Source organism: Ursus maritimus, unplaced genomic scaffold, assembly GCF_017311325.1.
Source record: "Ursus maritimus isolate PB19 unplaced genomic scaffold, ASM1731132v1 scaffold_16, whole genome shotgun sequence".
NCBI classification, from domain to species: Eukaryota; Metazoa; Chordata; class Mammalia; order Carnivora; family Ursidae; genus Ursus; species Ursus maritimus.
This window is the reverse complement of record NW_024424008.1, coordinates 32,761,245-32,833,333: the sequence shown is the minus strand read 5'-3', so window position 1 is coordinate 32,833,333 and position 72,089 is coordinate 32,761,245. Positions and strand designations below refer to the sequence as shown.

At 36.9% G+C, this 72,089-nt stretch overlaps 1 protein-coding gene across 1 annotated transcript; it reads right to left on the bottom strand.

Moving 5' to 3' along the window:
• Window positions 1-38,113: 38,113 nt before the first annotated feature.
• On the bottom strand, window positions 38,114-57,280 carry LOC103660758 (sentrin-specific protease 3-like). The gene is made up of 3 exons (XM_040630639.1): window positions 57,174-57,280; window positions 54,944-55,072; window positions 38,114-38,464 (listed from the first exon to the last, which is right to left on the bottom strand). Exons 1-3 carry the CDS (start codon window positions 57,278-57,280, stop codon window positions 38,161-38,163), a joined length of 540 nt encoding a protein of 179 aa, XP_040486573.1. The 3' UTR covers window positions 38,114-38,160.
• Between the last annotated feature and the right edge of the window lie 14,809 nt (window positions 57,281-72,089).

Genomic DNA, 72,089 nt, shown 5'->3' with positions numbered 1-72,089 from the left:
GTGTCACAGAACTCATCACTACCTTATACTTTCTTATTTCTTTGCTTTTGTTTGTTTGGGCTTATCTTCTTTCACTGAGATGTAAGATCCCTGGGGACAGAGCCCTTGTCTGTCTTGTTTTATACTGAATTTCCAAGGTTTAGAACACTGGTTGGTACATAGTAGATACTCAGTAAATGTCTGTTGAATGAATGGATCAATGTATAAGTCACTAGGGATGTAGAGGTGAGAAAGAAAGACCCAGGTCCTGATCTCCTGGAGCTTATTTTCTAGTTTACATGACTAAATTTGCATTTAGATAGCATTTAGATTGCTGTAGGATAACAGGGGGAAAACCAGAGACAGGAAAACTAATTCCAATGCTGTTGCTGCCATCAATGTCCGAGGTAATGATGACCTCTAATAGAGAAATGCCAATGGGGGTGGAAAGAAATAGATAAAGTTATAACACATTTAGGAGATGGAATCAGGAGTCTTCTGTGATTGATAAAATATAAGAAGGAGTCAAGGGATGAAGGGATGAATTCTGGCTTAAGCCACTGAAAGACAGAGACATTTGTAAAGAAAGGGAACAGAGAGAAAATGCAAGCAGGGCTGCAAAAATTGTATGGGGCATACAGACACTAAAAAATTTAATTTTTTTACTTGAAATTCACATTTAATTAAATGTCCTGTATTTTTATTTGATAATAAAATACAGCACAAAATTAAATAAAAGCTTGGTGAAATGTCATGTACTAATCAAGCCAAATTCCTTATTAGACAAATCCAAATGGTAAAGTGAACACTGAAACATTTAGTTCAGATTATTCAAGGATTTCATTCACTAACAAAAGACATTGGGTTGCCTTAAGTTCCCAAGAATTGTGCACTTGTGTATCTTTTACATAGGAAACTAGGGATAGCTAGGGAGCTATTTTTGTTACTCAATATTTTAAAATAATTACTTCTATATACATGGAAAGTAGATGAAGAAGATTGAAAGATTTTGCCAAGCACCCTATTGTGTAAGTCTAGATATTGCCAAACTAGATTCCGCCGCTTGAATATCCTCCCTCAGAAAATGGATTTTTGTTCTAGTGAGGTCCTTAGGGGGAAGAACATCTAGGCAGAGGAAACAGTTTGATGCTATTGTGGTTATGGTTACATAAACCTTTAGATTCATTTAATACTTTACAATGTTGAAAACATTTTCCCATTAATTCGACTTTATTTAAGGCTTCCAGTAACTCAGGGGGTCGTTGGGATTTATCTCCTTTTGAACAGAGGAGTTACATGAGATTCTTTAAGATTTGATGGTTTTTCTTGAGATCACATTTCTAGAAAGTGGAAGAGATAACACTCACCCAGCACTTCTGGCAATAAGTTCAGAATTCAGGGCACCTGGGTGGCTCAGTCTGTTAAACATCAGACTCTTGATTTTGGGACAGGTCATGATCGCAGGGTGGTGGGATTGAGCCCTTCATCAGGCTCTGTGCTGGGCGTGGAGACTGCTTAAGATTCTCTCTCTCGTGGGGCGCCTTGGTGGCTCAGTCGTTAAGCGTCTGACTTTGGCTCAAGGTATGACCCCGGTGTTCTGGGATCAAGCCCCACATCAGGCTCCTCCTCTGGGAGCCTGCTTCTTCCTCTCCCACTCCCCCTGCTTGTGTTCCCGCTCTCATTGCCTGTCTCTATCTCTGTCAAATAAATAAAATCTTTAAAAAAAAAAAAAAAAAGATTCTCTCTCTCTCCCTCTGCCTCTTACCACCCTCTCTAAAAACAAATTTTAAAAAATAAGTTCAGAATTCAATTTCAAGGCAAAGTTAAAGGAGGAGAAATAATATAAATGTAACAATATGTGTACCCACAGAGATGTGGTTTCCCAGTGCAATCAGATGGCTATCTGAATACATGCATCCAAAGACTTGTGCAGCAAGGTGGCTATGGTGAAAAGCTTTCACAGAATTGCCTCTCAGATATTACAGAAGTGATACTTGGGGACAAGAATTTTTTTCTTTACCCATTGTCAAGTGATGGTGGGACACCATTAACCTATCAGATTAGCCAGTAGTAGCTGCTAACCTGAATATCTGAAGCAAAGAGTTAATGCCAGTAAAAGCTGCCATTGCTAAAAGCTCAGAAGAACAGGACAGTGGCCAGAAACGATCATTAAAGGAGTCAACATGAGCTGGAGAAGCTGAGGAAAACTGTTGGAAAACCCCTTGTAGGCAGAAGGTACAATGAGAGAGATGGAGTTGCAGGAAAAGGAAACCTATTTGTCCACCATCACTGCCTGATTGACCATTCCAGTGAGAGTGGCAGTTTTAAGGAGGAGAAAAACACATCCTCTCTATTTATCAGAGTGAAAGTGGACATCATCAATCTACTGCTATGTCCCTCATTAAGGAGTGAGAGTAAAAAGTACCCACTATGGGCCGAGGTCATTTTGAGGACCTGCATTTCCAGCAGAGAGATCATGAAAGTTCACAACCCAGGTGGACAGGAAACAGGGACAGAGCCCGACAGCCTGTAGGCCCTCAAAATACACTTCCGCAGGCTCTGAGCCCTTAGACTGTTTCCTCCAGTAATAAATAGAGGGGTAGGTTGGACAAGGTTGTCTTTAAATATTTTGAAAAGGCATAAAGATTCTGTAGGTGCCCCTACAGTCAATTTCCAGGCATGAGTTGAGGCAAGTGCATACAGGTCCAAGTCTGCCCCTTCTTAAATTAGATCAGCTCTTCTATATCCACAAAGGGATTTGGCATATGAGTTTGTTTGAAGTTTACTTCCTGTGGCTATAAAATTGAAAAATATCTAGACTACGTCATTTCAAACTTTTCTTCTAACTTGAGAATCTGCATTCACCAGCAGATAGGTTATTCTGGTCTGGTTCCAAAATTCTCCAAGTTCAGAATGCCAGCACATTCTATTATGTTTCATCCTTTCCCCTCTTCGCTGCTTCCCCTAGTCTCTCACTCTCTTTCTTTCTTCCCACTCCCACCCCCAGATTTTCCCAGTGACTGTAAATTCTATTATTATTTCTTGATTTCGCATTTGCTTGGCATTTGTCTGCCATTCCCCAATCGACCTCAGGTTTGCAGGGAAGGCTCCAGCTGGAAAAATAAGCTTCCTGTTCAAGCCCATCCTGTTTCTAATCTGCTGCCGTTGTAAGAAATTCCCTTCAGGGATTTCTTTACTTCCTATTGCTTTGCCTTTTCTGCTATAAACCTCACAAATATTAATCTCTCCTGGTCCCCATTTTCCCTTACCGCCTAACTTTTTTTTTCTTTTAGTCTAAAATGCCTGCCAGTACTTTTCACACTTCATCATGTCTCCAGGAATACTGGCCCTAGGTCAGAGCCAGAGGCTGCAACTTGACAAACTGTGTTGCAAGGTGGTTTTCCCTTCACACTGTCTGCAGCTGTCATCTTCTCTCCAGTCCCCAAACTGCAAATTAGCCAGTGTCGGCAGGGGATCATGGGATTTTGTAATTCCTATTCATTAAACAAAGAAGAAGAAGGTTGTAGCTTCTCCCCTCCCCCTATTTCTAGAAAAATAATTAGCCCATAAATCTATATTCTTTTCTGTTTTCTCTATATGAGATTTTGATTCATAGAATCAGAAATCATGCTAGAGGAGCTGAATAGCCTCTCTTGGAGAAAAATTATTTACAAATAACACTTTGACTATAAGAATTGTATATTATCCTTTAACGGAAAACATATCTGCTACACCAATATTGTTGAGTATTTAAATTTTCCTTTAGGTGATTGTGGTAACCATGATGACTCCAGGACAGAGAGAAGTGTGAGCTTTCTTTATTTAGAAATTCAGAAATTTAGAAATTTAGCCATCAAAATTTCTCTAGCAAATTGTCAAGTCAAAAAAAATTAAAAGCACAATTTTCTATATTCTAGACCCTATGTTCTATTAGCATCCAGTTTAAAACCAATGCTGAGACCATTGATGGTTAGGGATTGAACTTTGTTTTACAAACTCATGTGGAATAAACTTTAGAAATTGCTGAAATTCAAATATGATTTTTGAGTATAAACAGAATGTTGTTTAGTTCAAAGTCTTTAACAGCCAGCCCTAACTGGTTATTGTTAAGTGTTCTGTTTTTCTAGAACTTTTGCCATAATCAGTCATTTTTAAAATAAGTTTGTCATAAGTTTTTACAATAGACTTTTACATATTCTCATCTAATAGAAATACCAAAAGTTTATAAATATCTATTGAGTTACTACTATGTGCAAAGAAATGTACTAGGTACTTGAAATGCAATAGAGAATAATATTGACTTCATCGTATACTTCTGAGTTAAGATATTAGATGAATAATTACGAAAAAAAAAAGTCCTCTAAATTAAATTGTCTGAATTTTATAATTTCTCTATCTAGTGTTTGGGAAAGAAAAAAATAAAATGAAGTTGTATTTATTAGCTTTTATCCATGAGTATGGAAAAGGAATTACTTCCATATTTGCAATGATGGTCTATACCATATCTAAAACTGAAGATATATCTAGGTCTTCAAATCCTAAAAATTACATATAAAGTCTGGACTTATAAGTCATATATAAAGCATGAACACTTAAACACTTTCTTACTATGATTTTTGCCTATAATTTAGGATGAGACAAGTCTTCTATAAAACAAAACATAAGTCAGTAATTGCACACTGCTCCCCATTTGAACTGAGGCATGGAGAAATGTGTGTAACCTTCAGTGAAACCCAGTGGAAAGTCAATGGAAAATTACATGAAAATATGAACACAGAAATGGAAAGAAAGATAGATAGGTAAAATGGAAATAGACAAAAGAAAATGCACTCAGTGTGCTTTGTATACTAAAGATATACTGTACCTGTATAACTAAGACTCTAAAATGAGGATTTAACTGCTTGGCTCTGTTTTATAAAACTTAGTGATGGTATAGGGCGCCTGGGTGGCTCAGTTGGTTAAGAGATTGCCTTCACATCAGGTCACGATCCTGGAGTCCCAGGATTGAGTACCACATTGGGCTCCCTGCTCAGCAGCGAGTCTGCTTCTCCCTCTGATCCTCCCCCCTCTCATGCTCTTTTTCTCTCTCTCAAATAAATAAATAAAATCTTAAACAACAACAACAACAACAACAACAACAACTGAGTGATGGTAAAACTATTAGCATCTGTTGGCTTAATTTTGGAGATAATAATGATATCCACCTCATAATGTTATAAAGATTAAATATGAATGAGAGAATTGTTTAAACTATAAGCTACAATAGTTATTTTTGGTACTTTTATCCTCATCACGTAATCAGATTGCCACCAGAATTCCATGACCCAAAATTATCCAGCTAGCAGTGAGACTATTACAAGGCCACAGCAAATGGATAAGAGCCCTTATGTTACTATCCTTCATCTCTCATAACTCACATTAGGGTAAGTGATTATCATCTCTATCAACCACTACTTTCTGAGGGCAGGTGACTATCTTTCTGGCACAAAGTAGGAATCTCATAATCAAGTTCATGCTTGCAGAAACTGTAAGCCGTTAACGAATGTATGAGTAAATGGTGCGTCTCTATGTCCACCCACCACTTTGAGGGACTTTGATTAGACAGCCAATTGATTCTTAAGGTTAGACCCTTTTTAGGGACAGAGAGGAGAGAGTTGTTTTATAAAACTATCCGAAGTGCTCTAAATAAAAAGCAGAGCGGTTTGGAAATTGAAATAAAGGCTGAAACACTATCAATTTAACCCACTGTGTCTAAGCTTGTCCAGGACACTGCTGAGATCACACCTGGTTGTGAGAGCTCAGTTTAAAAAAAAGAAAAAGTATAGCATCTGGTTTCATGAGTCTGAAAACAGGAGAGATTTATGAAGACAGCTATATATATATATATATTACTTTTACAATATCATATTTGGGAAGACTGGGTTCCACGGTATGTCTAACCCAATACTCTTTACTTTCCTGGCTCTTCAGAGCTGTGATAAGCACTGGATGCTTACCAAGCTTCGTTACTATTCTGTAACTTTTGAAGTTCATTTGATCTGTGTTACATAGCAATAGCTAATATTTTATATATGTAGAACACTGGCATGAACGTGAGATTTTCAGACTCATAAGAAGTTTAACAGGTCAAGCCCTGAACTTTCAGAGAGTTTGCTTAGGCTTCATATCAGGAACATCTTCAGGAAGGCAAGGAAGCCTCATAGAGACAGTGTAATCTTGTGACACAAATTGAGATTTGCTAATGTACACTTTATAGTATCCTTTCTTATTTTTTTAAAAGATTTATGTATATATTTTAGAGAGAAAGAGTGGGGGGAGGGGCAGAGAGAGGGAGAGAGAATCCTCAAACAGACTCCCAGCTGGGGCTCGACCCTGAGATCATGACCTGAACTGAAGTCAAAAGCTGCTCACGCAACCAACTGAGCCACCCAGGTGCCCCTATAACATCCTTTCTTTTTGTCACAGTTCTCAGGTTCACTGCATACTAGGTGTGGAGGAAGCAGAATAAAATATAAGTATTTTTCTTAAAAAGATTTCTTCTTATATAATGGAGGTTAGGTCTGTGCAATATAATGCTAATGTTAGGACAGAAATCATTACTGAGCGACAAATGCCAGCGTGTACAGGCAGTGCAATGTACAGGCATAGATAAACATGCGGATAGATGACAAGAATAGTTTAAATGATGCAGCAATCAAAGCAGACTATGAATAATAATTTTTTTTAAAAAAGAGTGAACTATGAAAAGATTAATAAAGAAAATTAAAGTAAGAAAGGCACATAGAAAGGAAAATATGTTGCTGTGGCTACTGAAGATTTCAAGTGAGAAAAAAGAATTTTGAATGGATAAAATTCCAGAATGTATAAAAATAAACATTGTAAGATGACTTCGATATCTACAGTTAATTCAGCAACTAGGTGTTAAGGTCTATAAAAGAAGAAATCAAACATTTCATTAAAAATAAATGTTTGCCTCTATGGGGTCAGATAAACTTACTCCATTATATATTTATTGAGCATTTATTTTGCCCGTCTATGGTTCCACAAGATACAACAGTAAACAAGATGAAGCTAAAGTTCTAGAACAATAAATAGAACCCCAAACAAGTAAGCAATGAAATACACTTAAAAACACAAAATTTTTAGCTAAAGATATTTTGAAATAAAATAAAAAGTGATGCTGTGATAGAGGGACTGGGTTGGGAGTTGGAAACATACTGAAAGGGAACAGAAAAGGTCCTTCCTGAGAACCTGAGAGCTGAATGACCAGAAGGAAGCAGCAGTGAAAATGTCTGGGAGAGGCAAAGGTAAAAGCAAGAGCAAGGACCCTGAAGCAAAATATGTGGCCAGGTTGGAAGAAGACCAGAATGACCTATGCTAGTGAGTGGTCCAAGGTGACATTGAAGAGATAGGAAGAAACTAGATCCCTCAGGGTCTGAGAAGACTGCAGTAAGGAGTGTAGGTTTTGATTCAAATCCAGCATAAAAATATAAGTTTTAGGGGCGCCTGGGTGGCACAGCGGTTGGGCGTTTGCCTTCGGCTCAGGGCGTGATCCTGGCGTTATGGGATCGAGCCCCACATCAGGCTCCTCCGCTATGAGCCTGCTTCTTCCTCTCCCACTCCCCCTGCTTGTGTTCCCTCTCTCACTGGCTGTCTCTATCTCTGTCAAATAAATAAGTAAAATCTTTATATATATATATATAAAGTTTTAGGCCAATGACATGATCTAATTGGTATTTTAAAAATAAGATCACTTTAGCCACTGTTGTATAGAAAAGGGGGACCCATTAGGAGACCAATAGATTGAGACTAGCTAGTAATCTGGGACAGAAATATCAATGATATAAACAAGGGTAGTATGATACAGACAGAGGAAGTGGGTAAATGAAAAGCATATTTTGGAGACAGAATTGCCAGGCCAGCTGCTGAGGGAAGGGAGGATGCAGAAAAGAGAAACCAAGGGTCATTTCCTGGTTTGGGTTGAACACCTGGGTGGATGGTTGTGGAATCTGCTGATATGAGGAACAAGTGAAGGGAAAGANNGGCAGTAAAATGTCCTGCCTGAGGTATGTTAACCGAAAGACTGTCTGTCTCAAAATAGATGTTAAAAAAAAGGTAGGAGAAAAATAAATCTTAAAAGAGATATTTATGAGGAAAGAACAGGGACTCACTCATCATATCTTTTTTGGAAAATGAGGTCATTCTCCATATAACATTCATTTGAAACAGATTTCTGTTTAGATGCTGATGTTCCGTCTAGAATCTACATGGTTGGGGGGATTCTCTCTCTCAAATTTAGCATTCATAACAACAAAACGAGCTATTTCTAAGCTGTCTTCTACTACTACAGCTTCTACTTCTACTCTGACAACCAGGCGACTTAAAATGATATATTTGCAGAATCAAGTAAAATACTTTACTTTTTTGAGAATGGCAATAGGCATATTTTTAGAGCTTAGCAGCATATTTGGTATGCAAATAATTTCTCATCGATGGCAATCTAAGTATATGTTTTAGAGTTAAGAATAGGAAGATTTCCTAAAATACAAACTCTTCTTGGCATAAAGTTTCCTTATTTGATATGCTGAGCAAAGTTTTATGAAGAGCCATTCATAAATATTTTTAAATGACTTCTGCCTATTTGCACTGAGTATTTTTCATAATATTTTCACATTCAATGATTCAACTTTAATAACACACTTGATGTTAAACAGTTGCATGGAAATGATGTATTTTAACAAGCTTGATTTTGTCAAGTTTTTTTTTTCTTTTATTAAAGTATTTTCCTTTCTGATTATATCCTCATGGGAACATGACAAAGAAATGTCCTTCTATCATTTAGATAATTTTGTGCTTTCAAAACTGAAATCACAGGATTGTGTCCAGCTCTTCGTTCGTTCTGAAAATACATATGGCTAATTCTCACTTAACTCACAAGGACACATAGTTTCACCTGCATAACAAAGGCCCCTAAAAGTTATGAAATCAGGAATGAAAAGTATAATTTGACTCTTCCACTAATGTCGGTGTACCTCATTTAGAGTAATAGAAAGCCCATGCCTAGTGGTTGCTCAACTGGACCCCAACGAAGGAAATACAAAGTAGCTATTTTGTATACAAAAGTCCACCTGGCTGAATGATTACAAAATGGTGTCATATGTGAACACACATGACTCACACTGCATATCTTAACATTCTAATCCATAAACTCAGGAAACAGATTGATCTCCCGAATAAGCATTTGTATAGGAAAATTACATATAAAGCTATTTAATGAATTTAAACATCAGAGTTCTTTTTTTTTTCTTTTTCTTTTTTTTTTTTTTACGATTTTATTTATTTGGGAGTGAGAGAGAGAGCATGAGTACAGGGAGGGGCAGAGGGAGAGGGTGAACCAGACTCCCCACTAAGCAGGGAGCCCAACACAGGGCTCAATCCCAGGACCCAAGATCATGACCTGAGCTGAAGGCAGACGTTTAACCGACTGAGCCACCCAGGAGCCCCTTTTAGGGTTATTTTCGACGCTATTCTACTTTGAGTCCATTTTGGGAAGGTGAATGAAACAGCACTCTGTACATTTGAGAGTACTTCCTTACTTTAGAAGCAATAAATAGTTTTTCAAGATCCAAAGCAGAATAAATTTTATTATAACCTCTGAAAAGTTGGCTAATTTGTTTTCTCTCATAGAGATTTTAAATTTAACTGTCAACATTCATTTTCTTCCTGACACACAGACATTCAACATACTGTGTGCATATGTATGTGTATCAGTATATAGATGTTGATATGTATTTAATAATAAATAAAAATTTCAGGCACACTGCAAGTTAGAAAGTAAGAAAAGTTTCAAGAAGCCATCAATGTTACTATTTTAACTTAGAGCGCTTCTGGTCTTTTCCTCAACACAACAGGTCTACCCTGCTTTTGTTTAATGCAGCTCTTACCAAATCCACAATTTTACAGACCACAACAACCACATAATGAGTCATTAGAATTTACTTATGTGTTCACTAAATTTTGAGTATAATTGCAAATAGTCATTAGCAATCAAAAAAAATTAATTGCTATGTTGACTTAAGGAATATTTTCTCATTATCAAGTTAAATCACATTAACACTGAAAAATGTTTAAAATAAACAAAGTAAGACTGGAAGATTTAGGTAATCTTAGCATACAGAGGTAATCATTATTAATCTTGTGTTGCATTACTCGTTAATCAAAATTAGATCAAACTATAAATTGTTTATAACATATTTGAATTTGAAACAATTACTATAAATAGATGTGTATGTCATTAAACATTAATCTACAATAAATTTATTGGTTATATTCGATCATATTTTATGGAAGGATAAACCTTTAAATATAAATAAATTAAATAATTTAAATACTCTAATGTTAGATATGTAAATTGTTTCTATTTTTCAATTTTACATTTTGCTGCAATGAATAACCTCGTCTATATCTTGCCCACATTCATGAGTATTTCTCATGATTACTCTTAAAAGGTGGCCATGGGTTGTCAAATACTTAGGACTTTTGAAACATATTGTCAAATTGCTCTCTGGTAAGTTTGTACCAATTTACAGTCCTGTCAGCAATATATAAAAGTGTCTATTTTTATGGTATTGCATTTAATAAATTACAAACACTCGGGCAAACTAGAAAATAGACTAAAATTCAGTCAAAATGCATCAGGATCTTTTCTGTCAAATTGGCATATATTTGTAGCTTCACAGAAATGCAGCTCATCATTTTCTCTTGTGTTAATGAAATTAAACTGTGACCCTTGAAAAATGAACACATATAAAAATAATATTTTTTACATATTTCTTTGAATTTAGTAGCCTATAGGGTATAGTTTTGTGTTCCATACCATGTTCTCAGTTTTGTGTTGCAGCAGGAGATATCAGATATTGTCCTTAGCTTGGGGAAATCAATTTCTATTCTCGAAGGAATAATACTTTATAATACTGTACACTTGTGGTTATCTTTGCTTTTGTTAGGTATTCTGATTCTGTTTCTTAAAGATCGACAGTAGGAAAGCTTGCCAGATTTGGCAATATACTGGCTTTCAGCCTGGAGTATAATGTAACATCAATATAAAATCAACTACCTCTGATTTAACAATTTCAAGATAATTTCAGTCTTCATGTCTATTTACTGAGAAAGCTTAGAATTTAGCAATTAGAGAACCAAACAAAGGTTTCCTTCCTTCATAGACTTGGTGGCTAGGATAATTTACATTTAACAAAACACTGAAGTTGGAAATAATTATCCGGTTCATCTATTCTAGTTTCTAAACCAATGAAAGCATCTTTCCAAATGACAGTCATTGGTTTTTGTATTATAATGTTCAAAGTATAGGTCTTTTACCTCCCTGGTTAAGTTTATTTCTAGGTATTTTATTATTTTTGATGCAATTGTAAATGGGATTTATTTTTTTTTTTTAGTTTTTCTTTCTGCTGCTTCATTATTAGTGTAAAGAAATGCAACAGATTTCTGAACATTGATTTTGTGTCCTGCAACCTTACTGAATTCATTTATCAGTTCTAGTAGTTTTTTGTTTTTTGGGTTTTTTTTATTTATTTATTTGTTTTTTGAAGTCTTTAGAGTTTTCTGTATATAGCGCATGTCATCTGCAAATAGTGACAGTTTTGCTTCTTCCTTCCCCATTTGGATGTATTTTTATCCCTTTTTCTTGTCTGATTGCTGTGGTTAGGACTTCCAGTACCATGTTGAATAAAAGTAGTAAAAGTGGACATCCTTGTCTTGTTCCTGACCTTAGGGGAAAAGCTCTCAGATTCTCCCCATTGAGTATGATGTTAGCTGTAGGTTTTTCATATATGGCCTTTTTTATGTTGAGGTAGGTTCTCTCTAAACCTATTTTGTTGAGGGTTTTTATCGTGAACAGATGCTATACTTTGTCAAATGCTTTTTCTGTGAACTTGCTTCCTTTTAGCATCCAACAGATCATGTTATTTTCTCTTCCACATGACAGAATTTCAGATATTTGAAAGTACCTATATTATATCTTCTTCGGTCTTTTTTTTTTCAGACATAGTATCTTCATTTCTTTCTATATGTTCTTACATGACATGTTTCTTCAGTTCTTTTACTAGATCACTTTCTAGTGGAAACATTATACTAGCTCACTAGGCTTCATTAATAGAGGAATAGGAATGAGATCATAGGAGATCTGGACCCACTGTGCTTTATGTTGACTCAAGACTCTCTGTAGCATTGTCTTTAAGCCTGAACGTGGCAATTCAAACTACCATGTATCCAGTGGAGAGGTATCTGCAATACTTCTGAGTAAATAATCTGGATTCTCTTCACTGCCAATTAATCAATATGGTCCTTTTAGCAGGGATGGGTCTGTATCTTTCACACACAGATATAGTGAACACAATATTTGGAGTATATGTCAATATAATTGAGAAATATTTGTCTCACATAAAAACAAGTGCTGCTCTACAAAAGGAGGAAGATGATGGGACCCAGTTAGTAGTATTTCAGCAATCAATCCTTTTTAAGAAGTCTTAGCATTTTACCAGCACTGAGGTGGGAAGGTAGATAATTAAGACATTAGAAGCTCTAACCTGTGAATTTAAAAAGCTTAAAATGTACCGTTTTTGTAAAAGGGTAGTTTCATCAGGGCAGACCCTTCTCCTCCCATCTACCCTATAACCTTGATGTCAGACACCACTCCTCAAACCCTTCCCCAACCATGACATTTCTCCTCTGATAGGTTATAATAGCCAGTGGGTCACCATTTAGTACTGGATACAATTGGAAATGCCTCATTTTGATACATATTAAGGTCACTGATATAATTAAGGTTGTTAATCTGATCTTAAAACAGTGAGATTATCCTAGATAGTCCTAGTGAGCTCAGTGTAATCATAAGGGTTCTTAAATAAGTAGCCAGTTAGAGGGAGTTGTGGCTACTGAAAGAAATCAGAGAGAGGTACAACATTGCTGCTTCTGAAGGTGGAGGAAGGGACTACAAGCTACGGAACGCGACGGAACTCTAGACCCTAGAAAAGGCCAAGAAGTGGGTTCTCCTCTACAGCCACAACAAGGAAAGCAGATACTTTGATTTTATCCCACTGACACCCATGTCAGTCCTAGAGAACTAGAAAGTGATAAATTTATGTTGTTTTCAGCCGCCAAGTTTGTGGTGCTTTGTAAGGCAGCTGTATAAAACTTAGAAGAAAACGGACTGTGTCGGTCACTAGATAAGCTACTAAGTAGAAAACTTTTCTACTTCTAAATTAAATCATACAGCATTTTGAGCCTCAGAGGTATAAACCAGCAAATTTTAAGGGTAGAAGAACCACTAAAACATACATTGTAAGGCATCAAGTATCAGGAGATCAAGGTTGGAAGAAACAGATGCTGAATTGTAAAGGACCTGTGTCCTACTAGAAAGCCTGAACCTAAACTTTATTCTACAGACCTTTAACTTCATTGTTCAGACTTATAAACATTTAATGTCTTTATTGCTAGTCAGAGACATACAAACTCCATACCACAGATTGCAAGGAATGATGTGACTTTTATCTTTTCCTGATCTTGACTGCCATCACCGTAGCCCTTATTCAGTGTGTACCAGTCTCTGTGCACCCTGTTTTGTTCCTTGACCATGCCAAGCTCTTTTCCACCAGGGGTCTTTGCATATACTGTTCCCTATGCTTGGAATGTTCTGCACCACCCCAACCAACCTCCACCTCATACACACACACATGTATTTCTCATGGCTAGCTCTTTCTCATGTGTTAATGTGGGTTTATATATCCCTCCCTCTGAAAGGTATTCCTTGAACACATCTGAACTAAGTTTCCATATACTTCTGTTATTTTCAGACTAAGCATATTGTTTGTTTCCTTCACATAAGCCATCTATCAACGTTGGTACTTTTATTATGTATTTGCCTGTTTAATTAGGACATATACATTCCTCCTTGTCACTTCCCCATAATAAAAACTCACTGAAGATACCGTAACCATTTTTTTCTTTTTTTACTGTTGCCATCTCAAGATCCTTAACAGTGCCTGGTACATACTAGTTAGCTAACAAATATCTATTAACTAATTAATGAGTTTTGGGCATTTTGATCAAATATTTGTTTAATAAATGTGGTGGACAAGGTAAGAGGATTTTACATTTTTCTGGGCTAAAAGTGAAGAAGGATTCAACGAGGCCCTTAACTACAGGAAAATAAAGGAAGGGCAGATTTTAGAAAGAAGCTAAGACTAGTATGATTGACAGTTATGAGGAGGTGGCGTCCAGAAAGAGTGTTACATTGAATGACAGGATTCTACAGTATGAGGTAAAAAGTGTGGCAACGTACTAATATGTTGGAGAAAAGGTAATGTGTCCAACTGTGTACATAATGAGGATTAAAATACATACAGTTATCTGAAGAGAGTCAAGCAGATACTTAGACTTATAAATCTGAAACTCAAAGAGAGGTCATGGGTTCATAGTGATTATTTGAGTTTTCCACCTACAAATGATTCTTAAAGTCATAAAAGTGATTAAGGTCTTCCAGAAAGGAAATGTAAGTGGAAAAATTAGAGAGTAAGGGGGCGTACTTAGGGGCAGATGGAAGGAGAAGAGTTTAAAATAGAAAACCAAGAAATTATGATTAGCAAAATACTGCTCTAACGGTCAAAGTAGAGGAGTGTTAAAACAATGAAGCAGTACTTCACTATTAAATAAAAGGCAGGTGACTGAAAAGTTATCTGAAGTATCCCCCTCTTTATTGATATGATAAAAGAAAAAAAAAAGACAAAACAAAGCAACCACATATTTTGTCTCAACCTACCCTAAGTTGAAACAATCTGACATTTGGTGACATTCTCTCACCCTTTCTTTCCTTCTTTCTCTCTCTTTCTTTATTCCTTTCTCTCTCTCTTTCCCCCTCCCTCTCTCCCTCGCTCCATCCCTTCCTTCCTTTCTTCCTTCCTTTATTTTTCTTTCTTTTTTTTCTGGTGGGGACTGATTAGAGGCTGGGCACAAAGGCAAGGCAGAGTGGAAGGGTGAGGAAGGGCATTAGACTGCTTGTTTTATCTCCTGATCCTTACAAGGTTAGCAGTCTCCACTTGTAGGTAGTCTAATCATGCTAGATTTATGATAGGAATATGACAGGAATATTTTATTATAAAAATGTTATCCTAGCCAGTAATTCTGATGACTGTATATAGAGATGAGGGTCCTGTACATTTCCAGCCTTGTTAGTTTATGCAAACCTTATGATCACTAAGGAGTAGCCCTTACCATGTGCTTTGCTTCCTTGTCACCTCTGACTTGGACCCAGCTCTTTGACCTCTGGCATTTTCTGTGTGATGCCTTGTCTATTTGCATGCTTCAAGGTCAGCACTTCTCTCTGCACGTAGCTTTGGTCTTACTGAGGTAAATCTTTCAGATCCACCAATGAAATTGTCATCCCTACCCAAGGAATTCTATCTAAGTCAAGGGAAAACACGTGAAAACAAAACAACAAAGCAAACCCTGCCAAGCCAAGTAACTAAAAACAGAGGAAAAAAGTCTTCACTTTTTCCTCTTAAAAGTCTAATCATATTATATAGCTTTTGAGACAAGACACATAAGAAAATCGAAAGCACTTAATACAGTTTCAGTGTGAATGCTTAAAATAGATAAATGTGTGAAAAGGCAAGTAGGGAACGTTTTCTTTAGAATTCAAATGCCAGGCCCCAATTTCAGATTTCCCGATTACCCCAGGAATACTCTGATTGACATTAATTACTCATACAGGGCAGTGGGTGAGCGGTATCCGCTGGGTTCAATCCTTCGAGCTGCGGAGTCCAATCTGTTACCCAACGATAACAGATAGAGCCTTTCAAAGAACAAACTGACCCCTGGCCTGCTGGTATCTCCTGGCCTGATTCATTGCTCACAGATTCATGTTCCTGGAGTCATTATGAGTGACATATCACAGTCCAGGTCAAGAGGCTTTTGTCACATAACTCTCTTGGAAATTACTTAGGATTTCTAATATTCCCAATTCACATATAAAGAGTGCATTTAGTATTATGTCAAAATGTTCAGCTCCTTTTCCTCGGTTGATGATTACCATTACGTTTAACCTTAATAGGCATTTTAAATAACAACGGCATCTAGTGTTCTTTTAAAAGGTCTTGCAGAATTTCTTTCTCCTCTACTTTTGTCCCACTCCAACACATCATAGATTATCGCCTGGATTTCTGTTGTCTGTGTTGCCATTGCTCAAGCACAGGGCTGGATTATTACCCAGAATACTCTCCTCTGTACTGACATCGTTCCAGCAAGGATTATTACCACTGCACCCTTACCAACTTTTAGGAATTTAGATCTCCTCTCCCGTCCATCCCATGTGTCATTTCTGTCCATCCATCTTAAGGTAAAGATTCCATGGTAGCACTCCCTTAATGAATTCCCACTGTCACACAGTACCTAGCATTGTGACTCATACACAGTAGAGACTCAAATACTCTTAGGTTCAATGACTAATGATGAATTAACGATTTAAATATCTGGAAATATCCAAATATATTGTAACATTAAATTAGTCCAAGTCTTTATAACGCTGAGTTCAGGATACTACAGATCCAGTTTAACCATTTCAAGTCACAGACCCTCTCTAACAGAAGAAATATTGAATACTATCTAATGTCGCTCCAAAGTATTCATTTTTCATCACCTCACTGCCAAATGTTTAACTAGTGTCAAGGAAAAACACAACCACATGGATAGTTCAAACTTCCACCCACTCCCCCTCCCCCAAATTCAGAAATTTGCATTTCTTAACAAGTTTTCTTTTGCTCAGCGCCCTGTTAAATGTTTTCCTCAGAATTTGAAAATGTAGCCAAACACCTATTGCAAACAGCCAAGTTGCTAACATCCACCAAAGGAAAATACTTTTGTTTTCACAAGCTCATTGTAGGGGAAAAAAAAGACTTTTAAAATCATGCATTGCATCCTCCTTTGTAGAAAACTAAAGGGCAATTCCTCATCTACATGGAAAATAAATATCGTGGAAGAGATACAGCATAGGATCTTATTTACAGACACATAAACATGAAATAATAAATGTGACTTAGATGAATAATTTCCTTTCTGCTCTAGGAAGTCACCAAATAAATATATTTTATATTAATATTTGAAAAAAATCAAGACACTCACTACTCCCCTACATTCCTTCAACATCTTTGAGTTAGTGCTGCTACCCAGTACCACCTTAAATTATGCTGTATGAGCTATAAAGGAAGAAGAACTAGAATTGAGTAGTTCCTACATGCCTGGCTAAGAGCCTCACATGATTTGATATTTTAATCCTTATAAACCCTTTTGATACAAGCTACTATTATTATCATCTTCATGTTACCTATAAGGAAAGACCTTTAGCAAGTTGGGTAGATTGTTATAGGCTATTGCTATAGGCTATTGCAATCTACCCAACTTGCTAAATGTTACGCGGCTAATAAGTGATGGAGCTAGGAAATAGACGTGAGCAGTTATTATCGGGGGTCTGGCTCTGTGCTTTTATTGATTAATTAGTCAGCTACTTGTTTGATCATAAGGAATCAAGCCTGGTTGGCTAAATGTATCTGACAGAGAAGAACATCACAGGTGCTGCTTTGAATAGAGGGACAGGAATATGAATTTGCTTTGGACATCTTGACTTCAAGTTATGAATGTGCATTAGATTAGTTTTGCCAATTTAGCAAATAAAAATACATGAAGTCCAGTTTAATTTGAATTTCAGAGAAACAGTAATTTTTTTTAGCATAGGTATGTCCTATGCAGTATTTGTTACATTCTTATACATTTAAAAATGATTAACTGGGTGTCCTATAGTTTACCTGGCAACTCAACATCAAAATCAATATGTCTAATAAATAATTGGATATAAGCTCCAATGGCCTGGGAAGAGTTAGGATTGCAAATATGAAGTTGGGTCACTAAGTTTTGGTCACTAAGTTTTACACATGTTATAGAGCTCCTTACTGCTGCTCTCAGGCCGTGTCCTATGCTGTAGAAAAGTGACAGTCACAAGCCATGAATAGGTGAAATCATAAATCAAAACACAAAACCAAAGAAAGCAAGCAGTTAGAGAAGCACTGATGTTTTAGAAAACATTTTTAAGGGGTGAGACACGGTCACAGAGTCAGAAGAAGAAGGAAAGATACAAGGCTCAAGGTACAACCAGAGTTGATGTTATATAAAAATTGAAGGAGCATGCTGGTAAAAGCCAAATGCTTTGTAATATTAATGAGGATGAGGTCCAAGAGGTCGTTACACTTGGAGTTTATCTGCTATGGTAAACTGTTGCCTGAAGACAGTAAATCATTGTACAGCTGTAACCAAAATATTCCAACGACACTGAGCACGTTTATTTTTCTGTCCGTAAATAAAACAACCATGGGATCCTGTATCTGATTACATACGTGGAGACCTGCAGGAAGTCAAGGACACTGATCAAGTGATTTAAAAATAATTATCCTAGGAATAAATATTTAAATTGAGATTTGTTTTCTTTGATTTTAGTGCAGAAAGACAGATACTAATAAATTATAACTACAAAAAATTAAAGAAGGCATAGTGACTACGAAGAAACCTAAAATTTACTGGTGTTGGTGTTCTGCTGCTACACTGCAAATGACCACAGAAGAAGAGGCTTTAAACAATTCCCATTTATGATCTCATAGTTCCCGTAGGTCACAAGTTCTCTATGGCTCAAATGATTTCTCTACTCAGGGTCTCACATTGAAGGAGTTGGCCACAAGAGTCTTTTCTGGAAGATCTGGGGACAGTTCCAATTCTGAGCTCATTCAGGTTGTTGGCATAATTTGGTCCCTTGAGGTTACAGGAGTGAAGTCCTGCTGACCTGGCTGTTGCTCAGGAGAGGCTCTCATCTGTAGGCCGCTAGCTCTTCCTTGCCAAAGGTCTTTTCAGAAAGTGGTAGCTGACAACGTTGCCGTGTCAATCAAATCCCCTTCGTGTATCAACTTCCTTTGACTTTTTCTTCTGCTACCAACTACAGAAAACTTGTAGGATTAACTGACATGGGACTTACATCTGCCAAGTCCCTTCACAACGGTACCTGGATCAATGTTTGATGGACTAACCAGGAAATGGGGGGGGGGGGCTGGGTGGCTCTTGGGTTGAGCATCTGCCTTCAGCTCAGGTCATGATCCCAGAGTCCTGGGATCAAGCCCTACACTGGGCTCCCTGCACAGCAGGGAGCCTGCTTCTCCCTCTCCCCCTGCTGCTCCCCCTGCTTATTCTCTCTCTCTCCCTCTTCCTCCTTCTCTCTGTAGAATAAATAACATTCTTAAAAAGAAAAAAAAACCAGGATATGGGATCTTGGGGGATCGAAGGGATCTATAGAATTTGCGTATCCATTGTACATCTACTTTTAATTCTCTAGAATTAAAAGGCACCTTGCAACCGAAACTGAAAGACTACCAAGCACTGCAGTAGGTACCTGAAAAACATTTCTTTGTGAAACTCTACAGTATTTCTAAAAGATAATTATCACTATTATCAGCTAAAGAAGCTTTGGCTCAAAATGATTACATAAATTACCCACATCATACAGCTGTTCAGGTCACTGTGCCCACCCAAACCTTTGACAGTTCCATAATACTACACACTCACAAATGATCCAGCAGTTTTCAATCCACTTTCAAATTCTAATTCTGAAATCATGAGTAATAATGATATATAGGAGGTAAACTATAGTCAAACTCAATTTCAAGATCCTTTACTCTTTTACACAGTGGTAACACCAGATAATAATCATCATCATCATACCGGGTACCTATTATGGTAATTTTAACTTTAACTTCCCCATTCCTAAGTAGAACATTAATTCCATGAAGGCAGGGGCTCTGTCTAATAAAACACAGCACGTTAGACCCAACCAGAAGCTTTGAGGTGGGTTTAGTGTGTTGAGAAAGGGGAGAGAGAGGATTTCCCTTTTCTTCAGAAAAGTCATGGTGCTATCATGAAAGATTTTAGAAAAGAAACAACAGAAACTGTATATTAATAGACCACATATATTAAGTAAGTTAATGCCAATATTCCTGTGTCCTGAGAATCTCATCTTAAATGCAATAGTGGGTGACATGGCTCACCAAGTAATACTAGTTACACCATAATACCTGAGATACTCTCCAATCACAAAGAATAGAATAAGATTGCATAAATGTCTACTTTTTCATAATCTATAATTTAAATTAAAGAAGGCAGGGAACAGTTGAAAAGGAATCATGACTGTTTGGTGTTATAAATAAAAATAATAGAGTCTCAGAACTTTACAGGATTGATTGTCACATAAGTTCTGATTTTCATAAGTATGTTCTATGTTCAGGAGATTTACCATTGGATATACCAATGGATTTACCATTTTAGTAAAACCCATATGAAACTGTAAACTGTAATACAGATCAGCTAGTTGTTAATTAAACTATTGCAAAGGCATTCTTTGCCTCAAGAATAAAGTCCAAAAAATACATTAAAAATTCCAACCTCCATTCTATGCCAATAAAAGTAAAATAATAGTCATTGTTATTATTAATAACTAATAATTACAGATTGTGTATGATGTACCCAGACACAGACTGAAAATGTCTGTGTGTGTGTGTGCGTGTGTGTGTCGTACAAACCTCACATCCACCACATCAGATCAGTGCTATTAGTGTTCCCATTTTACAGCTGAGGGGAGTGAAGCTAAGAACATTTAAATAACTTGCTCAAGTTACACAGCTAGTAAATAGTGGAATTAATTTTAAAGCTATGTGGAATTTCTGTTTAAAAAAAAAAGTGTTTGGTATCCCATCCTTTGCATAGCAGATGGTACCCTTTCACAATTACTGGTTTTAGCAGTATTTATAGCTCAGAAAAGAGAGTTTGAAAAACATACGTATATATGTATTTACGTTATTGAGACACGGGCGTATTTCTGCATTTCTCTCTTTTGTTTACTGCACGTATAAGGCATTCTGTACTTATTTTAAGGTATTGAATGTAGGTCTGCTGTGCAATAATTAGTCTAGTAGCATAAATAAGAATGTTGTTCAGTGAATTGGTAAACATAAATGAGAGATGTGTAAGCAGTAGGCAATATTTTCCCTAGATTGTTATTTGTAACACTAATCATAGAATGCTCGTGGTTTACAAAGATGGATGTACTGATTCCCTATTTAACTTACCTCAACAAACATGTAGTGAACATCTTCAGTGACTTAGGCCCTGTCGAGATCCTCTACCTTCAGTGGAACTAAATGTCTAGTAGGAGGTCAGAAATATTTATAAATTACTTTGATACTTGACAAATAAAATAGATCACTGAAGCAAGAGCACTGAACTCCAGTTGTATTTATCGGGGAAATAATAACAAAGATATGGGTTGATGTCTCAGCTAGGTCCTGAGGAATTTCAACAGTGGAAGAACATTCCAGGTAGGAAAAATCCATGCAAAAGCACAGAGATGAATTAAAAACAAGATGGTCATGGAACAATAGTTTAGTTTCCTTCTTATAATATAGGAAAGTCTGAGATGATAAAACTAAAAGAATCAAATGAACCAAAACTGGGGAAAGCCTCAAATATCAGAATTTGTTTGACATTTGTGTATATTCTTCTATAGTATAATGAGAATATAATAAATCTCTTCCCAGTGGGAAAATTAGGTAATCAGGTTAATGTTTCACAAAATTAAGTCCAGATAATATGTGGAAAACAGACTGAAGAGACACTGAATGTAAGAAGATTAGGCAGCAGGTATTAAAAAGTATCTTTTATTATTCATGTGATCTGCGTGTGTCTTTCCTTTCCCATTTGCAGATGAGTACCTAGAGGTTTAAAGAGTTTGAGTGCATACATACCGTATAAGTCAAGGACTAGTGCAGGCAAGCAGTACGGTGTGCCAAATATTTAACAAAAATGCATTACAGGGAACATTGTATCAATTAAAACTTCTAAAAAGTTATTCTTCTGCAGATACTGAATACGGCCATTACTGGATTAGTGTGGCAAAACAATTTAGTTCTCTCATAAAAACTACTATTCCACCAGAATATACCATGGGAGACTGTTGTAATACCTTCCACGTATGTATTAAAAAAGGGAAAGAAAGAAGTATGTTACCTAAATTAACTTCTAAATTTTTTCACAGGTCATAACTCGATCATTTTAATTTCTGAGTTTCTGACACCAACAGCAATTTCCTAAAGATCGCTCATGTGTCACTGCATTAGTTAGTTGAGAAAATAGAAGCATGTAACACTTCAGTAGACAGTAGCAAAGAGAAATTGACCTGTGAAATCTTATCCCAGAGCTATTGCACTCAGTCAAAAATAGCTTAGGCTAAGTGATTCTTAAATGCACCAAAACTTGTTGGGCATTTCCCTCTATATTGCAAAATCCCTCAGCCCACTTGAATTGCATTCAAGCAGAGTCAAAGGAAAACGAGGTTTTCAACCCAAGAGTCATTGAAATCAGATAAATGCATCTGCGGGTCCATCTTACCCTGCTACTACATTGTCCCTAGCCAGACTTCTGCACCTCGCAGTCATAGGAATGACTTTGTGACTGGCACACCAGGGCATTTTCTAAAATTTCAGGCTCTACTTTACCATTTCTTATTATGAACATTTGCCGATATCTCCAAACTGGAAAATATTTCTTCACTAAAACTAAGTTAGAGAATTTCAGAATCCAGAAATTGTCTGATAAGGATGCTTCGGAATGAGAGATTTAAATACAATAGTTTATCTATTTCTATATAGTAATCTCTATACCCAAACTAAGAATCTTGTCTTTTCCTTAAGAAATAGTGGCCTATTCATTTCACTTAAAAGATACCCTGCAAATTTCAGAGGGATGATAAGAACATAGGCTTTAGAGATGGAACCACTTCATTTACAGGTAAGAACACCATAGCTTACAAAGTAAAAAGAATTTATCTATGACTATGCTATTGCTTAGTGTTGGAATTAAGATGAACTTCAGATTCACTTTCTTTTAAATCAATTTTGGTTTTCAGGAAGAACTCGAACAGGTCAGTGGTTCTCAGTGTGGTCCCTGGACCAGCAGCATCAGTATCACTGGGAAACCTGAAAATGCAAATGCTTAGGCTCACCCCAGAAACTCTGAAGAAGGTATCTGGCAATACGTGATTTAAAAGCCCTCCTTCTACAATGCACGTTAAAGTTGCAGAACTATTGAATTAAGTAAAGTATATGTAGATTCTTGAAAATACTGAATGAAATATATAATACCAGCCAAATACAAAATATTGATTTTAATAGAAGTATTAGTCTGCCTTCTATTGTCCTAATTTAAGCTCTCATGGCCTCTTATCTGCACTGTTTAATAGTCTCCTAGCAGGTGCTCCTATCTCTAATTTTTATGCCATCTATACTGCCTATGTATACTTTCAGATTTATTTTTTTAAGCACAAATCTGATGATATCATCATTCCTGCTTAAAATCCTTCCATCAGGGGTGCCTGGGTGGCTCAGTCAGTTAAGTGTCTGTCTTTGGCTCAGGTCATGATCCCAGGGTCCTGGGATAGCACCCCCCACCCATCAGGCTCCCTGCTCAGTGGAGAGCCCGCTACTCCCTCTCTGTCTGCTGTTCCCCTTGCTTGTGTGAGCTCTCGCTCTCTCTCTCTCTAATAAATAAATAAAACCTTAAAAAAATATATCGTTCCATCATATCCCAACACTTATTTACCCCAAACAGGCAAATTATTCAGGCCCACATCCAAAATCCTCTATAGTTTTGGCCTTTCTCATCTCTGACAATCTCTCTTGCAACATGATCATGTGGGTTTATCAACATTAAGAAAATGATGATGACTCAAATACGTTTTTCTCTTATACAAAGTCTGTAGAAAAGACAATCACTGGAAACAGTAATAGCTATGGAAAAGCAGAAGCCCTAGAGACAGTAATGACTAGGAGAGAAAGTAGCAATGAATCTGGGGCTGGGATAGCTGTTCCCATCAAGCTGCCTGTTTTGTTTAGGTGTCAGTTTGCTGATCTTCCATGATGCCCATAATCCCAGCTGCCTGATGTCCCTTCTCATCCCACAACCACACGGAAACAGTCTGTCCCAGCTGTAACACAGCTTTCAGTGGGTTCATCATGCTTGTTTTAGCTGGAAAATTGACAGGAAAAGCTTGCCCATATCTTCGCCCATTTGTTTCAGAAGGCACAGACCAAGCAGTGTGAGATGAGGAATCATACCCAGAAAACGATTTCCAGAAAATAATATTTTGATCAGATGCATATAAATGGGTGATATGCAGAGAGAGTTGGCATATGTCTGGATCACAGAAGGTTAGAACAGTTGCAGGGGAAGTTAAATGAAAGGAAAATAGTTGATTGTTCATGTCAGCACTGAATGAAAGTAGCAGTATTGGAATGAAAGCTGCTCTATTCATATGATATGCAGATTGAGCAATAGCAGGTTGGTAGTTTTGACCAATGAATCAATTAATTAAGGCTATTCATTCATTCATTTTCAACTAAAACCTGTTAAATACTTCTCAAATGTCAGAGGCGGTGGTAGGCACTAAGATAGAGAGGTGAGTACGATCTAGTCCTCTCTCTCAAGATACCCAAATTCCAGGAAGAAAAAAAAATAAGTAGATTACAATTCAATGGGATGTGTGTGAAAGTATAGAACTGGACAAAATACTGCAAGAGTATAGAGCAGAAGGGAAATTAACTGCATGAGAAGTCAGAAAAGGGTTCCCCAAGAAGGCAGCATTTAGCCCAAACCTATATAACTTGGCATTTAAATTTTATTTAAATTTACTTTGAATTGGTGATATATTCACAAAGTTAAAAAATATATAAAATAATACACAGTGAAAAACCTTACTCCTCTATTAATTTTTTCCACTACATTTCTCCCTTGCTCCCTCTGGGTGTGTGTGTGTGTGTGTGTGTGTGTGTATACACACACATAATCTCCAGTGTTCTTTATGCCAATATGAGCAAATTCATTTACTTGTATATTTTTTTATATTTCCCTTTTTCCTTCACAAACAGTAAAATAATACAGAAAGTGCTTTGAGATTATTTTTAAAAAATTAGTAATGTATTCTGGAACTTTTGTCCTATATCAGTTACCTTATATAGCAAAAGGTAGAATTATGCTATTTCTAGTTGTCTCTCTTATCATGAAAGGGTGTTAAATTATGTCAAATTTTTCCTGCATCAATTAGCATAATCATGTGGCATTTTCCTTCATTCTATTATTGTGATGTATTACATTGAAATTCTTATGGTGAAGTACTCTTGTATTCCTAGGATAAATCTCACTTGGACGTGGTGAGTAATCTTTCTAATATGTTGCTATATTCAATTTACTAATTTTTGCTAAGAATTTTTGCATCCGTAGTCAAAATTTCTATTAAAATGCATTTTTTCTTGTGATGTCATTTTCTGGCTTTGATATCAGAATAATACTAGTCTTACAGAATGAGACAGGAAATGTTCTCTCCCTCAATTATTTTGAAAAGTTTGAAATGGGTTGATGTTAATTCTTCTTTAAATGTTGAGTAGAATTTCCCAGTGAAGTCATCTATCTGTTGCAGATCTTTTCTTTGTTGGTTTATTTATTTATTTATTTTTACTACTTGTAAAAATCTCTACTTATTGGTCTCTTTGGGTTTATCATATTTAGAGTTCTTTAAGCTTCTGGGAGTCACAGATTTAAAACTTGTATCAAATTTGAGAAGTTTTTAGCTGTTTTTTTTTCTTCAAATATTCTTTCTGCCCTCATCTCTGGGATTCCCACAGTACAGTCTCATTGATAGTTTCCCAGGTATCTTCGGCTCTGTTCACTTTTCTTCCTATTCTTCAGACTCAATAGTACCAGCTATCCTATCTTCAGGTTTTGAAAATATCTGAACCTGTGTGAATCTGAAGATAGGACAATTGATTCTTTACTCTGCTTCTGTAGAGCTGGTTTTAATTCTCTGTACTGTATTTTTCATTTCAGTTATTGTACTTTAGGCTCTAGAATTTCTTTTTGGTTTCTTATTCAGTTTTGTTTTATTAATACTGTCTTATATTATCATTTTTTCCATACATTGTTTTGTCTCTATTGACGTCTACCTTTAGGTCTTTGAGTAACTTTAAAACAGTGGTTTTCTTTATATAGTAAATCTGACATCTGCTTCTTCAAGTACGTTTTATGTTGATTTATTTTGTCCTTTTGAGTGGGCCATACTTTCCTGTTTTTTTAAATGCCTCGTGATTTTTTTGTTGTTGTTGTTAAAACTGAACCCTTGTATCTTATAACGTAGTAACTCTAGAAATCAGATTCTTGCCTTTCCCCAAGGTCTGCCGTTTATTGTTGTTGTTGTTGTTGTAGGGTGTCTCTGTGCCGGAAGTCAGTTTCAGGCTATAGCTTAAGGTCTCAGGTCTTTCTTCACCCTATGTCTTTCCCTGGACACGTGGGGTGGCTTTCTAAATTCCCCTGTGTAGTTGTTTGAATGTAACCCCCAAATTAAGTGAGGTTCAGGTTCCTTTAACTCTTATAGAAGCTGCTTCAGTCATTAGGGTTTGCAACCATGGTGACCAGGCTGCTTGCTAGCATCTTAGCAATCAGCAGCAGAAATCCACACTCAGAACACAGGACTCTGCTGTCTGGCAGGCAAAGTCCTCATTGCTCACCCTCACTAAAGCAACTCATGCCCAAAATGTAGCTGCCATCCCCACAGTTGCCTGCCACGCAGCTCAGGGGTAGGAATGGGTAGCCACATCACACTAATGGTTGAATGCACTGAAATTAACAGCAATTGACTATCAAAGCTTTCCTATGGAGGCTAAAATTGTTCAAATAAACTCCACAGTTCCAAAATGGTCACTTTAGACAATTTCTGCCCGTACAATCATTGTCCAGATGGAAAGACGGGTTCTTGGTGCTTCCTATTCCATCATCCTCTCAAATGTCACTCTCTATGTAAGTATTTTTGTTGTGTTTTACTCTGTATTCCATTTTCTCTCTGTTAAAAAAAAATTAATATTCCTGTGGAGGTATCCGAAACCTACTTTTCATTCTTATATGAATTGTTTCTGCTTGCATGTGTGTATACACAAAAAAATCATTATTTATTTCTAAAGTTAATTTTATCTGGAGGTATCTCAGGCTGTTTTTCATGAGGCAATTCTCCTTGTAAAACAGCATTCCCTTTCAGTTTTTTTGTCTTCTTTACTCTCATGATTTTAAAAACAACTATATTTCCAAAATTTGTTGTTTTGTTTTGTTTCTTGTTTTTGTGTTTTTGTGGTACTCCAATCTTGCATACACTGCGCCTCCAATGCCTATTTCTTATGCTTTCCTTCTAATCTTTCTCAACTTGACTTTTATAGCTCTATTCCCCTTCATCTATCTCATATACAACCCCTCTCTCTTTTATCACAGTTTCTGTAGTGTCTGGTTTTCCTTAACTTCTTTATATTTAATTTTCATTTCTAAATTTTTTTTTCTTTTTCTGTTTTTCCTATGTAAGTTTCATCAGTCCCTGATGTATTTTCCTCTACAGTCAGGTCACCACATTCACAATGTCTGGGAACATCTCCACTTAAGTTCTTGAATTTATTTTGTGTTCTTTTTTTATAGTTACCATTAGTTATTTACATTTATTAACACTGATTTCTATTTTCCTCTTTATAGTAACATTTTTGTGACTACTCTATAAAGCAAAGAAAAATATAAATATATATCTAAAGGCATGGGGTTGGTGCTATTCCGTGTTTTTCTGTTCTTAGGATTTCTTTTTGATGCTATAGGCCACAAACTAATTTTTTTTTTTATATGGTTCTTTTGGGCAACTAGGGCTCTTCTTCCTCTGAGAAACTTAACTAGTTTCTAGGGGGAATTCAACCCTTAGCCCCATGCTCTCCTACTGATCACCATGACCACCTATCTACTATCTCCTAAGATAACCCACGACTTTCTACACAGGTTGGTTTTTTACTTTGTTGTTGTTGTTTGTTGTTTGGGGGTGTTTGTTTGTTTCTTGTTTTTGCTTTGGGCACACTTCAAATTCTCACTTTTTTTTTTTTTTTAATTTAAGTGCCCTCTCCCCTCCCGTAATTGCACCCAAATTGTCCATAGTACTTTTTACAGCAGTTTCTTCTCTCTCTAGCATCCTGGTCTCTTTTATTTCTCCTTCCCATTTGCCAGCAAGATTCACTGGCTCCGCTATTCTTCAGAGCAATTACTGTGTTCCAAATTAGCTTTCTTATTCTTTGAGGTGTTCAAAACCCCTCAAATTTCTGTCACTAACAGAATTCTGTCACACTACAAGGTACTTTGGTGACCATCTGTTATTATTTCAGCATACCTCTTGAATGCCCAGTACCCCTAGTTCCACACACTTAACAAGATGTTGAACAATGTTACATTAACTTTCTGTAAGAGGAAAGATTTTGTAGATATTAAGCATTTTATATTTTCTTTATATCACTGCATTTTTATCACAATGTGGTAAAAACAAAGGTATAATTAGAATGGAAAAATTGATAGATTTGATGATAAAGATGTTTTAACTTAACAATTTGTCAACAGACTTAAGAAACCAGAGATCTACAGAGGTATTTAAATGTAGGATTTTTTTTAAAGCATGGGTTTCTTAACATAACATTTCCTATAGTAGTGAAAAATTGAAAACCACCTGAAAATTACAAAAGACTATTTCATGATATAGGAAAGAGCTTATGATATACTGTAATGGAAAACAAAACTATGGGTAGAATACTGTCACAATTTTATTGAGTGGCCACTTATCTCCAGTAATACATAAAAATGTTAACAGTGAAAATGGTCTGAGATTACAGATGATTTTTATTTTTTCTCTATACTGTATTTTCGAAACATTTTTTGATACATGTGTATTACTCTTAAACACATAAAAATAATAAGTAAAAACAAAACCCTGAAATTATTAGAGACTAATTTTTAAATACTGTCATTATATGCACTACCAAAAATGATTGATATCTTGGGTAGAGTGAGAAAACAGAGGCTATTTAGAGTCACTTTTTCATGTATTATTTTACTCAAAAGCACAAGGGCCTGGGGGGGGGAACCACTTATTTTCATATTTTGTGTATGTTGCATGCATAGGGAACATATACATTTCTGTAATATGGAAATATTTATAGGGCTGTGGAAATGGTTATATAAAACATGCCTCTTTTATACTTGAGGTAGATGTATAGTTTCCCTTCCTGTTCTTGATGCATTTATATTTCCTTCCATTTATGTAGTATCTCAGGATGGAAGTACATCGGGAGTTACTGCTCCAAGCATAGGCACCCTTAGGTGTTGTAAAGAGAGACAAAGCAGACGCCAGATTGCAGATGCAAAGTAAAGCTATATAAAAGAGCAAAACGTGTGATTATGGTATGCTGTGTAAAGGACTGAAGAGAAAATTCCATCTGGAGAAGGGCAACCTGAAGATGGAATAGAAAGGACAACCTCATGAGTTCACTTGACTGTAAAATCTAAGGCTTTAAAAGGGCAGGTTACACAAGAGTTTAACCAGTTTAACTTCAGAATCAAATAAAATGAGGGTGTGTGTTACATTTTTTTAAAGGGCTTGGTAGATACTATTTTTCTCTTTATTTATGTGAGAGAAAACTTCAAACTCCAAACAGCAGTTTCAGCATCTCTACAGGGGACCGTTGTACTTAGGAGCAGTGCTAAAGATGCCTGTTGGAAAAACAAATTATAATCAAGGCAAAAAGCTCAATAGAGTAGGAAATAAATAGACCAAAAAGTATTTTCCTCGAAGCATCTTTAAGTGCTTTTTGAAGGAATCAGAATTTCAGTAGAAATTTCTCAGCGCAGACACTGAACAGGCTTTTAATGACAGTTGCAATATTCAACAATTACCCTAACCACGCTCTGCAGATGAACAGCTCATCCCATAAAAAGGACAAATGTCCTTGTGCTATAACTTGTGATGATATCACACTATAGGCCAAATTCTACGTACGCAGCTTAGTAGCTTGAATATGAACGCTATTGTACTTATAAAAAATGTTATTGCTCTTATAAAGGGATATTGTTTTAAACAATATTTAGGATGTTGGCTATAGTGTATTCAGGTCAATTTCCTGCTGGTTTCTAGTTTCAGGACAATTTCCTGGAGGCTTCAAATTTTTAGCACTTTCCAGATAGCATTTCTTCGGGCAGAGGGAGAAATGGAGGAGAAAAATGGTACTTATTACAAGAGCAATCATGAATGCTCAGCTACAATTGAAAAGCCTAGCATGAAACAAGACTATGATTGCATCAAAGTAGGGTAAGATTTATGTGTTGTTGAGGCTCTTGGTTAAGTACTGGAGGCAGTATCATGACATATTTTACTGTCTTGTAAATTACATGATTTACCACATGAGCTTTCTGTCAGCACAGTTTTTTATTTATTGACTGCAGTGTCAGAAATGTCACATGAGGCAAAAAGTCATACACAACGAATAATGATTACATTTTTCTAAAATGATACAAACATTAGCTCTTGGTTGAACAGCGATGCTGTGTTGTTTCTCATTGCGGTTTCTGTCTTCACTCTTTAAATAGATAAATAAGGTCAATTTCACTCTTCCTTTCCTCTACTGCAGCAAGTGGGATAGTTGCTTTTTTTCACTCATTCTACTTCTCAGGTGTTCACAAGAGGTTTCTACCTAACTTTCAATGCACAGTGGATTAGATTACTTTATATCCTTCATATATTATAAGTGTTACTTACCAGCTAGAGAAGCTGGTGTGCTGGCCTCTTACCTTTATAACACTGAGAAAAGGCAGCATTCCATAAAGAAAGGGACACTGGGCTAGTGAACAGTCGCCAGGGTTCTCCAGCCGCTTTGCCAGAATACTCTATGTGACCTGGACAAGTCTCCTACTATTTTCAAGCCACATTTTTCTGATTTGTGAACTGAGAGCATTTAACAAAACCATCTCTAAGGTCCCTGAATGTCCTAAAATCTTAATCTAATTTAAATTTATTTGATTCTTTTGTTTATCAGTAAAGTAGATGAGGGAATATTAGGTTTTTACTTTACTTTGAATTGCAAAAATATTCTTATTGTCATAAGTGAGCTTTTCTCTCTGAGCAAAATCAAATGAAAGGACCACATCTCTATTAGTTAGTTATAATTTTGAGAGATAATGAGCAGTAAAAAGAAATATGAATTATTTTAGATATTTAGATTTGGTTTTGGAATACAATTGCCTTTTGATCTGTTGACACTACAAATAAGGAGGAAGAGAAGAAATTAAGAACCTCTTTCACTAGGCTGAATTGTTTTTATCTGGGTCATAACATTATAATGGTTCAAAGCGCATTGTTCCTCATTTGACATAAAAAGTCTGAAGACACTATGAAACTCCTCTCTTTCTTCTTTCTTTAAAAGCTGCTCCTATTTAAAAAAAAAAAGAGTCTGGAGAAATAGAACAGGAATAGGAATGCTAATGCGAGGGTGGGGGTGTTTAACAGAACACAGCAGGAAGGGTTCTGCTCTGTCCAATCACCTGCATCCTTTAAACTCTGCTCAGGGCCACACTCAGGGCCCCACTCTTGGCCACCAGTGATTTGTATTGACCAGCAGGCTCTTGTGCTTTAGAGGGTAAAAATTACAAAAATGTGAGGATCACCTGCTTCCTTAACATAACCTGACTTCAAATCGTCTCCCTCCTTTTTTGGAAGGGCTAATGAGTTGCAGTACACCACGGTATTTAAAACATATTTAGGGCTTGATGTTAAAACGATTGTCACTAACAGGAATCTGGGGAAATGGACCTTTGTATGGGAAAGATTCTGACTCTTTTTGCAACTCCCCTAATTGGTGCTGGATCCCTTCTAGTAGCCTATAAAAGCAATCTATCTCATGTTTAGAAAATTAAATAATAAAATAATAAATAAATAAAATAATAAAAATAAATAAATAAATGCATTCAACTTCTGCCAGGAAAACACACACACACACACACACACACACACACACACACACACACACAAGGAAACCCCAGCAAACATTCTGCTCTCAGAAGTTTCTGACTTGCGCATCCCAGGCCAGGGCCCAGCCTGCTTTATTGCATCCCCTTATAGCAAAGTTCAAAGGAATTTTTTTTTCTTTTTGTTATTCACTCTTTCCCATGCCCCTCCTCTCAGTCTCAAATCCATTCAAATAAAGTGTTAGCTCCTAATCACACATCAAAACTGCTCTTGTCAAGCTCCCTTTAAAAAATACTTAAAAGTCTATGAAAATAATTATTCTTTATATGAAATATTTATTATCTTTCTATCTAGTTGCAGTCATTTTTACTTTGGAAATAGGAAGGGGGAAAAGCAGCCAATAAATATATGTATGAAGGGAAACTGTTAAGATGCATATAATTTAACACATTGATTACCCATACAAATAGAAAAAAGAACACTGCTAGAAATTTTTTGCAAGACTTCAAAGGCTGTGTTTTTCTTCAAACTTATGGATTATGGGCACTAGAGCTTCCAGTAACTCCCTGCCAAATATAAATGAAAGGAAAATATCGAGTACCCATTTTCTCTATTACATATGAATCACATGGTTGTTATATGTTTTATCATTAGTAATTGCCATCTTAAGAATTAATATACTTGCCTCTTGCTAGTCTGGATAAGAAAAAAAAAACAAGATAAGGAAGATAACTTTGTCTTCTTTTGATATTTCGGTATAATTATCCACACTCTAAAACAAAGGGAAATGAATTAAAGAACCATCCGTCATTGGAAGCAAATTAATGCTCTTACACAAGCAACAAAAACTACTCTTTTTGAGTCACCTCCTTGTCATATAAAAAAAAAAAAAAATTAAGTGAAAGCAATGCCCAGGCAGGCCAGGAGTGACCCTTGGCAGAGGCTGTGTTTTGAATCCTAATTATAAAAAAATCACCAATAAACTGATCTAAGGAGTTTCTCTAATGAGGAAAACAGGTCATTTTCTAGTATCAAAGGGCAATTGTTTCCCAGAAGAAGAACTATTTCAGGTCTTCCTAAAAGTATATTTCTTATTCAGTAGAGTCTGAATCTGTACAAAAAGATACAAAATCACATGAATTAAAGAAGAGAACTTCTGTTTTGTATATCTAGGATACATATACACAATATATATGTGTTATATATTTACACTCTATGTATTTTTAGATATCAATCAGCATAAAAACAGACACATAGTGAAGGAAAAAGAACAGAGATACCAGAAATAAACCCACATATAAATAACTCATACAATTCAATAGCAAAAAACCAAACAATACAATTTTAAAATGCTCAGAGGAACTCAATAGACATTTTTCCCAAGAAGACATACAAATGGTCATCTGGTACATGAAAAGGTGTTCAAAATCACTGTTTATCAGGGGAATTCAAATCAAAACCACAGTGAGATATCATCCCACACCTGTTAGAATGGCTACAAACAAAACAAGAAGAAGAAGAAGAAGAAGAAGAAGAAGAAGAAGAAGAAAAAGAAGAAAGAAAGAAAGAAAGAAAGAAAGAAAGAAAGAAAAGAAAAGAGAAAAGAAGAGAAAAAAGAAAAGAATTAACAAGTGCTGGTAAGATTGTAGAGAAAAGGAAAGTTGTGCACTATTGATGGGAATGTAAATTGGTTTAACCCCCAAGGAAAACATACTGGACAGTCTTCAAAACATTTTTTAGTATTTATTTATTTATTTATTTATTTATTTATTTATTTATTATTTATTTATTTTAGAGATTGGGGGAGGGTGGAGGGGGGTCTGGCAGGGGGAGGAGCAGAGGGAGAGAGAGAATCCTTGGGCAGACTCCCACTGAGCGTGGAGCCCACTGCAGGGCTGAATCTCACAATCCTGAGATCATGACCTGAGTTAAAACCAAGAGTGAGATGCTTAACTGACTGAGCCACCCAGGTGCCTCCTTCAAAAACTTTTTTTAAAAAATTAAAACTTGAACTACCATATGACCCAGTAATTCTAGTTCTGCTTATATACCTAAATGAAATTAAAGCAGGATATCAAATAGATATCTGTATTTCCACATTCAGCACAACATTATTCACAGCAACTAAGATATGGAAAAAATCTAAATGTCCATCAATGGATGAATGGGATAAAGAAGATGTGATATATATGGGATATCATTCAGCCTTGAGAAAGAAGGAAATCCTGCCATTTGTGACATGCATGGAACTTGAGGGCATTATACTAAGTAAAATAAGGTAAAAAAAGACAAATACTACATGGTATCACCTATATGCAGAATCTAAAAAATAATAAATTGAATAAATTAAAAAGTCAAACTTCTAAAAACAGAGAATAGAATAATGGTTGCCAGGGGCTGGGTTTGGGCAGTGTGAATATGGAGAGGTTGGTAGAAGGGTACAAACTTTCAGTTATAAAATGAGGACAGTCTGAAGATATAATGTAAAATATGGTAAATCTGATTGATAATACTATATTAAATAATTGATATTTGCTTAGAACTTCTTTCATCCAAAAAATATGTGAAGTGGTAGATATATTAATCAGCTAGATGGGAAAATATTTTCGTAATATGTATGTATATCGAATCACCACAATGCACACCTTAAATAACAATTTTATGTCAATTATACCTCAATGAAGCTGAAATTAAAAAAAAAAGAATTAGGGGTGCCTAGGTGGCTGAATCAGTTAAGCGTCTGCCTTTGGCTTGGGTCATGATCCTGGAGTCCCGGGATCGGGCCCCACATTGGGCTCCCTGCTCAGCAGAAAGCCTGCTTCTCACTCTGCCCCTCACCCCACTTGTGTTCTCTCTCCCTCTCTCAAATTTTTTAAAAAATCTTTTAAAAAAAATAAATGAAAATAAAGAATTATTTCAAACAATTCTGTTCATATATTTGAAAAAATTGATGAAATAAGACATAGTCTTTTAACAACACAAATGGAAATAGATAGCAAGAACAGTTCTATATCAATTAAATAAATTTACAAAAACTGTCTATAAAAGAAATCTACAGGATATCATCACCATTTTGCCAAACATTTAAGGGAGAAAGAATACCAATGGTATACAAACTTCTCCAAAATAGGACAGGAAGGCCCACTTCCCAACTAACTGCTTGAACTCATCATTACCCTGTTACTAGTAATAGACAAATATATCATAAGAAAACTATAAGCCAATATGCCTAATGAATACAGATGTGAAAATTCTCAATTAAATACTATCACATCTAATTTAGCAATATGTAAAATACTTAATATGTCATAACGCAGTGGATTTTATCCTGGAAATGCAAAGTTGGTCTAACATTTAAAATCAATTATGTTTGAATTAATGTAATTCATATTGAGAGATTGAAGGATAAGAACAATATGATTATTTTAATAGATTCAGTAAACGCATTTAACAAAATTCAACAACGATTCTTTTTTTCTTTTTTTAAGATTTTATTTATTTATTTGACAGAGAGAGAGACAGCCAGCGAGAGAGGGAACACAGGCAGGGGGAGTGGGAGAGGAAGAAGCAGGCTCCCAGCGGAGGAGCCTGATGTGGGGCTCGATCCCATAACGCCGGGATCACGCCCTGAGCCGAAGGCAGACGCTTAATGACTGAGCCACCCAGGTGCCCCAACAACCATTCTTGATAAAATCTCTCCACAGGATAAAATCTCTTTTGAAGGGAATGTCCTCAATTTAATGAACATATGTACAGAAAAGACCCATAGATGGTATCATACTTAGTGGTAAAAGACTAAATTCTCCCAAAGATTAAAAACAAGGCAAAGATATCTAGCCTTACCACTACTATAACTGAATGTCATTTATATTAGTACCAAAATGTATAATTATTATGTATAGACTATTACCCAAAATTTTGTGTTTTGAAAACTATAAATCATTAAGAAGAAATCAAAGACCCAAATAAATAAAGATATATACAATGGAAAATTCGAAAACTTGAGATGTCAATTCCCTGCCTCCAAACTGATTTGCAGATACAGTGTAATTCCAATAAACATCATACTAGGATTTGTTTTGTAGAAGTTGACAAGCTGATACTAATATTTATGAAAAGCAGAGGAAACTAGAAGAGCAAAGCTGGAGAGCACACACTACTTTAAGACTTTCTATAAAGTTACAGTAGTCAGGACATTGTGGTGTGGCTGAAAGAATACATACAGATGAATGGAACAGAACAGTGCTCAGAAATAACACCCAAACCTATAGGAGCGATTAATTTTCAACAGCACCCAAAAGCAATTCAGCGGTAAACAGTCTTTTCAAAAAATGTGCTAGAAAACTGGACATGCACATGCAAAAAAAAAAAAAAAGCTTGGATCCTGTGATAGGCAGGATTTTGGTTCCTTTATCTTCACTTCCTGTGTTATGCCTGCAAATATGCAACTTTCATGAAAAAAAGAAATCAATGCTGCAAACAGCATTAAGGTTGCTAATCAGCTGACCTTAAAATCTGAAGACTATCATGGATTATCCAAATGGGCCCATTGCACTCACATGGGCCCTTAAAAGTGGAAAGAGAAGGCAGAAGATTTAGTTCCGAAGATGCTAAGATGGAAGAAGAGGCAGAAGCAATTAGAAATATAAATATATGTTCATTCTAAAGAAAAATACAACAAAGCATAAGGATAAAGGAAAATGTTACATATTTACAGGCACAACACCATGTCCCAGTCTTTAGGTAATAACTTCCACTCTTTGGTGAATGTACCTGAATCTTGACTGTAATATTCAGTTGGGTTCTACTCTGTTCTAATATGTATATAAAACATTATCTGGCCGTGGTTCTTCACTTGGTATTTTAGCTGAAAATTACTAAGTTTCTATTACAGAATAAACACCATATATATGTTTTTAAACCTTATTTACAAGTTTCCTCTATCATCTTCAGTGCTGACAAAATTATCTTTAAAAGAAAGGTATGACCATTTTCTCTTTCAGCATTAAAATTTTTTTGGCTCCACACCAGAATGAGTTCTAATATAAGATCTTCCCCTCTGGCACCAAACTTTCTCTCCATGCTCACTTTCAAACATCCCTCCATCCTTATCTCAAGTCACATGGGAAATGTTTCTGGCTTCCATAACATAACACAGCTTTTGAAGTGATATACTACTGAAAAAGCCTACCTACAGAAATTATTCTTCTGGGAAATTCATATCCATCCTTCAAGATCCAAATCAAATATCACCTTACTATGTAAACTCAAGGAAAATTGTCTTGTGTCTGAGCTTTCACAGTGTTCTCTCCCTCTAGAATATTTATCACACCATATCTCAATTGTGTGTTTATATATCTCATTTCTGTAATTTATCATGTTTTTCCAAGGTAAAGACCACGCTGTACTTCCAGTGCGGTTCATATAGTAAGTATTCAGTGAATGTTGAATTCATGAATAATGTGGTCAAATTAATAGAAAGCATAACCAAACTTCTCTCAACTATGTGATGAAGTCTTGGAAGGTACTTACCTTTTCACTTATATTGTGGTTTTTTTCTTATTCTGAATTAATAAGGATGCCTCTCGATTATCTACAGACCTTTGTGAGTGTATTCTCTTTGCTAGTAATTAAATAAAAGCATTTAAAAACCTATTAGAAAACTACCTTCCTTCTATCTAAAGTTTGTTTAGTGGAAAAGGTTTAGAAGATTTTTAGGAAGCAGTTTCTTCAGTCCAACATTTTATTTTTCCTAATAAACCAACTATTTCTGTAGAAAGTTACATTACGGTATTCAAGAGAAGCACATATAGCAGACAAAGTTTAAAAAATGATGTCTATCAGACAGCTTCAGAAATTAAAAAATATTTTTAAAACCTACTTATGTCTTAGGAAAAGAGAAATATAGTCTCTGATTCAATTGTAAAGAACTGGATGAATATAAAATGAATTTTAATGAAGAAATTTGGGTATGTCAATTCATAAAGGCATAATAATCCTTTTTTTCTCAAAGAAAAAAATACAGAAATCAATTAAAACATTTAAATATGAAAAACCAAAGGGAACTGGGTGGGGAGAAGCAAGAGAGGAAAGGAACTGGAGTTTCTTGGGAAGGAAGCCCCCCCGCCGCCATGTCCCCGTGCCCATGAGTGAATGGGCTTGAGGCCTGGGATACTGGCTCACACCGTGAGTTTGCAGTGACATAGCTCCTTGTAGATCTGCCGACGAAGTTTGGGCATGTCCTGCTGGGTGAAGCTGAATGGCTGAGGCAGGGCCAGGTGCTTGCAGCACTGTAACACAAAGGCACCCCAGTCACTGTCATTATTCTGCCTGGCCACGTTCATTTTGAAATAACCTTTCCAGCCCTGGTGGAAATCCAGCCGGTCTTTCTTCACTGCTTCTGCCTGTATGTACTTGGCAATATGCTTAGGGCAGCGGCGGCTTAGGGTGCGCTGCGAGTCGAAGTAGGCGATGGTGCGACGCCTCACGTCGACAGAGATGAGGGACTAATGCACCTCCAGGTGGATGGGGATTAGCAGTTGCTCCTGATTGAAGATGTCCACGTTTTTGGTCCACCTTTTCACCCCATTGAGTGTATAAATGATGAAAAATGGAGATTTATCAGTGGCTATTAAGCAAATACCCTAGCAATGCCATGAATGCATGACTTTAGTTCGAATCCTGCCTGAAATGACTATGTGAATTCAGGAATTTATTACTCTTCATGTATAACTTTCTGACTTCTGAGCACTTTTTCTTTCTACTGCTGACACAGTTCTATTTATTAGCCACAAAGTTACAATTTTGCAAAACTGCAATTTGATTAGTTCTATTTGACAGATACTGTAATTCATTGGGAGGAAACTATAGTATATAAGGCTAACCATTTGCAAAAGCACAAAGTTATGGAAATTGGATACATCTTTCTGATCAGTAGAAAGCTAAGTGAACTCCTGAAAAGAGCCATAAACATTTATGACTCTGTTTAAGGCAGTAGTTTCCAGACTTTTGTGATCCGTGAACTGTTTAAAGACCTTTCTTCTGGGCCAACTGAAAAAGAGATACTGAATCTGACAAATTGAGATAAAAATAATCACTGTTATTATTGATTAAACTGATAATTCTAGAGAATATGACTATATTTGTCAGCCAAATTGACATGATAACACTTATTCATGAATGAGATAGACTTATTTGTTCAACTGAGGGCAGTGTACATCACAGACTACCCCCTTTAAGAAACCGTGCCTTCAAATATCACACCAGAAAGGAATTATGTACAATGTGTGTTTCTTGAGGGTAAGTGTTCCCCCAAAACAGAGTTGAAAAGGCATGCACAGTTTCTTCTCCCAATCTCAAAAAGATATCATTTTTCCTTTCCTGGGTAGAGGATCTAAGAGGACAGATGTGTTGCTCTAGGGAAGCTTTTTTCACATAGTAGTCAGAGAAGTGGAAGACACTAACCCTCGTTTTTTGTATTTCTATATAAAGATACAGAAAGCAGCAATCCACTATTAGTATCACTTCATGATAAAGAGGGGAAAAGGTTCTGGCGTCTGGTTCCTGAGTTGTCCTGTCAGTCTTCCCCAGAACCTGCAGGTTTATAACTTATTACACCTGGTCATGTATCCTATGTTGGTATCTCCTGCTCACATCTGAGTTCTCCCCACTCACCCCAAGTCACCTGGATATCCACAAGGCTGCAAATCCCAAATCTAATCCAGTACTTCCCAAACCATGTGTGAGGAAGATGAGTTTTTATCTCAATTTGTAGTTGATGATTAATTTTGTGAAATGAAAACCAGAAACATGAACAAATGCATGAATGTCTTGTCAATTTCAAATTACTGTTGTAGTTTCTAAACGTATACTTTAATTTCTATCCTTCACTGGTGGTGCTGCAGTGTTGATTCTCAAGTCTTGAGTCAGCCTTGCATACCTCAGATAAATCCCACTTGATTGTGGTGTATAGTTTTTTTTATACATTGTTTGATTCAATTTGCTAATATTTTGTTGAAGATTTTTTCATCTATGTTCATTAGAGATAATAATCTATTGTTTTCTTCTGGAGTTTTTGTCTGGTTTTGGATTAGGGTAATAATGCTGGCCTCAAATAAAGAGTTAGAAAGTGTTCCTTCTGCTTCTATCTTCTAAAAAAAAATTGTAGACAATTGGTATAATTTCTTAAATATTTGGTAGAATTCATCAGTGAACCCACCTGGCCTGGTTCTTTCTGTTTTGAAAGTTATTATTTATTTATTTATTTATTTATTTATTTATTTATTTATCTATTTATTTATTTTACTAAATATAGCCCTATTTTGTCTACTTCTTGGATGAGTTTTACCAGATTATGTCTTTCAAGGAATTGGGCCTTTTCATGTAGGTTATCAAATGTGTGGTCATTGAGTTGTTCATAGCGGTCCACCTTTTATCCTCTTGATGTCCATGTAGTAATGTTCCCTCTTTCATTTCTTATATTAGTAATTTTTGTCTTTTCTCTTTATTTCTTAGTTAGCCTGGTTAAAGGCACATCAATTTTATTGATCTTTTCAAAGAGCCATCTTTTGATGTCATTGATTTTCTCTGTTGATTTCTTGCTTTCAATTTCATTGATTTTGACCCAGTTCATATAATTTTTCTTTTTCTTACTCTGGATTTAATTTACTCTTATTTTCTAGTTTCCTAAGGTGGAACTTTCTATTATTGATTTTAGATCTTTCTTTTTCCTAATATATATATTCAATAAATTTCCCTCTAAGCACTGCTTTTGCTGTATCCCACAAATTTTGGTAAGTTGTGTTTTCAGTTTCATTCAATTTACTTTTACATTTCTCTTGGTATTTCTACTTTGACCCAGGTGTTACTTAGAGTTGTGTTGTTATATCATCACACATTTTGGTATTTTCCTACTATTTTTCTGTTACTGGTTTTCAGTTTTATTCCACTGTGGTCTGAAAGTAGACATTATAGGATTTCTGTTCTTTTAAATTTATTTAAGTGTTACGGCCCACAGTGTGATCTGTCTTGGGTAATGTCCCATATAAGATTAAAAAGAATGTATATCCCGCTATTGTTGAATGAAGTAATCTGTAGATGTTCACTATATTCAGTTGATGAATGGTGTTGTTGAGCTTAACTATGTCCTTACTGATTTTCTGCCTGTGAGATTCATCCATTTCTGATAGAGGGGTGTGGAAATCTCTAACCATAATAGTGAATTCCTCTATTTCTCCTTACCGTTCTATCAGTTTTTGCCTCACATCTTTTGGCATTCTGTTGTTAAGCAAATACACACTAAGGATTGTTATGTTTTCTTGGAGCATTAATCCCTTTATCATTATAAAATGCACAGGTAAATTGTGATTCTGCGTATCTGTCAGTCTCTACAATTTTGAGGGCAGTAGTTTGCCTTGACTATAAGACCTTCTCTTATGACCTACGAAGAGTTCTTGATTTTTCAGTTTGTGAAATTTTTTACTTGCTGTTAGGACAGAATGGTGACTTCCAAGCCTCTTATATGCCATAACAAGAAACAGGAAGGCATTTTTAAACTAAAACAATTAATAGAGAAAGTTGGTCACAGAAAGGTTGAAGAGTAAAACAATTAAAAAAAACCCCAAAACATTGAGGTAACAAGAAATGATTACAAGAAGCAGCTAATAGTCCTAGGCCTGAAGATACAAAGAGAAGAGTTTAGATGGGGCTCTCAGAACCTAGGAATTCAAAGGGATTCCGCATATCTGGATTTGGACTTCTAAAGCAAGAAGACTGCCCAGCAGTGGTTGTACCCCTAAGAAAACTCAATGAATCTGACTGCTTCAAAAGAAACAGAAGCTCATCCCAAATGCCAAGGAAACAGTCATTGCTGGGTGATATTAATAAGAACAGAAAAAAAAAAAAAAGGTAAAAAGTAGTCCCTTCTCTCCTCTCCCTGCCCAACAGTTTCTGTCTAGCGCTCTGCACTCAGGGATATGACCTAACATGAAGCACTTGCTAAGGAATAGAACTGATTTACAAATCTGAGGCTCAGAGTTGAATAGCAGAGGGTATAAGAATCGATGTGAAGCTGAGAGAAAACTGAAGCATAGAAACCAGCTTTATTTTGTTTAGACATCTACCCAAAGATCCAATATGATTTACTTAAAAGTCCATCCCACTCCACGCTTTTTTGAGCTTCAAATTTATCATATACTAAATTTCCATCGAGTATTTGATTCTTTTTCTGAACTTTTTATATGGTTCCACTTGTCTGATTTTTTTTTTCAATGTATCAGTACCACACTGCCTTAATTATTGAAGATTCATGAAGATCTTTTTTTTAATGCAGGCATTCTCAAGGTTTCTGTTCTTATTAGTATGCTCTTATTTTATGCTTTTCCTTGGTGAAAAAAAAAATATTCATGGTTTCAACTATTACTTCTGAACTGGTAACTGATGAAAATATGTCACTAAAACAGGCATTCCTCTAAAATTTCTATATTAGACTTCCTACTAAACATTTCACCCTGATGTCTCACAAAGTCCCTCCGTTTTTAGAAGTTCAAAGTTAAACCTAAATAAATCATTATCTTCTCTATCTCAACCACTTTGTACTTTACACATATTCTTCCTCTCGATTCATTATCTTAGTGAAGGATAAAACTGCTCTACTGGACCAAAATAGAAACTAGGAATCATACTCTTCTCCTCCTCCTTCATTATACCCACATCATGTTCCACATTCTGTAGATTTACATCTTAAATACCCAGTGCCCTCATACACCTCCACTGCTCTTATGCCCTGCAGTAACATTCCACGGGACCTCCAGACTTCCAAGGTTGCCTATTGAAAATCATTATTCTACAAAGCTGGCAGACTGATCATTTTAACTGGGAAATCGGATCATGCTTGGTTTGCCTCAAACCCATCAATAACCTACCACTACCTTCAGGTTAAGATCCTATCTCCTAGGTGTAATTTATAATCTCATTTTCTGGCCTGTGCACATATTTCTAATCTAATTATTCATTATTTACCCCACACGTCTGCAGTTCACTTGAGCTGGTTTTTTTCTTCCACGTATTTTTTTTTCCTTTGCTTATTGCATTACTTTTGTAACACAAATCAGACCCAGTTTAATATAAACTTGTCTTCAAGACCAGGTAGAGTTCACACCATCAGTGTATGTTTACAATATTTTTATCATGATAAAATATACATAACATTTACCACTGTAACAATTTTTAAGTGTATAGTTTAGGGGCATTAAGTATATTTACCTTGTGGTGTAGCTCTCAACACGATCTACGTACAGTGGTTTTTTTCATCTTCTCAAACTGAAACTCCATTAAACTCCCATTCTCCCCACATCCCAGCCCTTGGCAAACACCATTCTACTTTCTGTCTCTAAATTTGACCATTCTAGGTGCCTCATAGATGTGGAATCATATAGTATTTGTCCCTTTGTGACAGGCTTATTACACTTAGCATAATGTTCTTAAGGTTCATCCACGTTGTAACATGTATCAGAATTCCCTATATAAAGATGAAAACTATTTCATTGTAAGTTCATACCACACTTTGTTTATCCATTCGTCGATTGGTGGACACCTGGGTTATTTCCAATTGTGGGCTATTGCAAATAATGCTGCTATAAACATGGGTGTACAAATAGCTGTTTGAATTCTTGCTTTAAGTTTATGAGTACATACCCAGAAATGGAATTTCTGGATCATATATTGAATCTATTTTTAAGTTTTTGAGGAAGCTCCATACTGTTTTCCACAGCAGCTGCACCATTATACATTCCTACCAGCAATGCACAAGAGTTCCTATTTCTCCACAGCCTGTCATTTGTTTTTGTTTTTGTTGTTGTCTGTTTTGTTTTTGATAAAAGCCATCCTAATGCGTGAGAAGTGGTATTGCATTGTGGTTTTGATTTGCATTTCCCTAAAGATAGTGTGCATCTTTTTATGCACAGATTGACCATTTGTATATTTTCCTTGGAGAAATTTCTATTTAAGTACTTTGCCCATTTTTAAATGTGGATGTTTTGTTGGTTTTGGTAGTTGAGTTGTAGGAGTTATTGACATATTCTGGATATTAACCCTTTAATCAGATATATGATTGTAAGTATAGTCTCATTCTATGGGGTGCTTTATCACTCTGTTGACAGTATCCTTTGATGCCACAAAAGTTTTTAATTTTCATGTAGCCCAATTTATCCATTTTTTTTTTCTTTTGTGCTTGTGCTTTTGGTGTCGTATCCAAGAAAGACCTTCCTAATTAGGAGGGCATGTTCTGAGCTTTGACATCAGCCCATGGTGAAGGCTAAATGTTTCTGCCAGGCCTTTCCTAAGCATGTGTCCTCTAGGCCTATGTGTGTGCTTCCCTGGTATACACAGCTGCTTTTAAATGTCTTGATTTCCTTAGTATTTTCATCCCTGCTTCTTCTTGGGGCTTTAGCTGTTCTCCTGTATTTCCCAATCAATAATCTCTTGCCCCAGGTATCTCTGGGTCAGTAGCCCTCTTGAAGTTTTCACTAAATGTGCCCTTAACATCCAGAGTCTTCTCCCAGCCTGAGATCTGATCCGTGGGCTCTGAGCTATGAGACATGAAGATCAATCGGGCAGCCCCCAAACTGGTTAGAACACTGCAGATCAGGCTCACTACGCTTTCTCAGCTTGTGCAATGGAACTGGGAGACTGCTGCTTCCATCAAAGTACCCCATGCCCTGCTGGGGAGGGGTGGAGCAAGTGTGAGCACAAATGCCACAAAATTTCCCACCACTCTGAAAGTAGCACTTTCTTGATTGAGTTCTCACTTGTCTGCTGCAAAGCTCTGACTGATTTTCTGAGCTTTGACAAAGTTACATTGGCCAGTCTTCAACTGTTTATTTGATATTCCCATGTGGGAAGGAGAGCCTGGGGCTCCCCAGTTTGTCATCTTGCTTCAGGTTCTCCCACTGGTGTTTTTACTATCTGAATCCACAATGTCCCAGACCATAGAGAAGAGATTATAAATGACTGTCAGATAAAGGGTAAAAGAGTTAGGAATGTGTACTAACAGGAATAGAGTAACTGATCCATTGGACGTTTGCTTCCCAGTATGTAGCTCTTTGTCTAAGTTCCATAATGAAGTCTTGTTTAGTACAAGTTATTGTGATTTTATAGGGAATACAATTCAAATGGTGATAAATGGTTGCTATTGATGACATCTTCCAAAAAGTTTCCAAGGGGTGATCATCATGGAAGATATTTATTTTGAATGTTTTAACAGATACAGTCTTGGGCATCTAACAGGAAATGCAAGTTTTGTGGCCAAATGGAGAGGTGTGTGGGTATTTTCAGCACCCTCCCCGGAAATAATACCAATATAGGCAACTGCATATTTCACTTATGGATGAAACTGTTCATTGAAACTTGAGAGAGTTAAATGCAGAGATTCATCTGGACTATAAATGTAAATGAAAGGACAGGTAAGGACACTTTCTTCTTTCCCTGCTCTCCCAGGATTAGAAAACATGATGTCATGTGTGTACTCAGTGATGCCCTTTACTGCCCATAACAGAAAGCTGTGGTCACTAATGGCAGATGTCCATTAACTTGCTGTGACTCACTTGAGAAAATCAATCTGAAAATAGAGGATATAACTCTATATTGAAAGGATGCTATTCCGGAACCACTACTACTTATAAGAGTTATAATCTTCATATTTCTCCACGAGGCTCACAGTTCAATGGTGATTTTTATCTTGGTTGAGTGGAGCTGAGAAGAGCAATTAAAAAACTAATTGCATCTAAGTAAATAGTCAACATTGTACAATTCATCCAAAGAGAAAAGGAAAAATAGAATCTCTGTGCCAAGTGCTCCTCAAATACATTATTTCCTTTACTAATATCTACATTATGAGCTGACAATGGATTTTATATATACATATACATACATATACTAGATGTGTATCATATAGTATATTTTATATGTGTGTGTATATATATGTGTCATGATATATATGTGCATGTATATATATAATGCAGAATGAATAGGGGTAATAATCAAAATATTTAATAACTAGTCAGGTAGATATACAGCAATTAGAATGGACACTGCATTGGAGAAGGGTTTGGATGATCACTACTTACTGTTACTCCTGTAAATGATGGATCCTTCTTGGGAAGGTTGTAGAAGAAGCAGTTGGACCACAAGTGACCTGGGGACAGTAGTATGGAAACATTTCAGTATTTCAAAAACAAGTACTGCCAAACTGAAGATTGGCTTGAATGTGTAGACCTATATTACAAACCATTCTTGTCGATACTAGCACAAATCAGGTTAAAAACATTCCATATATTAATATAGAGTGTTACATTATATATTTTGTAACAACTTCCTAAGTTGTCAAATAGGCCTATAATCCCCACTTTGGAAATAAAGAAACTCAGAGAGTGAAACTACTTGCTTGAGGTAACAATTTTTTAATACTTTGAATTGTAATGAATGACTGCAGTTGTAGGGAGCAGTCTTGGTTAGCTCCACCAAGCCTTAAAGATTATCTAATTTAGTAAAATAATCATTGGACTAGGAATTAGGATATCTGACTACTAGCTTTCACCTGTATCATACTTTTCCTGCTTTATGTGATTAAGTCTTTTGACCTTTTTGAAACTCAACTAGCATTTACCATGATGATTATATTAGATTTTTTCTGCAGTGAGTTCTTTACTATTTGTGGAAGAATTCCAAGACAGGCAGAAGACAAAGCTTTATCTCCTTCTACAGAAGTCAACTGAGGAAGATAACACCTTTCCCCAAATCACAGAAAATACAGGGTCAACTGGATGTTCCCTCAAAGATTTTAAAGCTTGAGAGAATGTCACACAAAAGCATAGCATTCTATAAGAGATATTTTTTAAATTTTTATTTATTTATTTTAGAGAGAGAGAGTGCAAGTAGGGGGAGGGAGAGGGACAAGAAGAATCCCCACTGAGTGTGGAGCCTGATGTGGAGCTCAATCCCACTACTTTGAGATCATGACTTGGGCTGAGATTAAGAGTTTGACACTCAACCAACTAAGCCACCCAGACACCCCTACAAGGGATTATTTTTAATGACACCAATGGCTCAACTGAACATTCAGTGATATGGTGGTCTGGCCTCAGATTTAACAGGTCCAGAACCATTGCACCAAATTCCTAGGTTTAAAAGCAATAGCTATAGTAGCATCCTAAAGTAAATGTTCACATGGCAAAGCTGGGCTCCCCTTTACTTTCTGCCTGAACCAATTCTGCTTTCTAATTTTTTTTAAGATTTTATTTATTTATTTATTTGAGAAAGAGCAAGCATACGAGTGGGGGGAGGGGCAAAGGGAGAATGGTGGGAATCTCAAGTAGAATCCACACTGAGTGTAGAACCAAATATGGGTCTCGATCTCATGACCCTGAGATCATGACCTGAGCTAAAACCAAGAGTCAGACACTTAACCAACTAAGCCACCCAGGTGTCCCTCCTGCTTTCTAATTAATTCCATTTGTGGCTTGAAACTAGTTCACACAATTATTTCTCTTAAGTTAAAGAGAGATACTCTGCATTGTAAGCCATGAAGAATGATGACTAATAAAACTGGTGTCACTACCAAGTTTCAGGAAAATGGTTAAATCTGGGATTGGTAAGCTGGTCCACTTAGGATGAAAGCAGAGAAAATTCAACTATCTCTACACAAGTCAGCCCTTAGTAAGCAATGGCAAAACATCTAATAAAATGATGAGTTGTGGAGCCGCCTGGGTGACTCAGTCGGGTTAAGCATCTTCCTTTGGCTCAGGTCATGATCCCAGGGTCCTGGGATTGAGCTCTGCATCAGGCTCCTTGCTCAGTGGAGAGCCTGCTTCTCTCTCTCCTTCTGCTGCTCCCTCTGCTTGTGCCCTCTCTCTCTCTTTGTCAAATAAATAAATAAAATCTTTTAAAACATTTAAAAAATAAAAAATTATCAGTTGTGGACACCAGAATGAAGTATCCAATGAAGTCAAAGCTTTAGTCTTTCAAGGGCATGAGGAAAATAAAGACTGCGGTGGTGGTGGGTGGGTCTACTTCCAGTCTTTTTACACAGATTAGAAAGAATATCAAACTCATATTCTTAAAAGCACAGCACATGAAAATTGAAGCTTATGGACTCTCAATCACTGTACTAACACATCACTTATATCCTAGAGAGGCATGGTTAAGAGAGCTGAAAGCCAAATGCAAAGTTTGACCTTGCATGTGGAGAACTTAAGTTTCAGTTAAATTCACAAGGCATTTATGAGGGAAAAATGAAACATCTTTTTCAAGAATTGGAATGAAAAGATTAGAAGGCCTTTGGAAGAGTCTAAATATTACCAAAGCCTTTAGTACCCCATCACCCGAACCTTCCATACCAGCTGCAGCGTTCTGCCTTCTGTCTGATAAGGTTGTTTTGGCCATTTTGAAAACACTATGGTCCTCTTTCAGAGAGATTTACTATGTAAAGGCAAAATGCCAAGATAAAGAAATTCATCCCAAAAGAAAGAACAAGAAAAGATCACAGCCAGGGATCTAATCAAAACAGATATAAGTAATACGCCTGATCCAGAATTTAAAGCAACAATCATAAGCATACTGGCTGGGCTTGAGAAAAGCATGGAACACATTAGGGAGACCCTTACACCACAGAGACAAAAAGAGCTAAAATATAATCAGGCCAAAACAAAAAATAAAATAAGCAAGATTTGAAACTGACTGGATGTAATAACCACAAGAATGGAAGAAGCAGCAGAGGAACAAATAAGTGATATAGGAGATAGAACAATGAGAAATAATGAAGCTTCACAAAAGACAGAAAAGAATTTTGGATTACGGAAGTAGACTTAGGGAACTCAGTGACTCCATCAAGCTAATTATATTTGTATGATAGGAGTCCCAGAAGACGAAGAGAGAGAAAAAGGATCAGAAGGTTTATTTGAGGAAAATATAACTGAAAACTTCCCAATCTGGGAAAGGAAACAGACATCCAAATCCAGGAGGTACAAGAGAACTCCCATCAAAATCAACAAAAGTAGGTCAACACTAAGACATATTATAGTTAAATTTGCAAAACAGAGTGATAAAGAAAATATCCTAAAAGCAGCAAGACGAAAAAAGTCCCTAACTTACAAGGGAAGACAAATAAGCAGCAGGTCTCTCCACAGAAACTTGACAAGCCAGAGAAAGTGGCATGATATATCCAATGTGCTGAATGAGAAAAATCTGCAGTAAGAATACTCTGTCCAGCAAGGTTATCATTCAGAATAGAAGGAGAGATAAAGAGTTTCTCAGACAAACAAAAACTAAAGGAGTTTGTAATCACCAAACCAGCCCTGTAAGAAAAATTAGAGGGGACTCTTTGAGTGGGAAAGACCAAAAATGACAAAGACTAGGAGGAACAGAGAAAAATCCCCAGAAACAATGACTAAACAAGTAATAAAGTAGCACTAAATACATATCTATCAACAATTACTCTGAATGTAAATGTACTAAATGCTCCAATCAAAAGACATAATATGTCAGAACAGATGAAAAAAAAAAAAGACAAGATCCATCTATACGCCGCCTACAAGAGACTTATTTTAGACCTAAAGACAGTAGCAAATTGCAAGTGAGGGGATGAAGGGGATGCCTGGGTGGCTCAGTCAGTTAAGCAGCTGTCTTCTGCTCAGGGCATGATCTCATGGGTCCTGGGCTTGAGCCCCATGTCCAGCCTCCTATGCTTCCTACTAGTAGGAGTCTGCTTCTCCCTCTGCCTCCCCCACACGCTCATGCTCTCTCTCTCTCTCTCTTTCTCTCAAGTAAATAAATAAAATCTTAAAAACAAAAAGTGAGGGGATGGAGAAACATCTGTCATGCAAATGGACATCAAAAGAAAGCCAAAGTAGCAATACTTACATCAAACTAGATTTTTAAACCAAACACTATAACAAGATCACTATTCAAGCCCATTCATATCACTCTTCATTGAACACACACACATACCTAGCATGGGATTCTAGTAAATTCTAGAGACTCATTATAAAATAAAACCTGAGATATGAAGATTTACATAACAAAAATTAAGACTTTATTTGCCATCTGTTAAAGTCTGGAGATTCTATACAGGAAATCACTTTTATTTTTTTAATTTTTAATTTTTTTTTCTGGGGGGGTTGCAGAGGGAGTGGAAGAGGAAGAATCCTAAGCAGACTCTACACCCATCACGGAGCCTGAGGCAGGGCTGAATCTCAGGACACTGAGATCATGGCCTGAGCCCAAATCAAGAGATGGATGTGCTTAACCAACTGAGCCACCCAGGTGCCCCGACTTTCATTATTTTAAACCAATAAGGAAAGAATGTAAATTTAGATTGTGCTGAAATTATTGACATGTATGCACTTAACAAGTTGCTATGAGAGTGAGAGGCTGGGCAGCTTTCAGTTGTTTATTCCTGGGTTGGTTGCCTGAAGCTTGTCTCCAAATTAGTCCCTGCAAACTAAATTTGAATGCTGGAAGTCTCTTTATAAAATTTAGAGTAAGGGACCCATTCAACATACATTTATTAAATGCTTACTCTGTGGCCAGCATTCTTCTAGGGCCTGGCCAAACAACAATGAACAACAAAAAAAGAAAAACAAAATCATCTCTGCCCTCACGGAGCTTAGAATTTTGTGAGCAGACACCAACAATAGGCAGACTCAAAATAAAAATATAACGAGTCATGATAAGTCCTGTGGGGAAAAGTAAAAACTGGAACAGGGTTTAGGGAGTTCTGGTAGAAGGATTAACTTTATCCCATTCCACCTTGGAAAGAGTTATGTGGAAGTCCCTGTTGAAACAGTAAAGCAAAAGCAATGCCTGATTTTTGAAGAGATCACAGAAATCGTCACCAAAGATTGAGGAATATGGATTCACACAAATACTAGCTTATGATTGGGACAGGAGATGAATGAAACATGGAGCATGGCAGGCACTGAGTAAAAATCAAGTGGTGTTTACAATCTGCTATACCAGATACTGCCTCTTTTCTGAGACAATGAATGTAATCTCTGACGTGCCACACCACTCTTCTGGGGGGCATTTTTGTTCACTCCACAATAACAAAGAACATATAAATAGGTTCCCCTGACAGAGCACACAGTCCTTCTTTCTTTGCCACAGTTTTATCGACGGAGATCTTGACCACTTCACCATTCAGTGAACATCATTGTCTGGAATTACAGGGGTTTATCATGCATTCCAGAAAGGAAAAAGAAGAATCTAAATGTTTGAGTATAGTTGATACACCTGGAGGGTAAGCACGAGCTATTATATATACAAGGAGTGGTCCAAGTGTGTTGTCTGGGAGTACAAAGGTCTGGGTCAATGGAGTCAAGGCTGTTGGTGGTCCACCCAAATCCCAGTTAGCAGTCAGGTGCCCTCATGTCCCAGTGCTGCAAGGGTTGGCTGCTAACACCTTGCAGATGGACCCTCCTGAGAATTTCTGTCGCTTGTTAGAAGTCTCCTTAGCATGGATGATCATTGAGGCAGTTGAGAAATGCCGCTGAAGTTATGCCCTACCCTAGGGGCCGTCTGCAGGCAATGACTGACTGGGATGGAGGTACCAAAGGTGAGTCCCTTTGCCTCCAAGTGACATAATTTGTGGTGCCATTTATACTCCAGCTGGATGCTAAACCTCAACTGAAACCACTCCTTTGACCCTGTTTTCCACGCTCCCTCAGTAAATCACTGGCACATGAACACTTATCTCAGGGTTTGCTTCCAGGAACCCAGACCTAAGATGATTATGTTGCCATATCACCTATAAAGTAAACTGCGACTGCCAGTCTTCAACTGGAATTTATGTCGACAGTGCTCTATTTACTAATCCATGACTGTGGGTGAGTGTACTTTAGGAAAACTGCCTTCAAAATGACTTAAAAGATTTTTAGTTAAATCTTTAAAACCTATATAATAATATTAGTACATGATTAAAAGCACTGTTACATATATTACCTCATTTAACCATCACAACATCCCTGAAAGCAAATATCATTACCTACATTTTATGGATAAGGAAATAAAGAAATTAAGATCCTGAAAGTCTATCAGGTGTCTTGTCTAAGAACACACTGGAAGATCAGAGGGTAGGGGCACCTGGGTGGCTGTCAGTTGAGTGGCCGACTCTTGGTTTCTGCTGAAGTCGTGATCTCAGGGTCCTGGGATTGAGTCCCACGTATGGTCCGGAGCTCAGCGGGGAGTCGGCTTCAGGATTCTCTCCCTCCCTCTGCCCCTCCCCCCACTTGCACACATTCTGTCTCTCTCTCTCTCAAATAAATAAATCTTAAAAAAAAAAAGAGAGAGAGAGAGAGTTGAAGGTAAATTATAGGTTTCAATGCCTAAGCAGTGTATTCTTCCTTCTATGTCTGAATGTCTTCCAGGTAATCATCTAGTAGAAAATCTAATCAGAATATTTTAGTGCACACATAAGCACACTGCTGGAGTAGCTCTGCTTATTCACACATGAACCAAGTAGCTTGATGTCTTGACTTTACAGCTCGTAATGCAACAACTAAGTACGCATTTATGACACCACTGGCATGATTCATTTTCTGACTGAATAACTGAAAACATTTTCATGTCCTTGAAGTTAGAAGCCATTCTGAAAAGTATGCCAACCTTAAAAAGTTTATCTTGCCAAAGCCTCGCTGTTAGGAGTGGAAGTATATGCATTACAAAACTTCATGCTGATATTTTGGTAAAAATGCTGATAAATTCAAGTTTTCACAATGGTTATGTAATTACCTAAGATAGAAAGGAGTTATCTGAAAAATCCTCCACGGATTTATCTTATATTTCTGGGATTTTGAAGTTTAACGCCTCAATTTTAAAATCTATGGAAACGAGAATGTTTCTTACGGCAGGTGTGATTCTAAAGTGGGAAGAAGGGGGGCGCCTGGGTGGCACAGCGGTTAAGCGTCTGCCTTCTGCTCAGGGCGTGATCCTGGCGTTATGGGATCGAGCCCCACATCAGGCTCCTCTGCTATGAGCCTGCTTCTTCCTCTCCCACTCCCCCTGCTTGTGTTCCCTCTCTCGCTGGCTGTCTCTGTCGAATAAATAAATAAAATCTTAAAAAAAAAAATAAAGTGGGAAGAAGGAAAGGTGCATGTGTTCATTTGTTTTCAACTGGTAATTGTTGGGGGCTTTTAAGGTTTTAAATAGGAATTAAGATATTTTGTTTATGATAAAAATATGTTCCTTCTCTTAATTAGTGAGCCAATAACTGGCCTTCCTTTTTATGTACCTAAACCAAATTATTGTGGCAAATATTTTCTGAAGAAAATAAAGCACCCATTCAACTACCTATGGCCTTTTTATCCTTACAGACTACGGATAATATAGAGAGTTCTGCATTTCTGAGGCACATACGAATTTGGCAAACACTGAGGAACCAATGTCAGGGTGTTGAGAAATTCTTACTAGACAGCATGGCCTCCCTATTGCAGATGCCATGTGTCCCCTTCTGCCTGGACTATCACTACAGATTTAATGATGCCTTCCATAGGGCAGCATCAAAACGGCTATTAAAATGGTTGTCAACTTTCTGTAGTTGCTCTTGACTTACAGGGGTGACAAGCTACACCAAGTACGTGGAAGTTCGGCATTTATGTATAAAGGTCTGGGCTGACATTAACACTTTCAATCACTTACAAGAGTTGAACCTTTTGCCTTAGGTGATTGTATGTTGAGTCTATTCTAACATAAATAAGATATAAATCCAGTGTTCTCTTCAAAAATGCTAAGATCCAGAATACAGAACCAATAACAGCCACAATCATTCCTAGTGAAGGAATTCCATTTCATTAACTTATTTCTAGACTTCAAATTGCCAAAGAGTCCTTCTATTAGTTACCAAAAACAGAACGTAGATGTAAGGGGGATAATTAAGATTTATGCACACAATCAGATACGCATCTAATGCCACCATACGCATCTATCTGGTTGTTATTAATTAATTGTTTATTCATTTGGGGAGGTTGAATTGAAGGCATCAGTCATAAGTCAATTAGTAATTGCAATATTGCTTCCATATATAGTATATATTTCTTTTAAAAGATTTATTTATTGGAGAGAGAGAGAGAGAGAGAGAGAGCGTGCGCAAGTGGCGGGAGGACGGGGGAGTGTGGAGGAGCAGAGGGAGAGGAACAAGCAGATTCAGCCCTGAGCACAAGCCCAGATTTGGGGGGGGGCGCAAGTGGCGGGAGGGGGGGGGGGGGGGGGGGGGGGGGGGGGGGGGGGGGGCAGATTCAGCCCTGAGCACAAGCCCAGATTTGGGGGGGGAGGGTACGGATCTCACAATCCTGAGATCATGACCTGAACCAAAATCAAGAGTGGGAGGCTTAACTGACTGAGCCACCCAGGCACCCCTGTAGTACATATTTTTAAATGTGGACTATAAGCATAAATGTGGACTATAAGGTGATAAATTGATATTTCAGTAACCAATCAGGAATGGGGATCAGATCCTTCCAAGAGGTAAGGCATGTCCTTGGTGTCTCAGCTGAAAATACAGTTTTGTGCCACAGCTGCTACTGCTGTTCAGGAAGGACAGGAAGGGACCCTCAAATCTGACCCAGGCATCCATTATGGCTCTTCTGGGCTAAACACTGCCTCCATCATCCTCCTCACCTAAAATGCTACTAGCTCTGAGAAGGAGCCATGACAATGGGGATTGAAAAAAGTTCAGCATTAGCTGGAGAGAGGCCCTTGGTGTGGGAGCAAAGAAAATGACCAAGACTCCTGAGGAAAGATCATGGAGAACATTCTCAGATGTCGGGGCAAACCCTTCTTTCTCTATTAAAAGTAAGGAGTGGACTTGGAAGTGGAAGTGGGGAGACAGTTCCGACACAATTGGAATATTCCTTCTGAACTCTGAGACACCAGCCCAGCAAAACAGCACAACTGCCCCCAGTAGCCTCCCAGTACCTATCACTGCACCCTGCGCCTGCCGCCACGACCACGTGAGCTGGTGATGTCTCTGCAAATTCTTCGGAGACCCAGAAGTCTCTTTTCACCTTTCCACCCTGCATTCCATTCTTAAAAACCAGCCTGAAACTGAGAGGAAAGAGAATGAGACTCACTTATCCCTACAATGTCTGGTGACTCTCTGTGCCTTACTATATTTGCATTTGAAAATTCTGTAACAGGAAGACTTATTAATTGAAGATGGAGTCAGAGGAAAATATCTGAAGTTGGCGTATAGCTCAATTAGTTTAAAATTAGAAAGAGTTTTTTCAGCAACTGAAAATTTTGCCCAAAATGTATTCATATCTCAACTCTGAAACAATTATTCTTTGTTAAGAAGGATTTAATGACAATATTCCATTTTCAATTCTTTATGATTACATTCTATTTTTGTGTTGTTATTTTAAAAAAATATCTTTTTGTTAGTTTATTTTAGAATATAACATGTTTGCATTATTATAAATTATTTTAATATAATTTTTGTGTTTATAAGTTTTATATTTAAAATTTATTAAGTTTAAATTTCACTGATTTTAGTAAACTACGAATACTATTTTAAGTGAAATAATGAGTTACTGGGCATTTTGGAAACATAGCAAATATATGCTAAAATATCGACATCATCCTTTATAGTATTACAGTCTCTTTCCTTTTTTATACTGAAGATGGTGTTGTGGGGGTTTAAGAAGGATGATTTTAGGAATAGATCTAGGTTTGAATTTTAGCACTACCCCTTATAAGCAACATGACACTGGAGAAATCAGCTGACTTCTTTCATCTTTAGTTTTTCCACGTATAAATGAGTATGATAGAACCCATCCTCATAGAGTGGAAGGTTAAAGCAAGAAACAGTACTTTAAAAGCTTAGTAGAGTGCATAAACAGCGTCCAATAAAAGGTAGCTATTTTATTAAATTCTACTAGCATACAAGGACTCAGAAATCGAACAATTACTGGGAGCACATGAACAAAGACACTTTGTATGTTATTTCATTTAATCCCCACAACAACTCCGTGCAATAGATATAATTACTAACACTATTTTATAACTGAGAAAACCAAGGTCAGAGAGATTAAATAGCTCATCCATTGAGTGTGTCTGACTGGAAACTTGTTCTTTTTCCACAACTACACTGTGCTGAGCTACTCCTTACACCAGCCAGCTCTGTGCATAGCACTTAGAAAGATTACAATTACATGCATGTGGACTTGTCCACTGTGAAGAACATTTGGATTATACTGGCTGCCCCATATCCACTCCCCTTGCTAATAACAATCTTTATTTCTTTTTGAGAAAGACCTTCGTCTCATCAGTGTTAGGAGAGATATCATTCCAGAATCACCTCCTGAGTATGGGAGAAAAGGAGAGATCCCCCTCTCCCAGACACATTCAGCAGTGGGCAGGCACAGAGTCTAAACTCTGCCAATTCTGACACTTCCAATTTTTTGCTGGGCTGCGAGTTCAGCATTAAAAGTTGGTTAATCATCTCAGAGTCAATGGCTCTGAAATAGTTACTGTACTCCTTGCTCCCCAATGTTTGTCCCTCCGGAGTTCTGCACCCCAGTCTCTGTTCATTGTGTGTTCACCCTTTCAGAACCTAGACTTTCTCTTAGCCAGTCTCTTTATCCTGTTTGCCACCAAGATTCCTAATTAATGTACCTATATTACTGTCACTTGTCTATTCCTATTCCTAGAACGTCAGTACAGATGTTTAAGAGCACAAAATGTGGAGCCACACTCCATGGGTTCCAACCCTATCTCTGCTGATCACTAGTTTCCTCATTTGTATCTACCTCATAAGGGTTGTTACGAGCATCAAAGTAGTTATTATTTGTAAGGTTCTTAGAAGAGTGTCTGGCACATAGGACATCCTACGTATATGTCTGCTATCATAATTCGTTAGTGTTGCTATTGTGAAAAAACTTAACAGTCAAAGCTGGAATCCTAAGAAACACTTTTCTGATTTTTCTACCTCCCATTTACCTCCTCCAAAAATCCAGACACTTCCCAGTTGGAGAAAAGACAAGTGAAGGCTAAGCACCTATCTTGCTGGATGATTTATAGTAGGACAGTACAGCCATCTCACAAATGTGAATTACTTCTTGGCAGTGACCCAGTCCCACTTGCCAATTACATAGTTGGAGTAACATGAATTTGATACCTCTCCCAACCCTATTAGAGCAACGTGTACTTTTTAGGATCTATTTGGTCACAGCCGTAGGAGCTCTTGCTATCATGAACTAACCAGCCTGAGGTCTGTAACTCCTGCTCTGAGAGCTTCCAGCCGATCATCTCCATCACGGGCAATTGTTCTGTGTAGAAGCATTCAGTAGATTCCACAGCTGTGAACAAATTAAGTTTGTACCCTGCTTTCTGCACTGGCTGTCAGGAAAAAGAACAGGCTGACTTTACCATGACCTTCTTGGGTTTTATAGTTCTCAGAGAGTCAGTCAGTACTGTATTTGTGACTTCAGCCTTGGGCCTGATAGGCCGTGCCCTGTGGGGTGGGCATTGTTATTTTAGGTCAGTGGGCAGCTGTAGCATTCACTCCAAGAACAGCAGAGCATGAATCCTATTTTCTTCCTTTTCTCGTTTTTTGTTTTTGTTTTTGTTTTTGTTTTTTTTTTATATCTCAGCTTCTTCTACCCAGCACCTGCTCGGTATAAACGGTGATTTCCTTTAGTGTCTGTTCTTCTACTTAGCAAGCTCATCTTTGATTGGTTTGCTTCTGGATCAGACTTTCCCTTCTCTACAATATTGCTGTTTCATTGTTTATTGCCAGAAGTGTTCAGTCCAAAGGAGCTTTGTAGGTTAAAATATATAATATCCATACAAGGAAAATAGCATATTCTATTCCTCATTTTCCAATAATCAAGATCTTTTTTTTTCTTTTTCTTTTTTTTTTTAAATAAGGCTCTCCTTTAAAACTTCCAAAACTTATCTCTGGAGTTTTTAAGCTACATATTACCTGTCTATGAAGAGAGAGGCAATGGAGACAGAACTGAGAGAGAGACACCTCTTGATTCAATGGAGCTGAGCTGAGTCATCAGTAAAAGCACCCAACAAAGTGCATGGCACACAAAGGCATTTCAGTAAATATTTATTGAAATAGTAATTTCAATAATCTTGTTCGTTTATTGAACTACGACTTGTGTCTTTTCAGAAACACACTGGAGGGTGGACTATGCAAAGAAATCACTAAGCCATTCCAGTGTTTGTTTTCCTAAATTGTATATTTAAAATTTTATGTTGTCATTGCCAGTAATTACAGACACAAGATGAGATGCTAATTGCATGAGAATAACCATTGAGATTGAACAAAGCAAAGGGTAGATGTTTATAATATTTATGAACAACAGTCTCTGCCTTCATGATGGAATTAACATTTAAAAGGAGAGGAAATTTGCAAGGTGAAGTATCATTTGGCTGCAAAGAAAGCATTTATCTTTAGTTAAGAACGTAGACTGTCGAACTCGATAAAGGGACAGGTCCATTGATACAACTCCAATCACTGATGCATAGCTTCAATATATAATGCTTAATTAGATGTACTTGATGAAATTATTTCTTTATAAAGTGTTTGTGTTTTGTAGAATGCACAGTGGAATTTTTGAAATCTCTCTAGATCATATCAAATTACTCATAGGCCTCTCTCTGCAACCAAAATTTCCAAAGGAAATTGAATACTTGAGCGGAATGAATTTTGCCCTGTGGAAGATGGTGTTACGTATTCTATAAATCTTACAGTGATACTGCATCCAAGAGCTTTTCAGATGATAACAAAGAAGGGATACCTTGGGATACAACATTTATTCCTTTTCAAGCAGTGACCTTTACAGTGCATTTTAAGCATGGCCACTGCCTTTTAAAACTGCCCAGTGTTGCATACAGATACTTTACCCTGCATCGTATTCTGAACAGAGAAATGGGAGGAATATTCAGTGTTGACTCATAAACATGGACCATATGGTTTAAGTCCTAATGGAATAAATTAGTAGTGATTATGGGTATCCTTATTTTAGAAAAGGCTTTTGTATGAATTTTTGTGTGAATTTGTTAGGTCTCCCCAGTGTATATCCAAGTGTCACATGCAAGACTGGTTCATCTTCAGATAACCTGGTTTATATTTTATACAGTGCCCTTTTAATATATGGCTATCTACGCACAAGCCTCAGACAAATTCTGATACCCAAGTAGAAGATCAAAGAAAAAAGACTGTGTGAAAAAGAAAATAACAGAAAAACCTATGCAATTCATTCCTGTTCACTACATAATATGAATTCAACTTCATATCTTTAAAGCAATTCATTTAAGGCTTGGGTATACTTAGGATAAAAGTTCTCTTTGTGAACCTAATGAGGTTTAGTGATTGTCCATCCTTTGAAACAAAATCCCAATAAAAGTTAATATAAACTTTATTATTACCTGGGTACAGACCAGTAATATCTTATGGACAATGGGTCAAAGCTCAAATTCCAGGCATTATCACAAGTCAAATTCCAAATTCCAAACATCAGATTATTTATTTGGTGCCATAAGGGTCAATCTGCTGCTGCTGAGGATTTCAGGGTCAAATGATCACACAGAATATGAAAATTATACATAAGGCATTTGCTTTCACACCCATATCACCTTTCATAAAATATCTTATTGATCAAATATACTATGGACTTTTTATTAGGATTGCTCAAGTACAGTGTGGATTTGAAAAATGCAATTATAATATTAAATCATTGTAACTAAGTCTGCAAAAATAAATATGACATTTTACTATGTAGAGCCCTAAGTGTAGAAGCAAGGTAGTAACTAGAAAAAGTCAAAATATCTGAATTAAAATCCTGTTGCTACTTATTAGCTTCATTACTGTGGACTGGTTATTTACCCTGAGCCCTAGGTCCATATTTTTAAAATTGGGAACATAATACTTCCTACCACAGAGTATTGTTAGAATTGAATAAGACAGTATATGTGAAATATAGAATGTTTGGCATATAGACGGTTCTCCAATATTTAATTTACTTGAATTTCTTTGGAATTATCCCTTTCTATATGAAGCCCAAGTGCCTGTCTCCACAAGATAGGATAGCCACAACTTGTATTATTAGAAATGTAAGGTCTTCTTGTCCTGCATGCCAACCAAATGAGGTTGCCCAAATAAACATCTCAATCCTCTTGGATTAAAACAATAACAACAACAACTGTATTGCTGGGAAGAATATATTATCATAGCTGTGATCCAGTGAATTCAGCTCCAGCTAATAAAATTTTAAGCAGTCTTTTCTTTCATTTGCAAAATATTTTGCTATGTACAGATCTCAAACTCAGGCAAATAATGATCTCTGCAAAGTGGAATTCAAATATTAGCAAGTCATTGCAAGAAAGTACAGAGAGTAAACGCAATTTGGACCAAGATTGCAAAAAAAAATCAATGAAGTCTATCCAAACCTAGCTCCTGGAGGTAATGCTAAGCTATCATACATAATCATTTTAATATTTCTTTATTGACTCATTGGACTCTGTTTGTTCTTTGCTATATTTCTGGCTGAAAGTTCACATTTTTTCAGACTGCCAATAATTAATCTAAAATCCTTGAATACAGAGTTCTTGCCTTGTGCTCTACTAACTGAGGCCCTAAATAATGAAGAACCCTCCATGCATTCGTGCCTCAAAAGCAAAATCTGATATGAAAAAATCTCTTTCACTGTCAGAGAAATACAACCTGAGTCTTCTGTTTTAGCAAAGCCCTCCCAAGAATGCCATTTTGCATCAAGGCCAAACCAGATGACTACAAGTTTTTTTACATGTATATTAAGAAACAAGAAAGAGGGGTACCTGGGTGGCTCAGTCAGTTAAGCATCTGACTCTTGATTTCAGCTCAGGTTATGATCTCAGGGCTGTGAGATCGAGCCCTGCATCAAAGTCTTGCGTTGAGTCCCATGTTGGGCTCTGCACTGGGCATGATGCCCACTTAAGATTCTCTCTCTACCTCTCTCTCTGACCATCCACTCGCCTCTCTCTAAAAAAAAAAAAAAAAAAAAAAAAAAAAAAACCGAAGAAGAAGGAAGGAAGGAAGGAAAGAAAGAAAGAGAAAGAAAGCAAAGCAGAACCAATCTAAATGAAGTTTCCAAGGAACACCAACTCCACTGATGTCACGAGGCCTGCTTTAGTCATTGATAAGTTTTGTAGAACTTTTGATATACTGTTGTGTACACACACACACACACACGTATATATTCTATTTCCATTACCAGTAGATTTTGCAGGTAATATGAGGAGATATAATACAGAGCCCCCTTTTTTTAAGGAGTTATAATCTAGTTAGATAAGAAACATACTTAGGAAAAGTGAAATCAAAATTCAAAAAAAGAAAATGGGAAATTGATTTTGCAATTTAATAATTAATCACATCACGGAGTCATCTATACATTCAACAAAAATTTGAATGCCTACACTTTGCACACGCAATGAGCACAAATAAAAAAAAAAAAGCCAGCAGAGTATTTAACTGTAGAAAGAGATTTTTGATATAGAGACTGGAAATAATTTTTCTGCTTTCTTTAGATGCCAGAACTATATCTAAATAGGATCTGTGCACTTAAAAAATAAAAAAAGACACTAGAAAATGCTCTGTGAACATGAATTTGTTTTATTAATGAAATGGAAAATACATTTATGAATGAAAGGCAATGATAATTTATACCAGCTTCAACATATTGAGTGACTATATTAATGGCTAATGTTTATTGAGTACTCACCGTGTCTCAGGCATTGTTCTAGGCACTTTCACATGAATTAATTTATTTAATTCATACAGTAATCTTTTGAGGTAGATGCTATTCACCCCATTTTAACCATTGAGAAAATAGATATGAACACAGGAAATACCTCCCTTAGGTTAAACAGCTTATAAATAGCAAAGCTGGAATGTGAATTTAGGGAACCGGTCACCAGAGCTGAGAAGCATAGCCACTAGGCACACTCATATCCTCTCAATAAATACAACGTTTAAGGACAGGTTCCTATTTCATTGAATTCAATATACTTTTTAAACCATAAGAGGAAAACACTGCTTCATTTTGCTTATTGTCTAGTATGCTTTGATGATTAATTCAGTCCACACTCTCTTCTGTGTTCCCACACCAGTAACCACAGCACACGTCTCAAATTAGATGTGGCATGTGTGCTAAAGCCTGTATTAGTCCAGACCATTTGTCTTCATAAGACATTATTACAGTAAAAGTGGAGGAAATTGAGAGGGATGCAGCTGCTGGGGAATGTGAAGAGGGGGAGGGGAAGGAAGAGCACAGAGAAAAGGAGACAAACATTTGGTCTATGAAATGGCCAGAGCATACGTAGTGCTAGAATCTTTGAAAAGGTAACAGCAAGAACTTCATCTACCTTCTTTTACCTTTTTATCAATAATTATGATCTTTGAAAATCTACGTAAAATATGAAAGTATACACACACATACATATACATTTATACATATATACCTCTAATTGTTCATTTTAAAAAGGTTTTTCTACCCACTCCACTTTCTTCTGTAGCAGTTTCACCTTATCCTGTGAAAGACAGTAGGTATGATAGGGTGTAGACACTACTTTAGTAATCACACCCCAAAAGACCCCAAGTCAACAGAAATACTGAGCATGTAAACAGAGCACTGGGAAGTTTAGAGTTCACTTATCTAAGTCAAGATTTTGTATAGTCTTGAGCAGGGTTTTAAGCCACATTGTTCCAGATTATGCCAGGGGACAACTACTGGGTACTTCTAGACTTTGTCTTTACCAAAATTGTCATGGTGAGCACCAATAAGTATATATCACAGAAAGCCCTGTCGTGTCACTAAACATTACCTTCAAGTGCTCATCTATGGCTCCTAAAGGCATGGGTATTTCCCCCCCTTCCTTTTTCTCTTCATTCACTGATTAGGAGTTAGGGGAAGGTAGACAGGGAGGACTAGTTTTAGTTTAGTTTAGTTTTGTTTAGCGTTGTTTTTTAATAGCAATATATTTTCTTTAAAGCCACAGCATTTATTATAACCTAAAATCCATGCTGACAGAAAATAACTATGACCCACCTACAATTTGCTTAGAAGCCATTTTGAACCAGTGTCTTCAGAGTCGGAAAGGAGTGGTTAATGGCATCTGTGTATGAAGAACCGACGTAGTAGTGCTTTGCAGTACTTACAGATGGATGGGCATATGTGCATGGAGGATGAAGCAAAGTTCACAGTAACACCTCAACCACATTTTCACAGAGGCAGTGAAAAAGAGAGCAGGCATACTGCAAAATATATTCACTATGAGCATATGTGAGAGGCTAGACAACAGAGAATGAGAGTTTGCTTTTATGACTGACAAACCAGCAACAAGAACTCGGGGAGTTCCAATTCCAACTTGGCAGCATGAGGGATTCCACAGACCCACTCCCAGCTCTACTGGTGAAAACTGTTTAAATAATCATTTTTAAAGTCTTCGGAAATGGCAGTATGGTTTTTATAGCAAGTGGAGAATGATTGGTTCAGGAAAATCTACTAAAACTTGGTAAGAACTGCCAGAAGCTGTGACATTTGAACCAAGACCCAAACCCTTCCTCCCCCCTTCCCAGCTAGCAAGATATAAGCTCCGCTTGGACTGGGAAGGCCAAGAACACAGGGTTGTATTCCTCTTCCCTAGGCTCCCACGCAGAAGGTGATCTTCCCAGTAGGGACAGAATGACGTGCTCGCAGTTGCCTATTACTGAGTCTATGTTCTGGCTGAGTGTGGCTAAGAGGGAGAGAGTACTTTCTTCCATCCAGTCCCCACTTGTTAGACGGCTGTTCTGCCTCAGGCATGACTCTGCTGAGGATACTAGGTCCCGATCATCCATGATCCATCTCACGGGGTGGGCATTTCAAAACCAAGAGAGGCAAGCTGAAGAACCTGGAGGTGCTTCCCTCACATACATCCAGCACTCAGCTCCTGAAGAGAGGATGTCACACAGGGAAGGGAATGTCATTACCCCTATCCTCACCTCTAGAATCATGGTTCAGAGATTTGATTCAAGGAGAGAAGCAGGCTCTAGAACAAAGAGTTCTAAATCCCTTCCCAAGAACTGACTTCACTTCCAATAGAGTATGAAGAGAAGTTCAAGCCTAAGGGCACCCTCTAAAACACTGGAAGTTGTGATGAAAAGCAGCAGACAAGACATTGATAGATTCATTAGAGTAGAGGCTAAACTGGAGGCCAGGTAATTTTCCAGAAAAAAATGGGGAGAGAGGAAGAGAGAGCTAGTGAGAGCCCTCCCGGGGTTGGAAAAAACTTCAAACATTGACCTCAGGAACTTTTCTTTAAAGGAGATGTACTTTGTTGTCATTGCTCTGCAAAGCAATTTGTGCCCCAGAGCATTGCTGAAAACCATAGAACAATCACCTTTAAATTAGTGAAGTTTAACAGCTGAGTGTGGTTAGGGAAATAGAAACTCAAAAAACAGACAAAAAAAACAAAACCTTACCAAAACCACTTTAATCCAAGGGTGACTGAGAAAATATTCAAGGCTATGCTCTCTGAGAAGCAAGATCAGAGGCATAACCAATATTGAATCCTTTCAAGTCAATATGATGTTATAGCTTTCGATTTATTTAGGTCTTCTTTAGTGTCTCTCAGCATTGCTGAACATGATTTCTATTCACAAATCTTCAGTATGGCTGCTAGGAGGAAGAGCGGATCGGATAATAATAATACTAATAGCATACATTTGCTCTGCACTAAATCTGTAACACATATTAGCCAACCAATGGTTTTTTTAAAAGATTTTTATTTATTTATTTGAGAGAGAAAGAGAGAGGGAGAGAGAGAAAGAATGGGGGGGAGGAGCAGAGGGAGAAGCAGACTCTCCTCTGAGCAGGGAGCCTGAGGTAGGGGGAGGGACTGTTGATGTGGAGCTCAACCCCAGGACCCCTGGATCATGACCTGAGCTGAAGGCAGACACTTAACTGACTGAGCCACCCAGGAGCCCCCACCAAACAATATTTTTTGTGAGCTGATCTGATTACTCAAGTATCAAGTGCTTACTGTGTGCCCTGGAGTAGGTAGGTATTGTGTGTATTACCACATTTAATCCTCAGAAATATTATGTGGGTACTCATTCTCTTATATGCATAAATCATCTAATTACTTTATCTGGCACGAGACAGATCTCATTCTCTTTCTTCCTTTTCGTAAAAGTGAAAAAAACGTGCCTTTGTTTGAAGGAGCTTTCAGAAATACCCATTTGACACAGGTGTCCATTGAGTGTGGAGGATAGGTGGCACAAGGAGCAAGAATGGGTAGCAATTTCTATCTGTGCTCAGCAGATTTTCTAAAGAAAACGGCTTTCCATATCTGTTTGATATTAAAAATTGAAAGTAAAACTATAAAAAATATATTTTATTTTTATGTAAACTTTATGGGTATCATTCTTCTATAGTCTTGATCATTTACGTTGAAATAGCAAAATCTAGAAGAATTCTCAAAGCTCAACAACTTGTAGCTACGTTTGTCAGGAATAAAATATTTAAGGTAAAATCAATGAGTACTCTTGCCTTTATAGCTTAAAGAACCTCTATTTTTAAGTGTATTATATTAAATATGCTAATGGTATCAACAAAATAAGTTTACATGATTCATGTTTATATTTTTAATTTAATATACTGACTAAAGTTATATAATAAACCCTTTAAAAATAGTTATAAAAATCTACTCTATAATTTCCATGTTTTGAAAAATATCCCCAAATCACATTTTCTCCCATGGCTAAAAAATGTACTTTTTTCTCTCTCTCTCTTTTTTTTTTTATTATTCTTTCCATTCTTCTACTAATTGAGGTGAAGAACTTAACACAGTTTAATGACAATAGAGTTATGGAAAATACAAAGATTTCTAAATTAGACTATTTCGTTTTAATCCCAGCTATTGATATTTCTAGCTATCGACTCTGTGAGGTATTTGAACATTAATACCAACTTGTAAGTTGTTATGAAAACAAAAGATTCAATGTGAGTTCATTTACTGAGTGTTGAGTAAAATGTAAGTGCTATTATTCTTACAATAATTTCAAAATACACTCTCTTGCTTGCTTTGTTTCCAGAAACAATTTTTTTTCTTTTACTACAGGCAGTGTGTGCAGGGCACTTAAAAATAAAATAGAAAATAGTATAAATTATTATCATTATACTTATTATTAAAACTGAGTCCTCAGACATAATACTCTTCTCATTTTCCCTATATGACAGCTTACTCCATGTTTTTCCAAACCATACTTCTCTACTGCCTTCAGTCAATTATCCCACCAAGGGCTATCTTACACTCCCCTTTTGTCATTCAAACCAGCCCTAAAAATCTGTAACCTTCACAAGATACCCTCAGAAGAAAAGAAAGCTATCTGGTCACGCACCTCCTATGTCCTTTTAATGAAAAACCACCCAGGATGCAGACTTGGTAGTTTTGCTCTTCCATGCAGTTTTCTTTGGTCTTTTAGGATATCTTAAAGGGTCATTTGATAAAGTAATTTTGCCAAAAGCTAAGAGCTCATTCTGCTCTCAGTTTTTGAGATCCTAAATTCGAATGAGGCTATGTAGTTGTGTGGTGTCAACTACATTAGTACTCGATTTCATAATGGAAAGCATTATTTTGTACTTGCTCTGGAGAAAAAAAACTCAATTGTTTCTAGCAAAGAATTCATTTTGCCTTAATAAAAAATTAAAGCACTTGATGGCTACATGTCACTATTTGACAACACACTGGGGAGTAGGGCAAGTAAACTGATGTTCCAAAAATATCTTATACCAATGTTCGCCATGATACTTTCTGTATAGACCTTTCAGTCTGATTCTTTGAAACCATGAGACTTTTAGAATCCATTGTTCCCACAAACAGAATTTTACCAATATGTTCTGTTAACTATTTGCTTGTTTAACATTATTCTGCGATGTAATAATCAGGTTCTATTTCCTGAGTGAATTTAATGCAATCTCTCAGTCTAACATGTACTGTGTGAGAGGGTATATTTGTATGCATGTCTGTGTGAATTTTCATGATCAAGTATTCTATTTAACTTACTATAATATGAATTTGATTATAGGGCAACTAGTTAGGCAAGTTATGTGATGTCCTCGATAGTCTATGAGTAGTTTCTATTTATAGTATTGTGCAGGTTAATCATTGTTTCAAGTCATATTAGTATTTTATGTAAGTCTGGATACTTAGTAAACTTAGCAATACAGAAAATATTAATAATATGCATGGCAATTAATACATTTTTACTATTTATGAGCAAAAATTAGTTTCATTTAAGAAAATCCTACCCCAAAATAAATAATAAAACCTTGCAATAGGAATATAGCCAAGTACCCTGATTCAAGATTGTTACCTTTGCACCCCCCCCCGCTGCCTGAATTTAGGCTGTGACTTAGAATAACAGTTCACAATCTTTGTTTTTCTCTGTGAAAAGATCTGTCAGAAGGACAGAAAAGATGTGTCAGAAGTCAGAGGCACACAATCAAATTACCCGAGGTAGCAATAGTTGGTTATAAGAATAGACATTAAATAAAGGAACAAAAGAAACCATGTCGACAGCCACACAGCTAGGTCTTACATAGAATAGTAGGACACATCCTTGCCTTTTGATAAACAATAGGAAGGACCAGGAGTCCCATGGTGGTGCCATCCTGTCACCCACCAGAAAAGACATCTGCTTCCTTTATTCGAGAGACTATCATTCTCAGGACTGATGTTTCAGTGCTCTGCTAGTCTATCTACTTTAATTTTCTTTTCTTTTCTGTATCATCTTCTACATAATGACTTACCATTCTTTAAAAATGATTTCTATATCTCTATCTGTCTGAAACTTGAACTCCTACCCAACTAAGAAACTTATTAGCTCAATCAATCACCATTCAATATAGAACCCCATATAAAAGTAATATACAGCATTCACATTCAGGGTCATCTCAAAAATTAGAAACTTTCCATTTTTTTCTAACCTCTAGGTCCATGCCTTTTGTTAGAGTGATCCATTGGTCAATAAGCTGAGGCTAGTGAAGCGTAATCACATGATGCAAAATGAGAGCAATTTTTCTTAAGTGTCAACACTTGCAACCACTTTCATCAGAAGGAAATTAGGAGTACAACAGATGTTTAAGAGCCTCTTCAACTTCTCTCTGTACACTAACAACTCTCTCTTACACTTGTTCCTTTCCATACTTAACATTGTTTCTTGTATACTCATTTAAACATTTTTATTGAGCACTGTCTCTGTGCCTCCTGACCCTCGTGAAACTGACAGTCTAGTGGAAATGACTGATATACACCTAAAAACACAGTAATTTGCTTACAATTATGTTACATTTTACAAAGAAGATAGGACGCTGTAGGAAAGGAAAAGGAAAGATTTTTCTCTGGAAGTGGTTTTTAACTGAAGAGTGGGTTGGGGTCAGGTAGTGAAATTTTCAAGTAGGGCCAGATAGACACAAAGACCCTAAGCAAGAAAGGACAACTGAGACATCAGAATCATTGAGAAAGAAAAGGCAGATAACAATGGGGGAGAGAGTGCACACGAGGCACATTTGTGTGTTTGGAACTGCGGACAAGATGCTGATAAGAAAGGGACTAGGTAGTCAATGGACAGAACACACAGAGCCATTTAGATCATGTAAATGACTTCTGGATTTTTTTTTTATCAAGGGAATTTCACATTAAGGGAGGACATGAACGGATTTATTACTTCTGAAAAATCAAAGAGAAGAAATTTAGTATTCATGAAATACTATTATCTTCTCAACAGTTTATATTCAATCTGTTCCAATAATATTCTTTCAGATTTGTTTTTTCCATCCTTGATCCAATCAAAGCTCACATATTGCCTTCAGTTGCAGCATTTTTCTGTTCCCCCCTTAATTTGGAAAAGTGCCTCATAATTTCCATGGGGTTTTTCTGTTGTTGTTTTTTTACCTTGATGTTTTTGAAAAGCACAGACTAGTTATTCTGTAGAACGTCCCTCTATCTGAGTTCATCTGAGGCTTGCTCATGCTTAGACTCAGGTAATAACATTTTTTGGCAGGAACGCCTCCTCTTTTGTGTAGCATGCCAGGAGACACGTGGGAATGGTTTCTCTTAATACTGGGTGATACTAACTCTGATGATTTGATTTAAAAAAATAGAGAATCTCAAGCAGACTCCATGCTGAGCTCCGAGCCTGATGTGGGGCTCGATCCCAGGACCCTGAGATCATGACCTGAGCAGAAACCAAGAGTCAGTCACTCAACCAAGTGAGCCACTGAGGCGCCCCTATATACAGGCTTTTATAACGTATTTGTTATTTTTAATCCTTTCTGTAGACCTATCTTGCCATTCTAAGGAACTTCTCTATGCTTTTCTCGTAGCGCACCTCTACAGGGGGACTAATGCCCTGAGTTTTCCTTCTGAAAGCATCTTTACCTTGCCTATGTTTGTGAAAGACGTTACCATTGTGTATAAAATTATGGTTTGACAGGGTTTTTTTGTTTTTTTCTTTTTACCTTTTATAAATGCTCTCACTTTATACATTGACTTCCATTGTTTTTAAGTTAGCGGTTGCATCATTTTTTTTTCCTCCTGTATGTATTATATTGCTTTTCTCTGGCTGTTTTCCAGCTATTTCTCTGTATCTTCAATTTTTATTAGTTTGACTATGATATAACTAAGTGTGGTTTTTATTGTATTTATCTTGCTTGAGATTTACTAAGACTCTTGAATTCTTTTTTTTTTAAGATTTTATTTTTTTATTTTGAAAGAGAGAGAGCACAAGCAGAGGGGAGGGGCAGAGGGAGAGGGAGAAGCAGACTCCCCACTGAGCAAGGAGCCTGATGTGGGATTCAATCCCAGGACCCTGGGATCATGACCTGAGCCAAAGCCAGACACTTAACTGACAGAGCCACCTGGTGCCTGAGACTCTTAAACTCTTAAGTGTGTGTGTGTGTGTGTGTGTGTGAGAGAGAGAGAGAGAGAGAGAGTATAAATGAAATTTGGGAAACATTTTCCATTATTTCTTCAAATACTATGATCTAAATTCTTCTCTTCTCCTCCAATTACTTATATTGCTGGTTATTTTCTCCCAATCCCCGAGACTTTTTTTTTCCCAATAAATATGTGTCCTTTTCAGATTGAATAATTTCTATTGAACAGTCTTCAAGTTAATCTTTTCTTCTGTCATATCAAATTTTCTGTTAAACCCAGCTAGTGACCCTTTTATTTCATAGGTTGTACTTTTCAATTCTAGATTTCCGTTTTCAACATCTGTGGCATCACAATTTTGGCTTCTACTGACTGCTTTTTCTCTCACCTCTGAGCTATACATCTTCTGATTACATGACTACTATTCTATTATTTTATTCTGGACCATGCGAATAATATACTGTGGAGACTCTAGAATCTTTTATTTTCCCCTGAAGAATGTTGTTCTTGTTGTTCTTGTGGCTGTCGTCTTCACCAACAGGCAGCTAAGTTGGCTGGACTCTCCACAGGGTCTGCCCTATAGGTTGCTTTTCATAGGTTCCCTGAGTTCTTCCATGAAGACCTAGTCTAGGGTTATCCAGGTATCTAGCTGGAGCATCTACATAGATTTTAAGGCTTCTCACCTATGGATTCTTCCTTTTTGGCATTTCCCCCTTCACTTTCCAGCTGCTTCGGCAGCCCTGAAGCATGTCATCTGACTCCAGAAGCCACAGTGACTGTGGCTTCTTAATGGAGTTCTAGCACCCCCATTTGTCCTGGCACCCTCATTTGTTTTACCACCTGCGCTCTAGTAAACAAGTCCTTTGAGAGAGGGTGCCCAGGTAAAATGTCACAGAAACACAAATCTTATCCGGTGCAGTCACTTCTTTCAAAAAGATCTATGTCTTTCCATCTTCTTCCTGATTTGGTAGCTCTCTAGATTCAAAAGTTTTTTTCAATATTATGTTTATCGTTTTTGTCATTTTTATCTGCATGTCAGTCTGACAGAAGTTATTCTATCATAATCAGAGACAGAAATGCAGATTTAAACTTTCCAAAGACTCATGTGACTGCCATGTGGTAAATAGTTTGAAGGGGATCAGTAAAGAATATGGAAAGATGTTAGGAGACCACTGAAATAATCTGTGGGAGCTATCCCAGACTAAAGTGTGGTAAAAAAGATACTAAGTGGACAAAGTTAAATATCTTTATTAATTGTGATTAACAAGATCATTTCTTCACATGCATTACTAAATTAATTTACTTAGTAATTCCAGAAACACAAGGACTAGCCATACCCTGGAAATGAAGACCTAGTCCTTTTTAATACAAAGCAAATGTCATGTTACCTGAGGTCTATAATGGTATGTTGTGTCTAACAAGCAACATTATATTCTACATCACTCTGAAAGAGAAAAAATACATCACTGCCAACTCAACATTAATATAGCATTGAGTGTAAGATGCCTCCTAACTTTAGAGATATTAAAATCTGAGAAAAAAGGTCTCTCCTTGTAAGATGCCTCCTAACTTTAGAGATATTAAAATCTGAGAAAAAAGGTCTCTCCTGAAATCAAGGAAACACTGTATTTTTTTTTTTAAGATTTTTATTTATTCATTTGACAGAGATAGAGACAGCCAGCGAGAGAGGTAACACAAGCAGGGGGAGTGGGAGAGGAAGAAGCAGGCTCCCAGCGGAGGAACCCGATGTGGGACTCGATCGCGGAACGACCGGATCACGCCCTACGCCGAAGGCAGACACTTAATGACTGCGCTACCCAGGCGCCCCAAGGAAACACTGTATTTTATAAAATTCTTCCAAAAGTATTCTAGTGGATATCTTAATTTCACTTCTTAACAGAACCCTCATTTTGTTTCAGAAACGTCAATCATGCAGCCCTGTGACTCAGTGGAAGCTGATTATTCTAAGTCAACCATGATGATCTCATCTCCCTTTACAGAGATTGACTGAGGGACCCACATTTCATCCAGTCAACGAAACGCATTTCTCTGGGGGCTGCTACTAATCTGGGGGCCCCTTTTATTAAACTGAACATCAAACTCAAGGAAAGACTGGTTTTTGATGGGAGGAGGAATTTTCACATCAGCTGAATAT

Coding starts and splice junctions, on each gene's coding strand:
- LOC103660758 (XM_040630639.1), bottom strand. CDS start 57,280: ATGGAGATGATCGGCTGGAAGCTCTCAGAGCAGGAGTTACAGACCTCA. Junction 55,073..57,173: donor GACCAAATAGATCCTAAAAA/GTACACGTTGCT, acceptor CTTTCCTCTCAG/TTTCAGGCTGGTTTTTAAGA. Junction 38,465..54,943: donor GGCGCAGGGTGCAGTGATAG/GTACTGGGAGGC, acceptor TGTCGACGTGAG/GCGTCGCACCATCGCCTACT.